At 34.3% G+C, this 54,883-nt stretch overlaps 8 protein-coding genes across 13 annotated transcripts; 5 read left to right on the top strand and 3 right to left on the bottom strand.

Annotated features, from left to right (window-relative positions):
- The first annotated feature begins 6,694 nt into the window (after positions 1 to 6,694).
- LOC133680872 (uncharacterized) lies at positions 6,695 to 16,146 on the top strand. The gene is made up of 13 exons (XM_062103890.1): positions 6,695 to 7,086; positions 7,560 to 7,709; positions 8,223 to 8,393; positions 9,334 to 9,477; positions 10,331 to 10,436; positions 10,543 to 10,691; positions 10,802 to 10,927; positions 11,586 to 11,729; positions 12,526 to 12,613; positions 13,745 to 14,118; positions 14,463 to 14,786; positions 14,922 to 15,146; positions 15,868 to 16,146. Exons 1-13 carry the CDS (start codon positions 6,808 to 6,810, stop codon positions 16,000 to 16,002), a joined length of 2,415 nt encoding a protein of 804 aa, XP_061959874.1. The 5' UTR covers positions 6,695 to 6,807; the 3' UTR covers positions 16,003 to 16,146.
- A 136-nt stretch (positions 16,147 to 16,282) lies between these two features.
- On the top strand, positions 16,283 to 18,343 carry LOC133680876 (two-component response regulator 24-like). Its single transcript, XM_062103897.1, has 3 exons — positions 16,283 to 17,169; positions 17,256 to 17,466; positions 17,885 to 18,343. Exons 1-3 carry the CDS (start codon positions 16,901 to 16,903, stop codon positions 18,032 to 18,034), a joined length of 630 nt encoding a protein of 209 aa, XP_061959881.1. The 5' UTR covers positions 16,283 to 16,900; the 3' UTR covers positions 18,035 to 18,343.
- Positions 18,344 to 20,120: 1,777 nt separating this feature from the next.
- Positions 20,121 to 21,974, top strand: LOC133680875 (two-component response regulator ARR22-like). Of its 2 annotated transcripts, none has more exons than XM_062103896.1 (2): positions 20,121 to 21,215; positions 21,565 to 21,974. In XM_062103896.1, the coding sequence occupies exons 1-2, from the start codon at positions 21,072 to 21,074 to the stop codon at positions 21,739 to 21,741; spliced, it is 321 nt and encodes a 106-aa protein (XP_061959880.1). In that variant the 5' UTR covers positions 20,121 to 21,071; the 3' UTR covers positions 21,742 to 21,974. Both variants share the same exon structure in this region; 1 of them encodes a protein (XP_061959880.1).
- Positions 21,975 to 22,602: 628 nt separating this feature from the next.
- On the top strand, positions 22,603 to 25,891 carry LOC133680874 (uncharacterized). Of its 2 annotated transcripts, none has more exons than XM_062103892.1 (5): positions 22,603 to 23,022; positions 23,445 to 23,621; positions 23,926 to 24,607; positions 24,721 to 24,931; positions 25,196 to 25,891. In XM_062103892.1, the coding sequence occupies exons 3-5, from the start codon at positions 23,973 to 23,975 to the stop codon at positions 25,343 to 25,345; spliced, it is 996 nt and encodes a 331-aa protein (XP_061959876.1). In that variant the 5' UTR covers positions 22,603 to 23,022; positions 23,445 to 23,621; positions 23,926 to 23,972; the 3' UTR covers positions 25,346 to 25,891. The 2 variants fall into 2 exon arrangements, with proteins under 2 accessions (XP_061959876.1, XP_061959877.1); XM_062103893.1 differs by having other exon boundaries at positions 24,754 to 24,931; positions 25,196 to 25,773.
- Positions 25,892 to 26,505: 614 nt separating this feature from the next.
- LOC133680873 (uncharacterized) lies at positions 26,506 to 31,902 on the bottom strand. Its single transcript, XM_062103891.1, has 10 exons — positions 31,758 to 31,902; positions 31,511 to 31,631; positions 31,203 to 31,302; positions 30,603 to 30,746; positions 30,191 to 30,249; positions 29,698 to 29,765; positions 29,556 to 29,607; positions 28,670 to 28,843; positions 27,919 to 28,518; positions 26,506 to 27,036 (listed from the first exon to the last, which is right to left on the bottom strand). The coding sequence occupies exons 1-10, from the start codon at positions 31,763 to 31,765 to the stop codon at positions 26,821 to 26,823; spliced, it is 1,542 nt and encodes a 513-aa protein (XP_061959875.1). The 5' UTR covers positions 31,766 to 31,902; the 3' UTR covers positions 26,506 to 26,820.
- Positions 31,903 to 33,549: 1,647 nt separating this feature from the next.
- LOC133701927 (uncharacterized) lies at positions 33,550 to 36,966 on the top strand. Of its 4 annotated transcripts, XR_009843637.1 has the most exons (4): positions 33,565 to 34,343; positions 34,427 to 34,820; positions 35,186 to 35,261; positions 36,797 to 36,966. XR_009843637.1 is itself a non-coding variant. In XM_062126129.1 (2 exons), the coding sequence occupies exons 1-2, from the start codon at positions 34,561 to 34,563 to the stop codon at positions 35,244 to 35,246; spliced, it is 321 nt and encodes a 106-aa protein (XP_061982113.1). In that variant the 5' UTR covers positions 33,565 to 34,560; the 3' UTR covers positions 35,247 to 35,590. The 4 variants fall into 4 exon arrangements, 1 of the variants encoding a protein (XP_061982113.1); XR_009843638.1 differs by lacking the exon at positions 36,797 to 36,966 and adding an exon at positions 35,389 to 35,590 and having other exon boundaries at positions 33,550 to 34,820; XR_009843636.1 differs by having other exon boundaries at positions 33,552 to 34,820.
- Positions 36,967 to 37,790: 824 nt separating this feature from the next.
- LOC133680871 (uncharacterized) lies at positions 37,791 to 43,589 on the bottom strand. The gene is made up of 3 exons (XM_062103888.1): positions 42,823 to 43,589; positions 40,802 to 42,537; positions 37,791 to 38,432 (listed from the first exon to the last, which is right to left on the bottom strand). The coding sequence occupies exons 2-3, from the start codon at positions 42,413 to 42,415 to the stop codon at positions 38,091 to 38,093; spliced, it is 1,956 nt and encodes a 651-aa protein (XP_061959872.1). The 5' UTR covers positions 42,416 to 42,537; positions 42,823 to 43,589; the 3' UTR covers positions 37,791 to 38,090.
- Positions 43,590 to 49,209: 5,620 nt separating this feature from the next.
- Positions 49,210 to 51,179, bottom strand: LOC133680869 (chalcone synthase 1-like). The gene is made up of 2 exons (XM_062103886.1): positions 50,856 to 51,179; positions 49,210 to 50,404 (listed from the first exon to the last, which is right to left on the bottom strand). The coding sequence occupies exons 1-2, from the start codon at positions 51,031 to 51,033 to the stop codon at positions 49,407 to 49,409; spliced, it is 1,176 nt and encodes a 391-aa protein (XP_061959870.1). The 5' UTR covers positions 51,034 to 51,179; the 3' UTR covers positions 49,210 to 49,406.
- Between the last annotated feature and the right edge of the window lie 3,704 nt (positions 51,180 to 54,883).

Raw genomic sequence — 54,883 nt, 5'->3', positions numbered from 1 at the left:
ACAGCCCTAAATCCATGTAGCTTATAATGGGCTCTGATGAAATCCTCAACCTTATGCACAAACTCTGGGATGAGAGTTATATTTATTGTTATAAAATTCTTCCAGGTGGATTAATCTGGCTGATCTAATTATTGAGTTTAAGAAAATAAATTTAGAACTTTTTAGATTAACTCGGCAGTTCAATTCATGTCATGGTTATTTATGCATGTGTGTGATTATTTATAATTAAATCTCTTGAAGATAATAATCACTTGAAAACGACGTCAATTTATTTACCGGCAAAGTTAGAAATTGAAAATATAATATATTTTTATCAAAATATTTTCCACCTCTTTCTAGCAAAAATAAAAGAAATAAAAATATAAAAAGAATTTCATAATTTATTTTAATTATTAAAAACATTTAGAAGTGGTCAGTAAAACACCATAAACATAAAGCACGACTCGTTATATCGTTAATTGTTACACTGTAATAATTTTTTTACCCTCCACCGTACAAGCCGATGAAGAGCGTGTTTGGCAGTGTGGTTGCGGGTACTTTTCAAATAACTTTCCGTGCCAAAATGCATGCCAACGATGTTTTTTCATTTTTTAAAAATCATTTTTAACATCAACACATCAAAACGATCCAAAACGTACAAACCATATTAAATTTTAACAAAAAAAAAATAAAAAATTTTCAAATTTTTTGGGAACGCGGCCGCAGCCGCGTTCCCAAACGGTCCCAAAGTGTAAACCAGATGGCAAAATTAGATCGATTTTTTCACTTTTTATATTATAATAAAAATACTTAATTGCCTTTGAAAGGTGAAAAAAAAATAGGTGGCGTACATGGGCTTACTGATCTTTTCACTTTTTTCCAAAACAATAAAAGTATTTAATTACTATTAAAAGCAAAAAACACTAAACTTGTTTGTCAAGGGCTTTTTAGTTTTTTTATCGTGTTTTTTTTTGTTACTATTAGGTCAAGATATGAGGCAACTTATCTTTTTGGAAAGTGAATTCCGGGGAAAGTGAATTCTGAGAAAGTGAATTCCGAGAAAGTATTTTCCGATATTTGGTAGTATAATGGAAAATAAGTTGGAAAACACTTTTCAGTGTTTGGTTATGTTATGGAAAATGAGCTGGAAAATAACTTATTAATGTTTTATTTTTTCAAGTTTATTAAAATAATGAGGAACAAATCTTACAAATTAAAAAGTTGAATGGGAATGAAATTGAAAAAAAATATAATTTCATAAATTATCTCAGATAAAATAAATAATAATCAAAATAATAGAGATCAAATAAAAAATAAATTGAAATAATAATAATTAACATTTCATAAATTATTTCAAATAAAATAAGTAACAATCAAAAGAATGAGGACCAAATTTGATAGATAAAAAATTTCAATAAAAAAAATGATAAGAAAAAAGCAAATAGCAATTATAAAAATAAGGACCAAAGTTAATATAAAAATTAAATTTTAAGAGATGAAATTAAAAAATAAATATTCAAAACAAAATATATAGAGCAATCAAAAGTTTGAGGATCAAATTTGATATAATAAGCAAATAATGATATTTTTAAATTTTTCACAACTTCCGGAAAGTGTTTTCCGCCCAAATTTTCCAGGAAAACACTTTCCTGAAAACCAAGCCAAATTTTCCTTTGACTTAAAAGTGTTTTCCGTTGACCAACTTTTCTAGTGACAAACAAACACATGAAAGTTTGGAAAGTGTTTTCCCGGAAACCACTTTCCGGAAAACAAACACAGCCAAAAGGAAAACACTTTCCTGAAAACCAAGTCAAATTTTTCTTTAACTGGAAAGTGTTTTCTGTTGACCGGAAAGTGTTTTTCTTTGACTGGAAAGTGTTTTCCGTTGACCACATTTCCTAATAGCAAACAAACACAGGAAAGTTTGGAAAATGGTTTCCCGGAAACTATTTTCCAAAAACAAACATGACCTTAGTCTTTAGATAAAGAAAAATGGTGGTGTGCCCGCACACTTCGAACATTTTATGTGAGCTTTTTTGACAGCCAAACATCACATTTCATGGTGACATTGAATGTGGTGCATTGAGATCTTCATGATGGTTAGGTGTGTGTCGATCACTAACTCAGAGTGTGGCTTTGTTGGAATTTTCTCCTTTATTAATTTTTTTTTTGTCTCTTCCCTCTCTTCTTCTAAACAAGATACAAAAGTGTATTTTCATTTGTTTTTTTATATCTAACTCCATACTGTTTTTATATTTATTTTATTTTATTATTATCCTCCTAATATTTTTTTCTTTAATTTAGTTCTTTATAATTTAGTTTAATTTGATTCTCACATCAGATTTGCTATTTGTTATTCTAACGGCTATTTATTGAGTTTTTTTTAATTATTTTCTTTTCAGTTTTATTTTAAAATTCGTCGATTAACATTTAATTTTGATTTATTTTTATGTTAATTTTAGTCATTATTATTTTAATTAATATTTATTTTGTTTTAAACTTGTTTTCAATTGCCTTTCTCCCCTTGATTTTATCTTCCAATATTTTATGATGAAGAATTTAACTTTATTATTATTTAGAGTTCGCCTTTCATGGCACTAGTCTTGAGCTTATAATAAGTTCTATTGGTTTTAGATATTAACACTAGTAGACTTTAGTGTTTTTTTTAAGTTCTTAAAAAAATAATTTTATCATTAAATATTTGAATTTAATTGGAGTTGATTTTCATATTTTTTTTTCTCTTAGCTTTTTCATATATAAGGTTATTCCAATCTCATCATCGTGGGTTTGAGTATTTTTTCATTGCTTTTCTTGAATTATTTTTTTTAGTTCCAGCCCGCCCTTTGGTAATGGATTGTTTAATAATTGAATTTTAATTGTTTTATTCAGTTTGCTTTCAACATGATTATTATAATATCATGACCGGATCATATATTTAGCGTGCTAAGTTAAATGGGTTTGGGTCATTTGTTTTACCTTTATTTTCTTAATAACATTTTATTTATTATCATTATATTTTTTATTTATATTATCAAAATTATATAATTTTATTAATTATGACCAAGTTAATAACTTGAGTTTCAACTATTTTTGCTTATTTGAAAATGCTTGTATTGTCTCAATATTTTTTTTTTATAATAAAAAAAATTTGAGTCAACTTGCTATATAACTCCGACCACCTGTTGAGTGTTCTGCTGTGAACATGTAAAGTTCATACATGTACAAAAGTTTAATTCATAGTTGCATTGAATTTTAGTATGACAATGTAGTATTGGAAGGAATGTTTTTATTTAAAAATATTATTTTAATTATATGTGAGGTGAATAAAATTTGTTCAAGCCTTTATTTCAATAAATCATTCTTATAAATCAATAGAATCTGTTAAAAGGAATAATAAGTTTTATTCAGTATAATTATACCATGCGAACATGTAAAGCGTCCCCGTGTGGACAATGCTCTGTCCACTCTTGTTTTTTAATTAAATGGACGACAAGGTGACTGCAACGATAAACAACCTCTCAAGTCTCACCCGCTAGACCGACGCTCAAAATTCGATTGCCAACAAAAATTCGGTGGTTGAGAAATCAAGGATGTTTTTTTTTTTTTACTTAAAATCAATTTTTACCCAAAAAAAAATATAAATCATTTACCAAATCCACAACAATTCAATTTTTTCCCTGTTTTTTTTTAAATTTAAATTAAAAATTTTAAAACCAAAAGGATTATAGAATAAGAAAAAGTTAGTGGACCAGACAATATTTTCTAGCAAATTTTAGATTGATCACGAGATTTCTTGTTTTTTTACACTCTAATTCTTTCTAGTTAATTTTTTTTACCTAACAATTTTAATAAACTGGTCATTAATTTAAGCATGGAAGATTGCAATTTTAAAAAAAGTTTTAAGGATAAAAACGGATTTTCTTACTATTGTGGATTGATACATTGGATTCACCATTTTTTTTCCTTTTTATAAAAATTATAGAATAAGAAACCAAAAGGATTATAGAATAAGAAAAAGTTAGTGGACCAGACAATATTTTCTAGCAAATTTTAGATTGATCACGAGATTTCTTGTTTTTTTACACTCTAATTCTTTCTAGTTAATTTTTTTTACCTAACAATTTTAATAAACTGGTCATTAATTTAAGCATGGAAGATTGCAATTTTAAAAAAAGTTTTAAGGATAAAAACGGATTTTCTTACTATTGTGGATTGATACATTGGATTCACCATTTTTTTTCCTTTTTCCAAAGGTTGTGCTCCATTTTATTTAAGGTTCAGGCCCATATCTAAAAAAACAGAGAAGAGAAGAAGAAGCAGCGCTTATATAAAAATCTGATTAACGTGCACATCAAACCCTGGACGTTCCAATAAAAGAAAATGTGAATATATTATTTTAAGATGGTTTGTTAACTTGTTTTTAACAATTATAAAATATTTTTTTTAACTATAAATATTTTTTTTAAAATATAAATATTTTTTTTAATTAAAAATATTGTGCCAACTAAGATAAATAAAAGATATGTCAATAAAAAATATCTCAATAGATAAAACATTTAAAAATAATTTTATTTTTAAGTTTAATAATAACAACAAATTTTTTTTCAAAACCTATATATTTTTCTAAGTTAAAAAAAATTTAAGTTCTCACAACATAACATATATGTAAATCAATAAAAACTAAATACTGAGAGGTGTAGTTCAACTCATCAGGTTTTTAGTTTGCTCTCTTAGGATCACCAGTTCAAGTCTCAGAAACTCCAGAGCCACTAGAGGCTTATATGATCGTTAATTTACCTGTGAGATTAATTAAGGTACGCGCAAACTAACTTTGACACCCGTATTAATAATAATAAAGAAAAACTAAACACTCATTTACCATGAACAAGAGTTTTCACTTATAAATTGACCATGTTTGTTTCCCGGAAAGTAATTTATGAAAAACCACTTTCCAAACTTTCCTGTGTTTGTTTGCCATTAGAAAAGGTGGTCAATAGAAAACACTTTCTAGTCCAAGAAAAACAATTTTCGGTCAACGGAAAATATTTTCCAGTCAAAGAAAAATTTGACTTGGTTTCCAGGAAAGTGTTTTTTCTTTTGGCTGTGTTTGTTTTCCGGAAAGTGGTTTCCGAGAAAACACTTTCAAAACTTTCATGTGTTTGTTTGCCATTAGAAAAGTTGATCAACGAAAAACACTTTCCAGTCAAAGAAAAATTTGGCTTGGTTTCCAGGAAAGTGTTTTCTTGAAAAATTTAGGCGGAAAACACTTTTCGGAAGTTGTGAAAAATTTAAAAATGTCATTATTTACTGATTATATCAAATTTCATCCTCAAACTTTTGATTAATATATATTTTTTGTTTTGAATATTTATTTTTTAATTTCATCTCTTAAAATTTAATTTTTATATTAACTTTAGTTCTTATTTTTATAATTGTTATTTGATTTTTACTTATCATTTTTTATTGAAATTTTTTATCTATCAAATTTGGTTCTCATTCTTTTGATTGTTACTTCCTTTATTTGAAATAATTTATGAAATGTTAATTATTATTATTTTAATTTATTCATCTTTTAAATTTTTTATTTTTATTTGATCTTTATTATTTTGATTATCTGAGATAATTTATGAAATTATATTTTTTTTTCAATTTCATTCCCATTCAACTTTTTAATTTGTAAGATTTATTCCTCATTATTTTAATAAACTTGAAAAAAATAAAACATCAATAAGTTATTTTCCAGCACATTTTCCATAACATAACAAAATACTGGAAAATATTTTCCAACTTATTTTTCATGGCACTACCAAACATCAAAAAATATTTTCCTGAAATTTATTTTCCCGGAATTCACTTTCTTCAGAATTCATTTTCTAAAAAAAAACTACTTTTCCAGCAAATGTTAGTATTGTTTCGTAGTCTCATCCATCTATTTTTGCAATCTAGGACTAGGGATAAAAGCTGGAATTATAATTTATCTAAATAGACATTTCTAAGAATTTTTTTTGTAAGTTTTATTTTAATATTTTTATTTTTAGCGTTCCTTCCCTCTATTATAAAGACTTAATTCCTATCTTGAAGATAAAAACGAGTTTTGGTTTATTTTTTTCATTACATAGCAAGTTGTGTCCTAGTTAATTTTTCTCTCATTTCTAAAAAAATAATTTTATATCTTGAAAATAAAAAAAACAAAAATGAGTTTTCATATCTGTATTCACTAGAATTAATATAAATAATAAGTTCGTGTACTAGCTATTTCTATCCCTTTTGTAACAAAGCAAATAAAAAACACCATCCCAAGCGTGTGCTCGGTAATATGATTCATTGTTTTTTTTTAATTAAAAATATATTATTTTTTGTATTTTTATTTTATTATTAATACAGTATTTTAATTTTTTTAAAAAATATATAAGAACATTAATTTAATGTGAAACGAGAGATGGACTATAGATGCTGGCTGGCCCTTAAAATGAAATATCCCTCCATCGATCCCTCCGCGTCGTCAATCAAGTCGAGACAACAACGAGGCAGGCGATTGGTTAAAATCACATAAACCCAAAATCCCATACCTATCACCATTCCACAGATTTTGCTAAGAACCATAACCTCAAGCCTCTAGCCTTCGCTTCTCCCGTTGCCACGTGTTCCTCCATAGCCCACAGCCATTCCCCTCATTTCTAGAAAAAAAAAAAAGAAGAAGAATAACCAATAAAACTAACCACCATAATTCAGTCACGGGCACCAGCGAGTCACTGACCACTACAATTTTTCTCTTTCTCTCTCTAAAATCTTTGAGAGAAAGTTAACTGTCTAACTCTTTATCGTTTGATGGACGCAGCGGCTCCACAGCTCGTTTACGGCGGAATCCAGCCACGCCGCCGCCACTACAACTTACCAAATAGAATTCCGGTTCGAAGACCATCCAACCGGGTGTTTGCTGTTGCCACCGAGCCGAAACCGACACAAACCGGATCTATTGAATCGCCATCGCCATCATCCTCTTCTCCAAACACAGTTAATGGCTCATCCAAGTCCCCTCCGCCTAAACCTGTCAACGGCGTTGCCACTAAATTCTCAAAGTCAAAACCTGTCAACGGTGTCTCTACAGTAAGTTTGACTGATGAGTGGTTTTTTTGATTGTGTCACAGTCTGCTATTGTCAAGTTGATTGAGTTTAATTCATGCTTGGTTGATTAGAAAGTCAAGGAAAAATTAAAGAAAAAAAATGAAGTCGAGAAAGTCAACATTTACTTTGACCGACCAGTCTTTTTAGCGTACTCAAATTTCTGTTTGGCTGCTGAGAAAATGAAAGGAAAATTGAAGCTAGACGCATTTGTTTAATTCTGTTTTCATTTCTATTTTAGTTTGACATAAGGAAAATGATTCTTATTTCATTCATATATGCCGAATTTTCTATTTGGTTGCTGAGAAAATTAAGAAGACGTCAGAGGAAAAAGAATTCAAAGCTAGAGACTGTTTTAAAATGTGATTTTCATTTTTAGTATGTTTTAATTGAAATGACATTTAGTTTATTTGTTTGTTTTGCTGGGATTGTGATGAGTTAATATTTGGAATTGACAGAGGATGGGAGAAGTGTCGCAGGAAATAAAAAGAGTGAGGGCACAAATGGAAGAAAATGAAGAGTTGGCAATACTAATGAGAGGACTTCGAGGTCAAAATTTAAGAGATACTCAGTTTGCTGATGACAATATCAAGCTTCGTCTGGTTGAGGTATTGTATTGAAATTTTTTTCGGCTGTATGAGATACTTGAAAACCTCAATGGCTGCATATGTAATTGAGTCTAATAATTTCAACGGGGAATTCCTTTTTTCTGGTTTGTTTGAGGAATTCCTGACTCGTTATATACTTTTGAAAACCCATCATTTCTGCAAGTTGAGTCATGCAAATTATGGGAAAGTGATTTTTGCAGATATCTGAATCAAATATAGTGATAAAGTGGATCAAGCTGTATTTGCATGGCTTGGTGTTGTTTTAGCTGTAGAGTGTGCTTGGTGGTTTGGCGTGAACAATGTGCAATTTTTTCATGGAATCTTCTGCTGGAAGATTGTTCTAGCAGTGATGATTTTAAATTAAACTGGGAATAAACATGATATGCTGGAGGCTGTACTATTATTAGAAGTTCATGGAAGATAGTCAATAGAGGATGTCCTTTAGTGATTCCAAGGTTTCCCCTCTGTGAAGCTGGTTGCTAAACTTATTGTGTTCTTTTGTACCTCCTGCAGGTAGATGAAAGCAGTGAGTTTTTGCCTTTGGTGTATGAACCTTCTAGCATCTCTGCTTACTGGGGAAAACGACCACGTGCAGTTGCAACTCGAGCTGTCCAGTTACTTTCTGTTGCCGGGGGTTTTCTCTCTCGTCTTGCTTGGGATGTGATAAACAAGAAAGTCAAGGAGGTAAAGATTTCTTGCCTGTTTTGTTTTCTTTCCTGACCTACTCTTCTCTCTTTCACTCTCTTTGTATGTGTGCAATGCTGTGCATGTACTTAGGTAGATAGCTATTCTGTCTGTGTATATATATATATTGATAAATATTTGGCTGGTATTTTGAAGATCTGGTGCCAACTGTATCAATCTTAAAACACCCGGAGAAACTGTTAATTTTGCATGCACTTTTTTTTTCCTGGGGTAAAGGTTGTAGAGTATTCTTTATATAGGTAATATAGTGAAAAAGACAGCTAGGAAGCTTGATGTACACTATTTCTCCATGCATGAGAGTTTAAGCAGCTGGAACAATAAATGCCATATTTAATTTGAATGTTATTAGAGCTATCTGAAAGTTCTATAGCCTCCAGTCATAGTTAAATAACTGTTTGCATCTGTTCAGACTTCAAATTCCCTGTCTAATGCCCATAATTTATTTATATGCGGAGGTGGCCCAGGTGGGGGGTTGTGGTATGTTAAGAGGACAAGGATAATTGGTATGTATTGATACTCATTGTAATAGCTTAAGCTCCTATAACAATAATTTAAGAAATGAGAACCATATACATAGTATTGTCGAAGAGTGGGAAATAATACTCACCCCTAGCTGTTTTTTGTCCATTCTGTCCCCTCTTACATCTCCTCTTTGGACTTTAGAAAACATTTACCCAAAAAATGGGACACAGAAGCATGCTCTTTTAGTCTTGAATAGCAATTATTGCATGCAATTGGGATGATCTTTGCACCTTGATAATCCTCCTAGCATTTCAATAAGTATGTCTTATTTTTTTTTCAGGGTGATCCTAAAAATGTGCATAAACTGCTTCCGAATTGCTCTTATTATTTTTCTTCTTGGAAGTATGTGCTTTTCTTTCTTTCTAAATTACTTTTTTTTTTCTATCTTAATAACCAGAATGAAGTTGCTAGAGCAATTGAATTGAGGGAAATTGTAACCTCTTTGGGTCCAGCATATGTAAAACTTGGTCAAGCATTGAGTATTCGACCAGATATATTGTCACCTGCTGCAATGATCGAGCTACAAAAACTTTGTGATAAGGTAACGTCATACAATATTTCTTTCTTTGTTTTCCACTGCAATAACTGTATGCCATTAAATTTTATTCCACTATGCTTCTTCAGTCCTAAAATAAAAAATACATTAGAACCTTTAGACGTGGTAAATATAATATTCAGCATGTTTGCAATGAAGATGATAGCATGAATTATCTAGAAATTAGATTAAGTTAGTGGTACTTTGTGGACATAAAGGTCTATCAGAGATGATGGTGTTTGAAAGCTATAGAAAAGAGGCTGTTTTTTGAGACACGAGAATAATCATTGTTGACTTTTTTTCATGTGCAAGTCCTGAGGTAAGCATACTAAAAGCCAGCCATGAGCCTTGGGAACTCCTAATTTCCTAATTTTTTGTTTTGGAAAAGTGCAAATTAGTTACTGTTTCTTTTGCTGTTGGTTATTAATACCTAGTTTTGGTATTGCCACGTGCTGATGCTAATTAGCTGCAATCAATAATATGATGCCTCCACTACTCGTAACCTTTCTTCATTGTCTTCACCTCGTCCCTTTTATGTCATTGTTTTTTCCCCTATCTATACATTTGTCCTAAATTGCTGTCCTTCGCCTTCGTTTTGCTATAATGGTATGAGTTCATTAATGGATCGCCAATTTGCTGCCAATTTGCTGCACATGTTTGTGAAGTTATGAACTTAATATTCCAAATATGAAATCGTTTTAAAATGTTTGTATGTCAAGTTTTTACTTGTATTGGAAATCTAAAAAAAGAAAACAGAATGATTAACTTCTAGATGAATATCAATTAACCTTCTCAGCATTCAATAGAAATTAGGCTAACCCCTTTCATATCTGATTTTTCTGTTTGATGATATGCGAAGGTTCCTTCATTTCCAGATGATGTGGCAATGGCTCTTATAAACGAGGAGCTTGGTCAGCCATGGCAGAACATCTATTCTGAACTTTCTTCGTCTCCAATAGCTGCTGGTAGTCTCAATATCTGAGTTTTATGAAAAATAGAATTTAGCATTTCTTTGCTAGCATCTGAAGCTTCACAATTTCAAACTACTGAATCGTGGAATTCCCGTGGCAGCATCTCTTGGGCAGGTGTATAAGGGTCGGCTGAAAGAAAATGGAGACCTGGTGGCTGTTAAAGTACAGAGGCCTTTTGTTCTTGAGACAGTAACGGTCGATCTATTCATCATAAGGAATTTGGGTTTGGCTCTCCGAAAGTTCCCTCAGGTAGTTTAGTCAATTATCTGAAATACTGAATCAATTCTTCCATTCTGGGAAGGAACATTTATCTTCTATTTGAAGTGATAATTTTCTCAACCCCTCCACCTTATTTTCAGATCTCTGTAGATGTAGTTGGGTTGGTTGATGAATGGGCTGCTCGTTTCTTTGAGGAGCTAGATTATATTAATGAAGGTGAAAATGGATCTCTGTTTGCTGAAATGATGAGAAAGGACCTTCCACAGGTGAGCCTGAAAGCTCAAACCATACAATTTTTATGTGTTTGTTGAATTCATGCCAAGGCCCTGTTTAGCTTGATCATCTGATAAATTGGTTAAGCTGGCAATTTTCCTAGCATTCTCATGGTAAACGAAGTTGTCCATGTTAAGATGTTTAATTATTGAAGGAAGCAAAACTCAAACTATTTATTTGAAAGAAAAAATAAAAACCATGTCCTTTTTCTGCTCTTAGATGGTTGATCCAAATGCTAGGTGGGGTTTAGTTTTGTGCTAAAGTGAAAGATGCTGCTTTTCTAAAGTAAATCATAGGAATAGCTGACTGTTGGAAAAAAGTGGTAGTGGGATTTTCTGTTAGAGCTGTTATAAATACTGCTGAATGTGATAAGTGCATATTTGGATGCTAGATTAAATTTATTGCAACTGTCATCATTTCGAATATCATTCTATTTCTTTACAGTCCATCCCTGAAAGACATGCAATGAAAAATTATACACTGTCATGATGATGGAAGGTTTTATGTTTGCTGTGTGTCGGTTTGCATGTGTGTGATTTTGGGATTTGTGTATCTTAGTTTTGTATGGTATCAGCTTAAAAGAAAAAAAAAGGAGTTTCTTATAGTATTTGAAGGAGAAATCATGTAGTAACATAAAGTATTGCATTTCAGGTTGTTGTGCCAAATACCTACGAGAAGTATACTTCAAGAAAAGTTCTTACCACAGAGTGGATCGAGGGAGAAAAGCTCTCACAAAGTACTGAAAGTGATGTTGGAGAACTTGTTAATGTTGGAGTCATATGCTACCTGAAGCAGGTACTCCACGGATGCACTCATACTTGCTTATGTACTATAATAATGAATTGGTACTAGGTTTTGCTATGCATCGAAGTCAAACATAGAGTATGTCTGGTAGTGCTGTTCAAGCTGTGAAACACGCCCCTCAGTACTATGAAGCATACTATAATACTATGCTTCAATTCAAAACACGACTTTGCTGTCGATTTACCTATTCTTGTTTCCTCATTTTCCCCTGCATCTTAGATTAACCTTGCCCACATTTTTGCTTAATTAGTTTGAAAACAGAAATTTGAGCTGATCTTCACTAGTTAACTCTGTGATTGCTTCATGGGTTTTTACTCTAGGATTCCTGGTAAAAGAACTTGTGAATAGTAAGGACTAATCCATATATGCATCTCATTGAAGATTTGGTATGGAGTGGTTATTTTCTGTAATAATGACACATGTATTATCGATGGTGTCATGTATCTACATCATGATTGCATGCTGAGGCATCTGAGATTGATGGTTCAAGGAGTTCAATTATGCCTTTGATATCAAGTGACCAAATCCTCCTCCTATCTTCCATTGTGACACATCAATGTGCATATAGACCCCACATGAAGAGGAAAAAATAACGTCGACATGATCTGCCTTGCTCTATTTTATGCTTCCCAATCCCCCCCCCCCCCCCCCCCCCCCCAACTAATAGAAGATGTGAATTCATGCTAGCTCACTGATCACTATTGTTTATATATTGTCATTGGTTAATTGTGGAGAAAATTAACTACTTACTTTTTTATCAAATTTTTGCAACTCATTGGAGTGACAGCTACTTGATACTGGCCTTTTCCATGCTGACCCTCATCCTGGGAATTTGATCCGCACTCCAGATGGGAAGCTTGCCATACTTGATTTTGGTAACAATCTACTTCATAAGTGTATATAGTGAAAGATCATCCGTGAACATAGTTGGCAACATCATATACATATTGTGATTTGAATTTGTTGTGTGAGAATTTGGATCCTCATTTTGTTTTATCAGTATAGTAAAGTTAAATTTCACCAGCAATTTTGGATTAGAATACGCCACTTTCCTTTCCTTTCATAATGGTGGATTGCACTTAATCTGAATTGTTCTCTTCTTTCATTCTTTAATAGTGGAAAGCAATTCAATCTTCTTCCTCTCCTTTTTTTTAACCTATTGGCTTCCAATTATACAATTCTGGCATGATTCATTGTGAAACACTATAAAGATGCACCTCTCATAGTTAAACTGCACAAATTGCTTTGTTTCCGATTCTACATAACTATAAAAGCCCCAGCATCTCCAGTAATCCATTCAGCTAGCAAACTCAATCTGCTTTTCTCAACCACATCTTAACATTTCATTGCCATGATAACCAAGATCAGTGATATTAAACAAAGAATGATGGATTTTATGTAGGTAGAATAGCTTAATCATATACTGGATAGCAATGGTATTTGTCTTGTTATTATGGGCTTAGTTCCTTTTATTCTCAATTTAGTTACCATGGGCATCGAGGGCACCTTAATATTTGATGATTTAAGAAGCAAAATGGGATCTTTCTTTTCTTAAATGAATATAAGGTAATCACATTTAAGAACTGAGCTGGCATAATACAACCAAACTCCAACTTTGAAACTGGAGTCAGATTCAGGTGAATCAAATGACATACACCAGAATTTTAGTTTCTAGAAGTGATTGGTTTGAATGCGACAGATCAGAAAGGCATGTTTCCTTGAAATATTTTCAGAGCCTCATGTACTATATTCTTTCATGCTATAAGAATGTATCGCTGCTCTTCACTGTACAACACTGACTAGGAGTGCAGTACACACGCCCGCACGCACACACACACACTATATATATATATGTATATATTATATGTTTCCTGTCTTAAGATCCCATAGTGTTCTCTTTGACATTTTACCATCATGAGTTTCTTAACAAATGCTATACTGACCCATTTGCATTTTGCCTCATCATGGCCATTTTTGTGGAATTTAAAGTGCCTTTTGCTGGACAGGGCTAGTCACAAAATTAACTGATGATCAAAAATATGGAATGATCGAAGCAATTGCTCACCTTATCCATCGGGACTATGGAGCAATTGTCAAAGATTTTGTCAAACTTGGTTTCATTTCTGAGGGGGTTAATTTGGAACCTATCTTGCCAGTCCTGGCTAAGGTCTTTGATCAAGCACTTGAAGGTGGAGGAGCAAAAAACATAAACTTTCAGGAGCTAGCATCTGATCTGGCACAAATAACATTTGACTATCCATTTAGGATACCCCCTTATTTTGCTCTCATCATTAGGGCAATAGGTGTACTGGAAGGCATAGCACTAGTTGGGAATCCTGATTTTGCTATTGTAGACGAGGCCTATCCATATATTGCACAGGTATGTATTTTCTGTAGCTATAAATGATAGTTTCCAGACAATTGTTTTCCATAATGTCGTGTTTGTTTTGATGCTGGCACCTTGCTATTTTGGTATGCAAATCTGCCTGTCACTGTGGTTTTTGATAAAAGAATTTCAACTTGTTGGCTATATACCTCCGCTAAAATCATGGTTTGAAGCCTGTGTATAATGAAACTCAATGATAAGTATTTGTATTCCTTTAAGCTTGAAGCATGCGCTGCATGATCCACATAAAATAATGTCCATTCAATGTGTTATCATACTTTCTCTATGATGTTCTAAATTATAGGTCATTATGTTCTTACATATACTTCTTTTACCAGAGGCTCCTCACTGATGAGTCCCCTCGTCTAAGGAATGCTTTACGCTACACAATTTATGGGAAATCTGGTGTTTTTGATGCTGAAAGATTCATTGATGTCATGCAAGCCTTTGAAAATTTCATCACTGCAGCAAAAAGTGGAGGTGGAGAGAGTATGAATGGGGATATGGCTGAACTTGGAATGCTGCAAAGCCAAACGGGTTATATCTTTCCTGGATTTCTCTCAAGTGCTTCTCAACCAACACAGCCAATTCAAACTAGGGCAGCCTTAGCATTCCTTCTTTCTGAGAAGGGGAACTTTTTCCGAGAATTTCTACTGGACGAGGTATTACAATTACTGACATTTTATCTTTACTAGAACTGTGAGTATTTGGAATAATGTTCTTAGTCGTAGTCATGTACTCTCAGGTTTGTTGTATGTGGGGCATCTGAAATGTCTAACCATTATTTTCTGATGCAGATTGTAAAGAGCATTGATGCTGTTGCAAGGGAACAACTGGTACAAATTATGGCAATCCTTGGCGTGGGAAATGCTGCCCCAATTTTTAGCATGGTTCCTGCACCCTTTAAGCCCGCGGCACTTCTGCCAACGATAACTGAGGAGGACAAAGTTATCTTGAATAATGTTCAGAAAGTTGCTGAATTCTTAACTGCAGGAACTTCAATATCGAGTACATCAACCCAGGTACTTGAATCTTCATATGATGAGTCAGAGTTTAACTATTCATTGACCAGGCTTGTCTGCGAGTTAAAAAGTTTCAAGTTTAAGTTTTGGTTTTATTTTTGTTAGTATAATGTTAGCTTGTTTTGGATTCAGTATATTCTTAAGAATTGATGCATAGTGTTGGAGCATCCAGCGTGAAAGCTTACTATTAGGTGGAGAGTCTATATACTATCGAAAGCCTTAGCAACCCCAGTACATGATCCTTAACCCTCAACATGCAAACCAATAAAATGACTCTAAACAGTGTCACTAGGCTCTGTTAGCAACTTTGGAGCTCTCAATTAAAAGCTTCAACCATGTTTGACTGTTTGAGTGATCCATATGCCAAAGAAAGGCACACCAACCATATACACAACTTGTCGTGAGAGACTGCTAAATATTAAACACATTTCTGAACGGAAGGTTTTTATTTTCTAGGCATTATTTTTCTTCTATTAGTTTGTTTATGTGAAGTTATTTTTGCAAGCAACATTTACAAAAATGTTTAGGAGACATAACATCCTGGTGGTCTTAAAATTGCAAAAATGGTGTCAACAAAAGCTTTTGTAAAAATCGGATATTAGGTAATAGAATAATATGTTCAGCTCCATGCCTGAGAAGTTTAGTGTTGAATTTGGTTTGTGGTTGTTTTCCAATGAACGTGTACCTTATGTTTCTTTTCCCCTTTTTTGAGCATCAACAGGGTGTAGATGTTACTCGGATTGTACAAGAACTTCTTCCAGTTTTGCCAGGTATCTCAGTCACAATACTTCCTGAGGTGGTTAGTCGGCTTTCTTCTCGTATAGCAGCACGCATAATTCGAGATGTACTTTTGTAGCTGTAATAAATATACGGTATCCTTATGCTTAAAGCCTCCGAACTGTGCATAAATTGTATACGGAACCACATTTAATGCGCCATGAACAATTTTTTGTACATTCAGGATAAAATTCAATATTACTGAAAATCTTCGGAAGCCTAATGGATACGATACAGCTTCTTCATCAGGACATTTGACTGACTTCATTGTACATAAAAAGGCCAGGCCAGGCCAGTGATTCAAGAGCTTCTTTAACTCCTCCCCTTCTTTTAATGAAACACGATTCAAAAGCTTGATCTTGCTTTCTTTCTTGGCCGTTGTTGCAAGGAATGGAATTCTCTCTTCGCATTTTGCTATCCCCAAATAGCAGAGGAGGATGATAACTTGGAGCATAATGAACCTAAAGGATATATTTATTGCCATACAAAGTAAAAGGCTCCAAAACCATAAAGCATTGACCATGCATGCATGATGAATACCAGCAGGCCACGGAATGTGGATAGCAATAATATATTTATGGTATTGCTAAGAGTAGAAAAATGAAAGAATAACGTTATGTCAAGTAGTCTTGTTTTTACATTATATAGTATAAAAAAAAATAGGAAAAAAATAGTACACCATGCATTTACTACAAGTGATTCGAAACAAACTTTCCCGCCAGAATTCTGTTGCATAAGGAGCGAAGTTAATAGTTAACGAAGACAACAGACTATACAGAACACCAACCATTTATCTTTAGCCATCTGTCACCATTTTCCAGCTTCAACATCACCCACATGTCAACTCAACCAATTCCCCCCCCAACAGATAACCGTTATATAAAAGACCACATTTTGGCGCTCCTCTCTAACAGGCACCACAACTTCTCATTCGCTGTTCTTTCTCATCCCCTCTCTCTGAAACCATTAATTCATCAATGGCTGAACAAGATAACACTCAAATTGATGGAGAGATTCAGAATCTTGTTAACAAACTGGATAAGTGCATTGCAAACATTGATGGAAAGAGGCAAGTTTTCGATGATGCAATTGGGGAAAAGATCCAATCACTGAAAAAAGATCGAGGTGAAGCCAGGGAACTGAGGTTGAGTCTTCATCAAGAATCTGGTGATACAAGGAGCAAGAAGATTGATGTTGTGAATCAATGGCTGAATCAGAAGGCACTGATCAGTGGCGACCCAGATTAGTAGGTGTCAATTTTTTTTGTCTCCAGAACACATTGCTCTTAACTAATGACTGTTTATTCTTTTTCTGTCTTTTCTACGTTTACAGCTGTGATTTATCTGTGCTTATTGTTGATGATGATCGTGCTGTTCGAGACAGCATTCGGAGAGCGATGATGTCATATGGGGCACAGAAGCAGTTTATAATAGATGTTCAAGAGGCCAAGAATGGAAGAGAAGCTGTTTATCTTCATCTTGGTGGAGCTTCTTTTGATATTATTCTTATGGACAGTCAAATGCCCGTCATGAAGGGACATGAGGTATATGTTTTCTGACCTTCAACTTGTTGAGGAGGACTATTGAGATTTCATAAGATGGGTTTGTTTTCTGGAAAGCCCATTAATTGCATGCTAAAATTGGAATAACAGAGATTCTTATTATTTTCTTTTCTTGATAATTCAGAATATAATTGAAGGTTGCAAATTTGTATTAAGTCTCACACAAGAACCACTAACTTGATAGAGTGAAAAGGAAAAAACTGTCGGTACTTGTCTGATCTTGATCATGATGAAATAGAACATTGTAACTCATCAATGAACCTAAAAGTAGATTCTTCGTAATCCCAAGGCCCTTTTCGTTTGCTTAAAATTTTAAATATCTTCTTGCTTGATAATTTCCCAAAACCTTTTAAAAATGTTCATATTATCATGTTGACATTTAGTACTCCTCATATGATAGGCAGTGAAGAAGTTGCGTCAGATGGGTGTTAAGAGCCGGATCATCGGTGTCAGTTATCAATTTGAGAAACCAGCTTTCAGGGGCTCAAGCATAAACAAGTGGATTAAAAAGCCATTGAACCTTGAAAAGATCGCTGCTATCTTTTGTTAACCCAACAAAAGGAGAGTTTCTAGGTCGCATTGGTTTGTGTTAGCTTTTTTTCCAAGTTAGATGCGTAGATGAGCTCTATGAATAAAGTTTCTGACTAGCAAGATGAATTGGGAAGTGTTGTATTGCTTAACTGTATTGGTTTTCATTGATCTGGTGTCAGTATATTTGTTTTCACTGATCTGATAGAAACTCAGATTTAGTTAGTGCGGAGATGACTCCAATGTATACAGAATTTGAGTTTTGTTTCTGCAGCAATTCATATTCCTTATAAGCATTTAAATAGGAAGATAAATGAACTTTGGAACTGAATGTAGGAGCTATGATATGAACTGAAGAGGGTTGAGACTTAACTGGAGATTGATTTGCTAATATATAACGGAATTAGCTGGCTTTATAGGAAATGACCTACCTCGTGTCTGGATAATCCCAGCCTAATTGCCGGTTCTACTTCATTGACTCCTGCCTTTGAACATTACGGTTTTCAGTTTGGAGGCTGATAGGTCCTTGTTGTTTCTGTTTTTTCAGAGATATAATGAATAATCGAAAAATTTCTTACAAGCTATGATATGAACATAAAATGAATTGTAGAACCAAATTTTCTTAGAGGCGGCGATAAAGACCGAACAAGGGATTGACAAGGTTCAAGCTAAATTGGCTAGCTCGTGAAATGCTGAAAATTCTGCGTCAGTTTTCATCGGTCCAGGTACCGGTGAGGACTTAAATTCTTAGATTTGATCACACAGATTTAGGTACTGCAGCAATGAGAATGTGATTTCTTACCGCATAGCAGACTAGCTATCAATTCGAGGCATATGTTGTTTTCCTCTTTTCTTTTAATTATGTTCTGATATTTGTTTTAGATTTATTCAACTGATTTGCAAAACTGACCACAGGAGAATGTGATTTCTGTATCATTTCAATTCCATTTAACCATTTGTTGAAGTTGACAACCTCAAACAGATAGGCATCAGCTGTGATTCACTTGAATGTGGAGGTAACTAGCTATTGACGGATGTCAATAAAGCAATAGGATGATAAATATAACAAGACTTGTATTTTCATACAATAAAACTTATTATTTCAACAATCAATTACAAGTCTCACCTGCTTTAATTAGCGAATGAAACTATGTTTCCAGCCAATACTCTGGCTGCAGAATATATTTTTTTTAATAGATTCAGTCACTTGGGTCTAACTGGGCCATATGAACTTCCTTTTCGTGGAATATTCCAATTTCTTTTTTGAAAGTCATTGCATGATATTATTAACCTTTTTCAAGAACACGTCTCACTTGGTTGGCCCAACGAAACTAACTTTCCCGCCAAAATCCTGGTTATAGGCTCTGTGTTTGACAACACCCGCCATTTATCATTGGTCACCTGTCACCGTTTCCCAACCTCAACATCTTCCATAAGTAAACTCAATCAATTATAGTTGATTTTTAAGTTTCTTATTTATTCTCTTTTCTCGATAACTCATACTCACCGTCAGTCTGTATCTGATCTTGAGCATGATGAAACAGATAGGAGCTGAATAAAGTTGATCCTTCATGATTGTAGGCGTATGAACACTTCAACTCTCAATCAATGTTCTGATATACATTACGATACTGACAATTGCTCCTGCATATATATGTTAGACAACTGAGCAATTATGCGAGATGGGTGTTAAGAGTCAGATTGTAGGCGTCACTTCTGAGTCTGATCAACAATGGCATTCAAAAGCCGCTGAGTCCTACAGGGATCACTGCTGTCCTCCCTGATCCCAAACAAGCAAAGAAGGATCGATACACCATCATGAGCTGGAGAGTGGTCTGTGCTAATCGTTTTCCACGGTCCTTCGATGTAGAGATGAACTCTATGAATAGGGTTTTTGAGTTGCTAGTTATGCTAAGAAGATAAACAAATAGTTGCACAAACTAATCTTTGCGCTTCAAGCTGAAGAAAGAAGTGTTGCTTGCAATTGGCTTAGTAAAGGGAAAGGAGTCCAGAAGTGGTAGAAATTGTTAGAATGCACCTTTTCGTGTTTGTGTTCAGCTTCTTAATTAGCCATTCACCTTCATGTGAACTTAACCACTTCTCCCTCTCTCTCTATATATACACAATTGAAGTTTAGGTGTCAGATAAATAGAGAAAAGAAAGGTTTCTTATTAGAATATAATAGCTATTGTTCTGACGTTCTTTCCTAGCTACAGAAACAACAAGCCTCTCACTTTTCTTTCTGATTCTCCGTCTCAAAACCAAGAAACCATTAATTCATCGATGCTGGCAAAACCACCAAGAACATCAATGACAAGTCAAGATAACACTCAAATGGATCTTGAAATCAAAACTTTACTCGTGCAACTGAACGGCAGGGTCACAAATTTAGAAAAAAAGATCACTTCTGCCGAGTCCTTCAAGGCAGAAATTGAAGCTTTAGTGAATGAAGCGAGGAAATCTCATCATTCTAGCACTGCAAGAAGAAACCATCTTGATAAGGCAAGGCAATTGCTGATGCAAAAGATTGATGAATTCAAGAAAGAAGAAGATACCGAGGATAGAGGACTCACAAAGACTGATGCAATGGGGGCTCCTTCCGATCTTACAGGAAACTGTGTGTCAATGGTTCAGAAAGATCACAAACAAATTCAGATTCTAGCTACAGAAGTGGATCGGTACATTGCAGAGATTGATCGGAAGGTGAATGTATTAGAGGATCCATCCTACCTGACGGAAGAAATCAGAGCACTGAATGTAGATCGAGTAAAAGCCGAGTCTTTAAAACTTTTTCTTCAATCTAGTGATAGAAAGAAGGATCTTGAAGTAAGACGAAGGATTGCTTACGTGAATCAATGGCTGAATCATAAGACGGAGAGCGATAAAATTGGAGACTCAAGGTCAGAGGGGTATATGTGAAAACTCTTACTGTGAATTTTCTTGAGATATTTCTTTATCAATTGCTATGGTTTTTCCTTTTTTATGTTTACAGCATCAAATACTTTGTGCTTGTTGTCGATGATAACTGTGAAGATCGAGAAACCCTTCGCGAACTCCTCATGTCTATTAAGTCAGAAAAGACGCCTACAATGGATGTTCAAGTGGCAAAAAATGGAAAAGAAGCTGTTTATCTTCATCTTGCTGGGGCTTCCTTTGATATGATTGTTATGGACGATTTAATGCCCGTCATGAATGGAATTGAGGTATGTCAACGCGATTGCAGAGAGTTTTTTCTTTCTCTTCTTCTCTCGTTTTATTATATCAGAAAGAAACTTATTCAAGATTACAAATTTGCACGAAGACCTGCATAAGAAACATCTACTTGACAGAGTGAGAAGGCAGCGATGTACGCATCAGATCTTGATCATGATGAAATAGATAGGGGATGAATAAACTCGAAAGTAGCCTCTTCATGATTCTGAGGCCATTTTAGTTTTATTTTTGAAGCACAAATTGTACCCACAAAAATGTGAAAAGTATCTGCTTGCTTGATGGAATTTGAGTTCCTCTGAACTAATATTATGATATCGACACTTGCTCCTCATTTGTTAGGCAACGAAGCAGCTATTCGGCATGGGTGTTATCAGCTTCATTGTTGGTGTCGGTGATGACACCGTGAAACAAGCATTTATTGATGCGGGCATAGACCAATACATTGAAAAGCCTCTGACTCCTGCAAAGGTCGCTGATCTCTTCCCTGATCTCAGCGACTCATACTTCGACCTTTAAGTGTTTCTCAGTCTAATCCGTCTGCTTTTACTTGTCTTGGAAGGTTCTTAGTTGTAGAGATGAACTCTATGGATAAAGCTCCTGGCTAGCTAGTTATGCTATGAGATAAATGAATAGTTGCACTTCAAGCAGAGCTGGGAGGTGTTGTATTGGCTTAGTTGTAAAAGAAAAGGATGAAAGTTGTAGAAATTTTTGGTATTAGTATTTCATTGTTTTTGTGCTGATGTTGATCATTCAGCTGTTTGATTATCATGACATGCCTAGCCATACTGCGATGCTGATTCCATTTTCACAGCGTTTGGATTTGGTTTCTGCAGCTTTTGAATTCCTTTTAAGCATCTGAAAATGACATTGATGATCCTAAACTGCTAAGGCCTTCTACTTTTTATTGTGACTTGGAATGCTGCATACTGGCTTCTGGCATTAAATTTTTAATCCGAAGAAAAAAAAATTAAAAAAAAAGTTATACATAAAAATTTAAAATAAAAAAATAACAATTAAAAAAATAAAGATAAAAAATAAATTAAAGAATAATTATAAGTTTTAGATTGAATGGTAAAATAAAAAACAAAAATAATTTTAACAAAAAAAAAATTTAAAAATTTAAAAATTAAATTAAAAAATAATTTATAAATTTAATTTGAAAGATAAAATTAAAAATCAATAAAAATTACACAAAAAAATTAAACAAAAAAAATCAAAAATAAAAAAAATAAAAATTAAAATGGAAGGAAAAAAAGATGGCAATTTAAAATTAAAAAATAAAATTTTAAAAAAATAAAATTTTATAAAATAACTAAAAATAAAATTTAAAAATTAAAACAATAAAAACTAAATTTAAAAATAAGATTATCTGAAAATTCGAAAGATTGCAGAATCTGAGAAGAAAAGAGAAAGTAATGGGAAAAAAAGAGAGAGAAAGGATTGTCAATGCCAAACCAAATGTCCGTCGATTATATGCATCGTTCAAGGTCGAGGGGCGGCTGAGACGAACCTGACGCCGCCCTGGAAGCTTCCATTTAAGCTTTATTTTTTTAGAGAACTGGATCAGTACATTGCAGAGGTTGATCGGAAGGTGAAGGTATTAGAGAATCCATCCTACCTGAGGCAAGAAATCAAAGCACTGGATGCAGATCGAGTGAAAGCCGAGTCTTTAAAACTTTTTCTTCAATCTAGTGATAGAAGGAAGGATCTTGAAGTAAGACGAAGGATTGCTTGCGTGAATCAATGGCTGAATCATAAGACGGAGATTGTTAAAAGTGGAGATTCAGAGTCAGATGGGTATGTGTTGGCTAAGTTATTAGCTTGCGTGTGGTCAAAACCAGTCTGCTATTTTCTGCAGAATAGCAGGGGAGATGAAAACACTGCAGAAACTTACCACTGGTTTTCTTTTCTTTCTCTCGTTCGTCTCCAGAACATCCACACACACACACACACACATATATAAACCAACACATCGCAGCCTTACATTTGTTCATCTTAATCACCTTTTAATCTAACTAAAGATTAAATAGCTGTCACCCTAACTTAACTAGTTACAGCATATTAACCTTAACAGTATGTTTACTGTGAATTATGTTGAGATATATCTTTATTAATGACGAACAATGTTAATCTTTTACTCTGAATCCATCTTATCAATTGCTATGATTTTTTTTTAATATTTAAAGCAACAAATACTCTGTGCTTGTTGTCGATGATAGCTGTGATGATCGAGAAACCCTTCGCGAACTCTTCATGTGGATCGAGTCAGAAACTAAGCTTCCAATCGTTTTTCAAGTGGCAAAAAATGGAAAAGAAGCTGTTATCTTCATCATGCTGGGGCTTGTTTTGATATGATTGTTATGGACGATTTAATGCCCATCATGAATGGAATTGAGGTATGTCAGTGCGATTGCAGAGAGTTTTTTCTTGTTTTAATACATATAAGAAAGAAACTTATTCAAGATTACAATTTTGCTCGAAGAACTGCATTAGAAACATCTACTTGATAGAGTGAGAAGGCAGTCATATTTAACCTTCTCTCGCCCTCCTTCAAAATCAATATCTCACCAACATGTGACCTTAACCACTTCTCTCCTAGTCCTAGCTAACAGGAAAAAAAAGTTGTTTAAAAGAACTAACTTTGGCGCCTCTCTCTCTCTCTCTTCAACAACTCATTCACTTTTCTTGCCATCCTCTCAGTCTCTCTCTCTTAAAATCAAGAAACCATTGATTCATCAACGGAGCCTATGATGACAAGTCGAGTTTCAGACGAGGAAGATAGCACTCAAATCGAACAAACCATTGATTCATCAATGGTTGTCGAACCAATAACACCACCAACGGAGCCTATGATCACAAGTCAAGTTTCAGATGAGGAAGATAGCACTCAAACTGAACAAGAAATTCAGGCTTTGTTTTCTCTACTGGATACTTACATCACAAATTTGGAAGGAAAGTTGACCGATGCCAAGTCATCCAAGGCAAAAATTGAAGCACTTCTTGAAAAAGTAATTCAATTGCTGATTGATGAACTCAAGATCAAAGCAGAAGATAGTGAGGATAAATGGTTCATAAAGAGGGATGGAATGGTGGCTCCGTCCTATCTTACAAGAAACAATACTGATCTTCAGCAAATTCAGCTTCTAGTTAGAAAACTGGATCGCTACATGGCAAAGGTGGATCAAGAGTTGCATGTATTAGAGAATATATCCTTCCTGAGGGAAGAAATCGATAGAGATCGAGAAGAAGCCACGACTTTGAAACTTACTCTTGAAATTTGTGATACAAGGAACGATCTTGAAGTGGGATCGTTGGTTACTTATGCGAACCAATGGCTGAATGATCAGAAGACACAGAGTGTTGAAAGTGTAGACACAAAGGGGTATGTGTGAAACCTTTTTCCGAGAATTATTGTCTTGAGATATTGCTTAGTGAATTATTTTCTTAAAATGTATATTAAAGATCAATTGCTATCGTTCTTTTTCATGTTGACAGCAACAATTTCTCGGTACTTGTTGTCCATGACAGTCGTGATCTTCGAGAAACCCGCCAGAGGCTCTTGGTGTTGCTTGGGTATCAAAAGAAGCTTCAAATGGATGTTTCAGTGGCCAAAAATGGAAAAGAAGCTGTTTATCTTCATCTTGCTGGGGCTTCCTTTGATATGATTATAATGGATGACCTGATGCCCTTCATGGATGGAATTGAGGTATTTTGTTTTCCATTGAACTTAATTAAGAGAGAGCCTTTGAATATTTGATCATTATATATAGACCATTACTGTCAGAATCAAATTGTAATAAAGAGAGAATCTCTCTGTTTTTTTTTATGTTTTGTTGATAGGTCAGAAAATAATTAGGTTTACAAATTTGTACAAATTCTGCAAATGACCACTAACTTCATAGAGTGAAAGGCAGCAACTGTCGGTAATCTTTATATTATGATACTGACATTTTTGCTCCACATCTGTTAGGCAATAAATCTGTTACGCAGGATGGGTGTTGAAAGCCACATTGTCGGTGTTACTGGTGAGTTTAAGCGACTAGCTTTCATGGACTCAGGCGCCGACAGCTGCATTATAAAGCCACTGACTCTTGAAAAGCTCGCTGCTGTCTTCCGGTAATGAACTTTGTGAGTCTAATTGGTTCGATCCGAGTTGCTATTTTCTTGCATTGTTCTTTGTTGTAGAGATCATGAACTCTATGAATAAAGTCTCGGAGCAGCTAGCAATGCTACGAGGATAAAATGAATATTGTTAGCATTTCAAGCTGACAGGCTAGTGTTAATTGGCTTTATTGTAGAAGGAAAGGACAGAAGTGGAAGAAATTCTAGTATTAGATTTTGATGTTCCTGTTCTGATGATCAGTCAGCTTGTTAGTGATTTCATGCTTAGATTTGGACAGTCCTGCCGAAATGAGTGCAATGTAGAATCTGAGGAAAATACATGATCCCCTTTCTACAGCATTTGAATTTGTTTGCACAGCATGTGCAATGTACATCTGAGGAAAATACATGATCCTAAACCACAAAGGCATTCTACTTCATTTTTCACTGTGGCGGCTGAATTCTGGCTTCTGCAATTGAATTTTGCTGAGGTGCTTTGGTTGATTGAAACCCTCACTCTTTGGTATATTTCTATATCATTTGAGTTCTTGAGCTCCCATTTTCACTCCCTGCTCTGACAATTTAAACATGACTTGTGCCATTTATTTGCCAGATTACTCGCTCACAGTTGGTTGTGATGCATATCTTCTTGATGCTGGCTTTGAAAGTAAAGTTGAAATCTTAGTGGCCTGTAAGGTTGCCAAATGCTCCGTGCAGGAATCGGAATAAGAATGGATTTTGAATTTTCACCATTATACAGTCAGGTTCGCCAGTAATTCCCATGGCAAGTACAGCCTGATGTTAAATCTGAATTGATTCCTCCATTCCCTGCCAAGTTAGCAGTGATTCCCATAGTAATCCACATTGAATATTTTGAGAAAATCAGTGAAACATTGGTTCAAAATGGATCAGACCAGTATAGTGTAATGAACAATGAGAGGCATCAGATTATATATATATATATATAAGCACATCTACTTGAACAAGGATGCAGAGCAATAATCCAAGCAGTTCTTTGTGGATATTGACTAGCACTGTACAAATTATGATGATACACTAGTTGATTAGGATTCAGGGTATCAACAAGATAGGCCACGATTGTGCAGCAGCAGCACCCAGGGCATACCAGCATATGTTCTCAACTAAAGCTAAATAAATAGCCTACCAAAACATACATGATAATCAAATCTTCTTGAACTAGTTTTAGTAAGAAGTGCGACAATCAGCAGCCCAAGCATTTACAAGAAACGCAAGCTTCCGGCAATACTAACAGAGTCCCATCATTTACAAGGCAGGCTTTAGTATTTACCATCCGGGTTCAAGTGGACATACAAGCAAATATCCACTTGAAAAAGGGTAGAACACTTATTCTAGTTCTTTTTGGATATTAGCGAGTTAGCAGTGCATGTAGTGTGGAGAAAATTACAATTTATTGCGTCATACAAAATCTGGAAATTTGAAGTTGAGTCTGATTCGTGATGTTGTATGGCTGGCTCAAGAAAAAAGTGGTAGTCTTTGCTCTCCCGAGGCATACGAAATGATACTCCTCTTGAGTGGCGAAATAAAGTGTGCCCCATGAAATGCAGCAGCACGTAGTATATTTAGAGGGCCAAAATCAACGGAGTATGCCTTCTGAAAGCCATCTAGAATAGCCATCATAGTCATGTTTGCCAGTTTTCTCTCTGCTTCATATTTTTTCAACAACGATACCTGCATAAAGCAAATCAATTTTACTTCAGCAATTATTACCAATGAATATGTATATCATCATGCAAGACAATGAGGCCAAAACTTGACGTACCACCGCAACCTATGATGTCTATATATATTATATAACTGATTTGTTAGGAAAGTGATGTTGTCCATCCACAGACACATGTTTAACAGTAGGATATTAGAGTGCTCAATTCTGTAAAATGCATGCATGCCTGGCATTTTTGACAGATTGCAATGAGGATTTCTTGGGTCGATTTACTTCTTTCTAATATACTTTTTCTTCAAGAAATGAGCAGCTCAATCATTCTTTTATTATTATTAATGCCATAGCTTAGATAAGGCACTAAATAGTTTTTGTGGGAAAGTACAAATCTGCCATGAAAGATATTTTTTCCTTGAGTGTCATGGACCAATCCATCCTAGTATTTTGACAGAATTTTTTTTAGATAAAGAACAAAGTCTGTTAGAAATAATACCCACAAAGAAATCATTTATGTTTGTATCCAAGTTGATTACTAGTGACAATTTTTCTCATCATGTAGAATGATCAACAAATGCAACAACATGGGCATCATCACTAGCTAGAAACTCAGATGATAAAACTAATCCAATGTAATCTGTAAAAAAGTCACTAAGAACTAACTGCCAAGGCAAGGGTAAAAATGCAAAATATGGAATGTAATTATGGCTAAATACCCTGAAAATAAAAAACAAGCCACAAGGAAAAGTGATCCAATTTTTATTACATCAGTTGTTTGACATGATTTTTAAGGCAATGGATATTTCAACACTGTAGATTATTGAAGAATATAAGCAAGTGTATGGTGATAAATAATCTACTCCAAGTATAATTAAGAAACTCAGAAGATGACATACCTCCCCAATGTCCATGCCCACAGCAACTCCTTCAGCAATGATTCTTGAAAGAGCAAATGCATCTCCAAAACCCAAATTAACTCCCTGGCCAGCTAAAGGATGAACTGTGTGTGCTGCATCACCAATCAGAACAACACGCTTTGATGCATATTCATTTGCATGCATTAAAGACAATGGAAATGCCATCCTCTCAGATGCCAACTTGACCACTTTTGGTGGAATTTCAAAAGACTCATTAGCAAATATTGTCACATTTCCTCCGAGCCATGAAAACATGCCTGCACTACCTGGTATACTTGACTTATGATGAGGACCATATCCATAATCCAGAGCATGATTTATAGCTTTCACAAAATCATCCTCTTTCATTGATTTAAAATCAGATGACTCCTCTGGGTTCATGGTCCAAACAATATTGCTGAATTTGTCTCCAATTGGCAGAAGTGCAATTGGACCTGCTGGTAGAAACCGCTGCCATGCACTATAATTTTCTACTGAATGTTCTACAGTGCATATTACCGCATTCTGCGAGTATTTCCACCCAGTTGTTTTAAATCCTGCAAGCTCCCGGACTTGTGACTTCCCACCATCAGATCCAACCTATGATGAATGCAACATAACTCGACACTGATTGATATGATATTCATGATAAACATTTTATAGTGGCTCTTGTCTAAAATGAAAATGCAAATCTTTCATTCTAATATATTTTAAAGGCATAACATAGCTCCATCAGTGCACGTTAAATTACCACCAATTTTGCATATAGGCTGTTGCCATCACTAAGTTCCAGCTTCGCTAAACGTCCCCTGGCATATGATGCTTCTGTTGAGGCTGTACTGTCCACCACTATGGATGACGAGCTTGGATTTAGAGACATTGAAGTTAATCTAGAATGGTATATTTTCTTTTGGAAATCTGTGTCCTGTACGTTTAACTTTTTAGTATCAGAAATCACAATAGAGAGCATTTTTTTCCTCGTGGAAAAACAATTGATTTTGTTATTGATACATGAACAAGAAAACTTGTATCCCTTAATGTCCATCGAGAGATTACATACAGCATAACAGAATCAAGAAGACATGCACAAGAACAAGATGTGCTACCTAGATTATTATCTCACACGGTTATCAGATAATTCACCCTGGAAATGCCAAGGGAACTGATATGAAGAAAGAAATATCTCTCTTAAGGAATGGATGTGTTCAGTCAGGGGACAAGGACCTCAAAGGCTATTCCACATCACAAATGCAACACATAAAGAAAATGAAGTAATAGATAAAGCATGAGAGTTTCCACAAAAGAGAGATGAAACTGGACATATCCAGTGTTTGAGTAAGACCTGCACCTATAGGAACACAATACATGTTTATATTTTAATTATTGATGGAAAGAGTATAATTACATTCAGATATTCAAAAGTAGCAGCGAAAAATAGGTGATATTCCTCAGAAAATAAAATATACAATAGGTCCATATAGATTCCCATTAGAATCTCCATAATGGTAATAGAATCTATGCATAAGATAACGTATACCATCAACAAATTTGAAGTTCCCATTAGGTATCGCATATAGCATCAACAGATTTAGATTTCCCGTTATGTATGAAGATGAACAGTTTGGTGTAAAGAATACCTCAATTCGTGATAACAGAGAACTATGGAGCACCTTATTCTCCACCACACACCTGCATCATGATGAGTCCAAAATCAGCATCTTCTGCGATATCTAACAGCAGGATCACAATATGATATTTTCACTTCTACATGTGGCTTACCCTAAAACTTCTTTGTCTACATCTCTTGCATCATATTTTGTATATCCTAAGCCAGTGTAATCCCAAACCTACAGAAAATCAAGAAGTGGCAGGCAACTGATGGCATCATATGTTATGTGACAGTACAGTATATATTTCATTGCAGAGGGAAAAATCAAGCAATTTAAAAGATAGCACTTTCTATGTAGCTGCAAAAAAGAATAAAAAATATGATAAGAAGAGAAAGCAGCACAACAGTAAGCATAAATCATTCTAATGTGAACCAAATTCTGTTATTAAAAATTCTCAAGCCTTGTATCGAAGTTTCTATTTAGTTCCAGATGCCAAACAGAAACTTCATATGTGCCAGAATGCATCAAATTCACAAGTCGAAAAAACTTAAAATGCATCAACAATGGTAGTAATTCAAGGTAATTCCAGATTTGAAACAGACTATGTCAACCATGTGAAACTTAGAAGTGCATAAAAGAAAAGTAAATAAAACAGTCATCACCTGCATCTTATCAAAATAAGCATGTCGATGTTGTTGAACATATTGCCAGGCACCAGTATCTGCAAAACCATCAATGACAATCCAAAGATTATGTTTAGTGTCTGTTGCCAAAAAGTATGTTAAACATCAGCAGTCTCTCGTTGTGGTACTTTCAAGAAACCAATTACGATGCCAAGTCTTCTAGGAAACAAATTATTGTCTTGGTAAAATCAGGTGTGTTTTTAATTTCATAACACAAGTTTATTCTAAAGCAGTTACATTATATAAGCACAGAGAAATCAGTCTTGAGGTTTCTGTAACTTCACAGTGTGAGTTATTAACAAAAAACACAGGAGATGCACATATATCGTAATACCATTGAAAAAAGAAGAAGGTATGTCACAAGAGGAATTGCGTGCATTTATCACGATACCTTTGAAAAAAGATATAGTTGCAGGTGTGACTGTACTGACCCTTGGATCAGGTGGGTCTTCTCTCTTTATGCATGGTTTATTGGCCAAAGCAGGACTGCTATCAATGATGGCAACACTCAAATGCTTTGTCAATGGCGTGGTTGCTGCAAGCAACAAAGTTAATAACTTGATGCATACAAAACACAATGCATCAATGAGAATTGAGTCATTTAGAATATGTTTGGGAACGCGGTGCAAACTGCGTTCCTAAAAAATTCAAAATTGTTTTTTTTTTTTGCTAAAATTTAATATGTTTTGTATGTTTTAAATCGTTTTGATGTGCTGATGTCAAAAATAATTTTTAAAAAATAAAAAAACATCATTGGCATGCATTTCGGCACGAAAAGTTATTTGAAAAGCAACCGCAACCACACTACCAAATACTCTCTTATACTACAAGCACATACAGTATCAAAAGCCATTGACAGGCAAGCTCCTATATTTTCCATTTGATCTTGCTTGTTTAAATCCAACCCCCAATTGCCAAGCATAGAAGAATAAATGGAGCAGTGACAGCATAATAGTAGACTAGTGCAAATGAGAGGAAAAAAAAAACCTACCCAAGGAACAAGCTAGGGCCATGCCAACCATGCCTCCCCCAACAATAGCAATGTCATATGGCTGAACATTGCCAGTAAAACTCAGGTTGCCATCACTCTCCTACCACACCAAAACCAAAACAATCAAATCCAATATTGTACCACAAAGATTAAAACTTTACAAGAACCCATTAACCATTATAGAGATATAAAACTAATTTTTGGAAAAATAAGACTGGAAGAGCAAGAATTCTAGTAGAAAAAGACCCATCAATGCATAACACATGAAAAACACACATGATACAATTAATAATAAAGGAAACCATTACCTGATTAGATTGGGAAGAAGCAGCAGCAGTAGATGCTTTTGCAGCTTCATCACTGAAAAATTTCTTCCTTGAAAGTTTGAATATTTGATTAGTAGCAGGAACAACTTTCCTTGCAGTCACCCTGTCATTTGTTGAATGTTTTAAAAAATGGGAAAAGAGAATTTACTTAGTAATAATAATAACGAGTTAAAAAAATTAATTAAATCAAATAAATAAGAGTTTCATAAGAGTTACTTGACATGGGTACCTGTTCATTCTCGCGACTGCAGAATTTCAGTGATTGTGAATTTAGAGAGAGAGAGCGAGAGGGTGGGAGAGAGTCAGGGGAGGCAAGAAGACAAAGAGTGATATGGGCTGGACGGAGCTGGTCTTTGCTATAAGGGCCAGGTTGGGCTTCGTTTAACTTAACGGAAGATGAGATTAAGGACTATATATGGGCTAAGTTACCCAAACACGAAGCATGGGCAGCTGCTGTAAATATTTGTAGAAACAATGGCAGTTGTTTTATGTATTCAAGGAATGCGTTTTTCGAGCTAATACATCAAAGCCGCCTCTCTTTCTTTCTTCTTTCTTTCTTTTTTTATAATTGAACTCCACCTAGTTTACTACCAATTTGAGATGCATTAAGTATTTTTTTAAATATGTTTGTTTTTTAAAAACATTAAATTAATATTTTTTTATATTTTTGTTATTCTAAAATAAAAATTAAAATTAAAATTAAAAAAATTATTTTAATATATTTTCAAGTGAAAAATACTCTGAATTACTAAATACATATTTAATAGATAAATCTAAAACTAAATTAACTTATTTTCTGACCTGTGTTGTTGGGTTGGGGTAAAAAAAGCAATTTAAAGTTGATTTAGTCGATCTGATGAGATGAGTTAGTTTGCATTTTAGTTAATCTAATAAAAAATTGAATTGATTTTTTAAAAAAATACCTAAACATCACGATTTTATCTTTTTCTTTAAAAAAAATAAAAAGATATTGAGTGGGATTAACTCCCTTAACGTTGCGGCAAAGTATCAGAGGGTCAAATTTAATAACTAAACACGGCAACTTAATTTAGTTAGTCAAAGAAATGACATCTATGTTAAAAAAAAATTGACCTCAAGTCCAATTCTAATCATTAATAATTTATTTTATTTGTTTGTTTATTTTTATATTTTTCAACTAATGCATTGGGATATTTTGTTGTTATGTGCGACAGAGCATGGGCCCATCGAAACTAAGTTTACTGTTATTGATTTAGTTAAAAAAAAAATCATTTATATCAAGATAAAAAAATTATGAGAACAAATACTTTTTCTCAATTTTTATAATGATTTGATCTTAATGGAATTCCAATCAACAAGATAGAAAATGTATGGCATTGCTAACATTTTCTATTGATAAAAATCTTTTATTTATTTATTTATTTATTTATGTGGGTGTGTGGCATGGGAATTTCTTTCTCTTTACGGCGAGAGGTCTCTTTAGATTGTGATTTAATACAATAAAGAGAAAAATAAATAAATTGGTCAGATTTTTCCTTCATGACATAAATTATATAACGACACAGTTTAAAAATTGTCAGTTTTTACCGACTAAACAAAAGATCCAGCTTTAAAGGCCAGCAAATACTGTAGTTCATCTCGAGTATAATTTCACGTTATTTGATTTTGGACATGAGTGTTTTTTAAAGTATTTTTATTTAAAAATATTTTTTATTTTAAAAAGATGTTTTTAACGTTGATAAATCAAAACCATTCAAAGGCAATTAAAAAGTTTAATTTAATAAAAAATTGGCTCACAATGCATGATCTGGTGTAAGGACTCGGTCATGGCTCGGGGTCGAATCGGCCGCCAGCCAAAACAATTGCAACGAAGGTTTAAATGGTGATACTGCTACTGCATTACAAATCACAGCTTCTTCCTCCTGGTGGATGTGAACGCGCTGGATTTATTGCCTGATACAAACAAAGAAATGTGCCCTACTACTCCGAGACGACAAAACCAACATTGTACCATAATTATCAAGCGCACATCATAGCTATTAGTATTAGCTAATCCGAGATTCCGTGCCCCCTTCCAAGTGATAATAGCACTTGCGATGACAAGGAAGTAGTTCGCTCATCCCTGTTCATGCAATCCAGCCATGTAACAGGGTAAAGAAGGGAGGGGGAGCGTCTGAAATGATGTTTAATCAATCTTTACAGTGCACAGGCTAGCCCTCTCAAGCCTCAAGAAAGCTACAATATTGCAAACAAAAAGAAGATCTTGCAGCTCTCTTTATGATCGTCCTCTCCATGCTTTCCCTCTCCACTCACTTGTCGCATGCCCCATGGCCTTGTGCCAAGAAAAGCAAACAGCACGAGATGCAATAAAGAGATTACATGTCCATTTCCAACTGTAAACCAGCAATGAATAATGTATCCCCGCAAAAACACACACAGTCAAAAGTTAAAGAAGATAAAAACATGTGCCACATCTTTCTTGGTTTACCCCAAGACACACCAATTCACCACAACACTATGATGAGTGCTAGGAAGAAAAGGCGAAGGATAAACAAGTCTAAGTGGTGGGTGAGGCAATCACCATGATTGTACCTGTGCTTCTATATCCAATCATCTTTTCCCAATTACCCTGCATAACCCAACACACATAGCCCCACCTTCAAAAATCAAAATATATTGTCATATCCCCACTTTCTTAGATGCAAAGCAATAAACCATAATCATTTTGTGATAACCACACCCTATTAGCACTACTATGTACAGGCTGATTTCCTCTCCTTCTGTTTCCTTTTTGTTCTGATACCAGCCCATTACTGGTAACAGGCACAGCTACAAGGTTGGTTGGATATGCATGGTATATCAATATATAGAGAGATATATCAAGTTTGACCTTACTGACTGTACTCCTGGCGGCCTCAGGGAAGAACAGGTGCACTTCTTTAGTGTGCTCTTGCTATGTACCCTCAAGGAACATCAACGACAAAGGTGAAGAAAGCAACAGGAGCAACAATACTAACAAGGGATCCTTTGCGGAAGAGAGAGAATATGTGGTCATGGAAGAAGCCAGTAATAATGATTCAGTACAAGATCATCAAATGAGCAATGGTGGGAGAAATATAAGAAGCAAGACCGCTAGTGGGTCTAATAATGGACCTCTCTTGGAAACTTCTCCTCTCAAGAGTACTCTCAAGAAAACTACTAGTGCTGTAGTTGGGGAAAATCAAGCAAGGAAAGATCATCAAAAGAGAAAAGTTAGTTGGCCTGATATTGCTCATGGAACAGATATTGCTCATGTTCTTGAATTTGAATCAAGGTAATTAAAATTAACCATCTCCTGCTTACCATACTTAATTTGCATGATTGGATTTTGATTGTGTTAGATGATGAATGCCCTGGCCACAGCATGTTTTTTTGATAAGCAAATTATTGCCAACAGAATCTTCAACAGTTATAAGGGTGTTTTGTCCCTAACTTAAAAGAGATTTTAGGCTTAGGCACCATTATGATATGTAGGGGCATGCTTGCATGAACAATTTCTAGAAAATGAAGTGCATGGTGTTTTTTTTTCCATTTTCAATTTATCCATTTATGCCATGTATTTTAAGGTTAAAGCAGCTGTATTATTTGTTTTCCCCTTGCACTTTCACTATATTTTCCTTCTCTTGCATAATGTCTCAGCACCTCTGATGATGGAGAACTTGAAGGAGTAAGGAACTCTTGTGTTTGTACAATTCAGTGAACAAGAAATCCATAGGTACCACTCTTTAATTGCTCTTTACTGATTCAAGGAGTATCTTCAGGATCGTATATATCTTGTTCCTCCTTCCCTTGGAAAAAAAAAATAAAAAATCATTAATTATACTTTTGATCATTGGCTCAAGAACCAATTAGGTGCATGTCCTTGTTGAGTGCAATTTGGTTGAAATGTGGAAGATGGCTCAAAATATAATCACATGCAATGCCTTCCATGAGCCAACAATGCATCTTCCCAAGAGATGCACAATGACCCTCGAAGACTTTGAAGTTTTAATGGCAGAAGGCACAGTATGACATTATATACTGAGAATCTAGTCCATGACCTCAGCTAGAGTTCTTAATGATCGCGTGAAGTTGTTGAACTTGTATGCATATATGTGCGTGTGTGTGTGTGTTGAGGCTAGGGGAAAGGTTTCTAGCCTTTTATGACTTCTACTCTTACAACTCTTAGGTGTTTGGACAACGTAGGTAGAAAGGGGCTGGGGCGGTTTGGTTTGAAAATAAGTGCACATCCAGCATCTCCTGTTGGCAATAATAAATGGTGTTCAAGGCAGATAATGGGAAGCCGCCTCCAAGTCCAGATCCATTAAATTATTTTAAAAAAATCACAGGAGAAACAGAACATAGTCAACATGTGGATAGATCTAAAGTTCTAAACCTATAAACTTCATTAGTTACCCTAAATACTAGATTAGTGGGGAAAGGATCTACATAGAAGGACCGGACTAACACGAAATTGCAATTCAGTCAACCTCTTGGACTAGCCTGATGATGTTAGCTCAAGTTATGGCGTAGAATATCAGTACCTGTCAATGTATGGTCAGAGCATGAATTTAACTCCTTTAGCCATCATATGCAAATAATTTTTCATTTGGGACATACAATGTGCAAGCTTCGATTGACATTTTTGTTTCAGAGGAGAGGTCTAAATCCTAGACCTCTTCGAGGATTAGAGAAATGGGTGCCTGCTGAGATTTTCTATATATGTTGACAGAGCAGGTTGCAGGTATAAATGGTTAGTCCATGAGGGTCTTTCTTCAAACAAAACGCTGGGAGTACCTAATGATCTATATAACAACTTCATTTCTATAAGAATTCCAGGGGAGAAATAAAATCTCAAGGCATCTGTACTGTACGTACAGAAGATAAGTGGGATATATGTCTGAATTCTTTTTAAAAGACTGGGGACAGAATGATTGGGTTGTTGGAAAAGTAAAGGTTGAGAATCAGGATAGTTCGTAGGACCACTTAGAAGACAATTGTATTGTCTGCATGGTCAAAATACAACGAATGCAAACTCATGAGAATCAATGCATACAAGGAACTAGAAATGTCATTCTCAGGACAAATTCCTCAAATTTTTTGCTATTAGTTAGCGTCTCACAACACGGACGAAGATATAAAATAAATTTATCTTTCTCTAACTCAACCAAGGCCGTATAAAATAATTTCCCTCTTATTCTTACAGTTGTCTTTCTTTTTTCCAAAGTTTCCCACAGTTTTTCTAACATTTATAACTTTCTCTTATTACAGATGTATCTCCTGATGATGCAGTTCTTCAAGAACATTTCACAGTATTCACATTCTTCTTGTACTGTTTCTTAATATAGAATTAACTCAAGTCTTCTATAATAACATGGAAGGCAGAAAACATGTAAACAAAAACTGTAGAAAGAAATAAACCATCCAGGATTCTTTTGCAATGGTTCTGTCCAATCCTTTGCGTAACGCTTTGCCCAAGTTGCACGACTACTGGGGACCTTTGAAATAGATTTCTAACGAAACCAGGACCAATCAGTCCTTTCGTTTTCTTTTTTTCTCTGGAAAAGTTGGCCCTGTATTCAGTCATTAAACTCAATCCAGGGTGTGCTCCACGAGTTGGGTGGATTGATCTGATTCAATAAAAAATAATAATTCTAAATAACATTATTTTGAATTAAAAAGTTCAAAAGTTAAACCCAGTTTTAATAAAGTTTTGACCAGATTAATTTTGAATTGATTTTTTTTATACTCAACCCTAGCAAGGGGCAGGTCAAGAATCGATCCTTCAAGCCAGATTTAATAATAGCACCTCTATTTAGGGCCGTGAGGCCATCAAATGTTAAAAAGATGCGTATCTTGGAGAGCTTACGTTTAAAAAAGGCACTTTAACCCAAAAGTCTAGAATAATGAATTGTAAATTTATCTTGTATATAAACACCCAAAACTTCTTATTCATTGCTGATATGAAATTCCCCACTCGCATGTCTAACTCAACACCTAATGATTTCTAAATAGGTTCGTGGTGAAAATTTAAAAGTTCAGAAGACACCACTGAACTAGGCTTACTGTGTGCAGCATGGTGGGAGTTTTGGTCAGTGAATGGCAGGGTGAATGGCAGGGATGGAGTTGGGGGCGACATCGAAGACCTGAGAATTGACTGGAAAGAAAAAATGATACGGAAACCTCTCTGTACTTGTGGATAAAATGAAAGATGGCCGCTACAAATGAAACTTGCTGGTTTTGTCAGTAAGAGTTAAGAAATCAATCACATACAAAGGTGGTGAAACAAATTGATCTAAATGGAGTTAACGTGTTACATGCAACAAAAGCCAAGCAATTGTTGTAAGAAAGAATCACAATATTTCTTCCTTCCCAGCCCCCACAATGATACACCAAATTTTCTCCCAACTAGGGGATCCTTTGTTTTTTTTTTTTTTTTTTACTCACAGTATCACAATATCATGGTCTTATAACACACTATTCCCTATTTGGCATCTGCTGATCAACAGCTCATTTTGCAAGCTAAAACCTCTTTTACATATTGGTTACAATCTCACGCAAGCCTTTAATGACCATGATTTCTTGCTTTCTTTGATTTGTTCTTTTCCTGCATCTTCTTCTTCTTTGCTTCAGCTGTAACCCAAGTATAATCTGGAGGAATAGCAAATGGGTCCTGAACGTTTTCTATCCTACTGCTAGAGCCACCAGCAGACAAGCTAGGGCGTTGATAAGGGGCTTTTATCCACTGAAACCAAGATGAAGTCGAGGACTGCATAACCATCGGACTTTCTCGTAATGCAGCTGTAGGACTTGAAGGGGGTGTTGCAAATTCATCCAATGGCTGTAGTTCTTCAAACTTCGTAAATGTAACCAGTACCCTGATTGTGGGAACTACTGGGATAGCAACCTGGATGTAACCAAAAAGTTTTTAGAAAACATATTCCGAGATTAACAAAACAATCAGACCGAAGTGTGTGTGTAAACAAAGCTACAGCGTAAGAATCATCAGCATTATCAATTTTGATGTGATTTTTCCCATATCTAATGAAAGCATGTCAGTGAATTTGGAAGGAAAGAATGTTACTGAGGTAGTCCAAAACTTTACCTAGGTGCAAGGGACTGCCAACAAAATATCTACCAACTCATATTTGTTAAAACTTGGCCAAGAAGCCAAACTAGATCAATTGGATTTATAGCATCCATATTAATATATATGCATAATAATCAGATATTTATGCACAGTGTTTAGATATTTTATCTAGAATGGCTGGACACTGACAGCAAGTGTTAGATGCTCTCTTTCCACAAGGCCAGGTTAAAATCCTTTTCTGTCATATTTTGGTCCAGAAGCATTTCTAAAAATTGAGCTCAGCAGGAAACTTTTCAAATTCAAATGAAATTCAGCATAATTGAGTTATTTTTTCTGTCAAGTTCACTCATAGATGATCCTATCACAAACTTAGACTTGCCAAGTGTCTGGTTAACTGGGTTACTAGTTTGACCAGCTAGACAGGGCTGGATGGATCTAATAACTATGCTTCTACCTTGCATCCAAAAACAAGTAGCATGTTGCTAGACCAGGAATAAGGAGATACTAAGCAAGACATAGATATTTGCAAAAACCAAACAACATAATCTTGATACTGATAACGCAGTCTGCAGAAATGCTGCCTTTGACTCGTTGAAAACTTATCCCGTTAATAAGCAGAGAAGATTCTTGGGATTTATCATTCAAGGTAAAATCATCACCTTCTTTCATTCTTCTTCAGGCGGTATACATTGGTATAATAACAAGCATGTGCATTTCAGCACAACTACTTTCCTCATTTCACCAGAGCAAATCCTTCACCAACTTCAGCCAAAAGCCAAGTCAATATTTATTGAGGATACGAAGGCCAAGCAATTCCATGTTATCGTGGTTATTCACGACATAGAGGATATTATTTATTAAGTGCATCATGCCAACTAGCCTCTCACAAAGGAGCTAGCCAACTTATCAGAATCAAAGGCTAATGAAGAGAATCTCTTGTGGCAACTATTTGGGGTTTAGAAACATCAATCCTACACGGTCGTTTCAGCGTGGCAAATGTAACACATTAGAGTACTATACTAACTCTGTATTTAATATGCTACACCACACGTCACCCCAGGTAATCTTACAACCAAACCAAGACATCATAACTGGCTGTAACTAAAGTGTAATGAGCTACGCTTTTCCTTGACCTTGGTACACCAACTGGAAAACCTAAAAAAATTACTGAAGTTTGTTTTATCGACCACTTCTTCTTTTTTTCAAGATATTTACACTATACGCTGGCTCTACAGACATATGGATATTAAAAAGATGCCAAAGGATAGCAGGGTAAAAGGTGTTGCCGGGTGCAGTTGTCGAACTTTTTCCTTAAAGGGCTAGTGAGGGACCCACAAAGGATTTTAGATGGTTTTATAGTAATTACGTTTCCAATACAAGAATATCTAAATCTTTTTTGGGTCCTCCGTCAATTACTGTCACACATTTGAAGATTAGTTAGAGTGACTGAGAATGTGGTAAGAGTTAAGAAAAGGAATGCTTGAAGCCAAAAATCAAATTTTGTTGGTTGTTTTTTGGAAGCCATGGTGTTGGCATGCCAAAGACACTGAAAACCATGATTTTGAGAAAGAAACAATTTGCTAATTTTTAAACTATCGTTTAGATGGAAATCAAGGTCTTGGAAATGCAATGCCTAACACACCCTCAATGAAGAATGTGCTCAGAAGTTGTCCTCCGTTACAAGGCAAACATTGTATAAGATTAATTCTGCTCTAATATTGAAAATCTAACTACACATAACTGCACCACATCGTGATTTTATGACCTTCACTCAACAGAACTCCCGGGGGCTGGAGATGCATTAGACTCAAATTAGGTAAAGTTGCTTCAAAAACCTAAGTCAAGACCTTAGCAAGACAAAAGCCTCATGCATCATTTATAAGAGAACACATGAAAAGTTTCTATCCAATATGATTTATATCATTGAATAGATTCATAAAGTGCACTGAATTTTAAGAAAGTTGACAAGGAAAGCCCTATTCGTACCATGTAGATCATGGGGTTATATAGTATAGATCTAGCAAGGCCATCATACAACAACCTTATACAGAAATGAAAGAGAACATGATTGTAAGAGCAGGGCAGTGATGGGTGATGACAAAATTAAACAGCAAGCTATTGAGCGCCTTGTAGTAAAAGAGTTTTGTATTGTCAAATTCAACTGGATATAAGAGAAAACACCATACCTTAACTGGAAAGGTTCCCATAGGAAGTTTAGTTGTGAGCAGCTCTCTTAAGCGACGAATTGCCTTAACCTTGTTTGCAAGAATGTCAAGCAGTGGAAGAAGTTCTTCAGTTTGCAACGGGAAGTTTGGAGAAAGCCAAAGAGTAGGTCTTAATCCTTTCTTATACTCATTCTCACGGCCTCCTTCCTTGCGACGATTATTGCTCTCAGAACTCACAGAAGTAGATGCCCTGCTATCTCTCCCTTTCCGGTGTTCATCCCTCAAAACAATCTCCACGGAATGTCTTCCTGGTTTAGGCTGACTTATGGATGGAGAGTCCCCTAGTAAATCACTCACCTTCTCATCCACACAAAGAGAACTTCTTGGTGGAACAATTTTCTTCTGCCCTTCAACTTTAGAATCTCGTTTCCTCCAACCACCAAACCACCCTTTCTTTTCCTGCTTAGTCTCTCCATTTCTACAACCACTTGCATCTTCAATAGGAACCTCCCTGGGCTCATAACAACTATGACGATGTGCGATAATCCCATCGCCATTCTCAGAGCTCAGCTCTGACGTCTCCAATTTAAGAGCAACTTCAAGTTGCCTTCTTTCTTCTTCTGTCAAAATGTCATTGAGCTCCTCACTTTCTGTTTCATTATCATTGCAGGATGAGAAGAACTCATCGTCCGACATAGCCCCTGGGACCTTTCTAGATTTGATGCTAACAACCACATTGTGCATGTCATAGACCTTTGCCTTCCATGAACCCACCATTTCTGTTTTCTCCTGCCGCCTCCATGTCAGCTGTGGCAAAAGAACTGCTTGGGTCACATCTATCCCTGGCCTGAATATATTAGTCTGAGACATTGCAGCCACTTCTTGCCGAACCTCTTCATCAGTTGCCAGAGAACCAGCACCATCCAAAGCATTCATCACCTCTTTATCCTTGTGTGTAATCATGCAAAGCGACCCAGAAGGGACTTTCCCGTCCTCTGATCCATCACCAAGGAAAAGAATACTCTGATCTGAACGCTGGATCCTAAAACCATCAAAACCAGCCAAAGTCATATCTGCCCTCAAATTTGCACCCCTCTTCCAGATTTTGTAAGTATCTGAAGGAGCAATCCTTGAGATAAAAGGTATCACAGAACTCTCAAAATGGAATGTTATTTCCATGTAGAAATCCCTCATCCTTCGCATTGTTCCCACCAAACGAGGCAACCTCCTACACCACTTTGCCCATGCCAATGGCTGGTAATGCCTGACAATAATCATTGCAGTCCCTTCTTCTCTATTGCAGATAGCTTCTTGGAGTGCGCTCCATCCCTGCTCATTCTGCAAACTCCAATCTGCACCGGCAACCATAAGCATCTCGGTTGCAGTCTCATCACCCAGTTTGACAGCCAAGTGAAGAGGGGTATCACGGTTCGGTACATCACGCCTATCAATTGCAGTAGCAATAGCATCAGCCTTCTCTTCCTCGGCCAATGAAATCGCCTCATTCCGAATCTCAGCAGGATTGCAAAGACGGGGAAGGCCAGCTACTATCTTCCTGAGAGTGGCATAATCTTTGGCTGCAATGGCCTTATGCACAGGACTATGGGCATATTTAGAAATGTCAATGCCCGCCATCCCTCAGGAGTATATAAGGATCAACGCAGGTCGATAATATAAACAAACTCAAAAACTCAATTCAATCATCCAACTATAGAACTCGATAGAGATGACTGATAAGCAATGCCACAAATTAGAACCTAGGAAAAAAAAAGCACCACAATCAACTATTTGCAGGTATAAACAACTGACTTTCTGACATAAGAAATTAGGTCCAGTTCATCATTATTCACCAAGAACAGTATAAGCTTTATCTTGCAAACTGTCCCAGAACAGAATAGACCCAGTTCAAGTTACACTCAGATGGCACAAGAAAACAACCGAAAAAGAATCAAACTTGCAGCAATTATCAAGAAGCAAAACCAGAGAATATAGTAGTGGGCCCCATAGCACACAAAAATATCCAAGAAGCCAAGAAATCTCACCTCCTTCTAAGCTTCTTCCTCTCTTTGCTCTTCTCCTCAAAGAAACCAAGATTCTCCAAAAGAAATTAATTCACCAAAACCCCACCTTTCTCTCTCTCTCTGGAGATCCTTGCGATCCAATCCAGATCAGACAAACCTAAAAATATGCATGTGGGAGGGGGGGGTGTCTGAAGAAAAAAAAAGAGTTTTAAAAAGAACCCAAGAAAGATTGATACTTTATAGTGTTAGAAAGGAACATAAGTGGGGAATCTGATAGAAGAAACGATGAAAGATTTTTAAGAAAGGAATACAAGAAAGTGGCTGGCAAAACCCCATTATCCAACCAAACCTCCCACAACAATATAGAATACTTTAGTAGTCAAAGAAGACCGAAAACACAAGAGTAGACTCTAGACAGCTTATATATTGCACTCCAAGGAGAGGTGAAGAATCCAAGTCTAATGTGTGCTACAAGGTTTTTTTTTTTTTTTTTTTTTACAAGTTTGAAACAAGAGACAAGAGGGTCTTTAACGGGTGAATAAATGGTGAATCAATGTTTATTTTGTAGCTGTATAGGAACAAAAGAAGGGAGAAGAACAAGATAGAGAGTGGTTTTTCCTCTCTCTTTTTTACATTTTATTTTTTTTTACAAAAATTGTACTATTGTTGTTGAAGTAAATAAAGATTTGGTTTTTATTTGTTTTCAAGATACAGTAGTAAGTAATGAAGAGAAGCACAAAGACAGAAATGCAAGTCTGGTCAGTGGAAGGCAGAGTCTAAAATGGGAAGGGCAGCATGTGAGGCAAGAAATATGAACCTTGCTTTCCTATTTATTTATTTATTTTGTTTTTATTATGTGTATATTTAATAATTAATGATTAAAAAAATGAATTCATTTGCAATAATAGGATTGATTGAGATGTTACTTGTGATTTGTGGACTCCAAAATTGGTTTGATTTGAAAGAATAAATTAGTGATATGCTAACAAACACAGTGGGGTCATGGTTAGGCCTAGGAGGCCTTCCTGTGGACAAGTCTTAGGTAAGCCGAAGAGGGTGAGATTCAAACTTGTTCTATGAATCTTGTAAATAAAATGTCACATGAATGGTCCATGGGGTGGCTAATGGATCACAAATATCCTTGATCTGTTACAGATTTTTTGTATTTGATTGGACTATAGAAAATTCTTGTAGAGAAAATGTCAAATAAATGTTCCTATCATGACTAGTATTAATGTATCTTAAATATCAATTTTTCATATTAGTATATCAAATAACGGATGTTGTTTTAGTTTGAAACTAGATCCTTAAAATTTTAGTTGATTTTAATTAATAAAATTTTATTTTACTTTATCAAATCGAATATTAAATTAATATCTAAACTTATTGTTAAAATTATAAGGATCCATTTAAAATCAACCAAAATAAAAATTTAAATCCAATATCAAATCAATTTAATGTAAAATAATTGGATTGGAGAGAAAAATAAATCAAGTGACAAATAAAAAATTTAATCAAAAAAAATAAAACATTGTGAGTAGCTATTGCAACCCATGATAGATTGTTTTTTTCCTCCTGTGTTGCATTTTTGTTATTTTTTAATATTTATTCTATCTCATGTGCTTGTGATTTAAAATATTATTTCATGATTTGCCGAGCATCGATTTTATAATATCGAACTATAATTGTTGCTAAAATTAGCAACATCAAATTTAATATAAAAAACAACAAGGAGTTAGGTGCAAAAACCAAAGAAAAAAAAGAAGAAATAGCTGTCAAGGCCATACCAAAGGGCCTTCATCTTCACAAGTCACCGAGTAGGAAAGATGATTTCATATGCGTTTTTACAATCCTATAATCTTTTTAAGTTGTTGGCATTTGTATTACATGTGTTGGTTATTTTTTTCTTGGTCATTCAATCTAGTTTGTGATTTGAAAATGAAAGAGGTCAGGCATTTATTTTGATTTGAAATTTAATCCTTAATGCTTCAAATATTTTAAATTCATAACATTAAGTTTGATTGTGTCTAATTAAGCACTAAAAATTGTTTTTCAACATATGAAGAGCCTCATATCAAGGAAAACAAATCATCAAGTTCAAAGGTAAATTAATTCATTGTAAAGGCATTAAATTAAAAAAAAATATTAAGGATCAAATTAAAAAAAGATGGATTTAAAAAAAAAGACAAAAACACAAAAAAAAAAAAAAAAGATTTGAAGTGTCTCATTGGTCAGTGAAACAACCTCAAATCTGTTAATGTATTTTACAATTGAATCGTTTAAAAAAAAAACAAATTATAGCTATTTCAACAAGCATTGATTATTTTACAAGAAGAATCAAATAACTATTGTAGTCAAGATTTTGAGACCAATACTAAAGAGAATTGGTATAAATAAATACAATGTATCTTTAAATTTATTCTGAAAAAGAATTTAGATTTAATTGATGGTCTAAAAATATCTCCATAGAGAGAAACATAATATTATTAACAGAAAAGGTTTTATTTTTTTTCAAAAACACTACAGAATATCCCAAAACTGTCCACTTTTTTCTTTCAAATGGATGACCAATTAGTTGTTCTTCTAGCCACAACCAGGTAGAATGATTCGTCAGAAACCCGAGAGCTCTATTCTCCTCATACCGAGCCTAAGCCTCGTTGACCAGTAAGTCATAGCACTATCAAGACTAGATGAATCGAACTACATCTCCGGAAGCAGTGCGCCTTCTTGCCAATTTAGAAGACAAATTATTTGAAATCGAATTGAATTTATCATGAACATTGTATAAGATAAAACTAAGGTAGTTGTTAGTGATGGATTTGGGTCGGTTTATTCTTGAATTTTAAAAGTGTTTTTTTTTTAAATTTTGTTTCAAATTTTTTTTTAGAGCTTATTTAAGATTGTGATAATAATGGCGGTTCAAAATGCTTTTCACTTAGAAATACAATAAAATGAATTTTTTTATTTTAAAAAAATTATTTTTAAAATCAGCATATTAAAATGATCTAAAAACATAAAAAAAATCATTTTAAGCAAAAAAAAAAAATGGGAACGTGGTTTGCACCGCGTTCCCAAACATACCCTTAGTGTTTTCAAATCATTTTTATGTACTGATATAAAAAATTATTTTACTGCAATTCCAAACAAAAATATATTTTAAAAAATAATATGGTGTGTGTTTCATGTGGCGTGAAATTAATTATTCTTCGTTTAGAGATCCGAATAATAGACTGGATTGGAACAAGAGTATTTGTATTAAAGAGAATACCGTTGTGTTCTAATCAATGTTATTAAAAAAGCAAGTTGACTTTTAAAATCTTATGATTTTACGTGTTAACATGTATCTAATATGTCAAATCGGATTAAAAATCAAAAACTAGTGGAATCGGTCAAACTCGTTCAACCTCGGTAAAATCAGACCGATTTTACGAGTTTGAAAAAAATATAAAAGTGTGCATTCTGGTAATCTGCACCTTAACATTTTTATTATTTTAAATGTATATCTTGCAAAACTTGTGCAATTTGATAATTAAGGGCTTGATTTTAACTATAATTATTATAATTTTTTAACGATACAAGTTATCTGTGAATTTTATTTCCGTAAAATTAGAATACTTGTTCATTCTTTATATTTTTTAATGTAAACTATTAATATATCAATTGATATATTACTTTGTTTTAGCTATTTTAGCTGGTAAATATATAGAATAAAAGTTATAAATTGGTATGCTTGACTTTTGGAGTAATTAATGTTAAATGGTCGATCAAAATTTGAAGGGATTCATTTTATGTAAATAACAAGGTAAGTGGGTCAATTTATCTAGGGAGTAGATGAATCAATATAAATAAAATAAAGGTGTTTGGACTTTTTTATTGTTTATTTTATTTTTATTTTAATTATGTTATATTGTTAATTACTACTTGATTGAAATTGTTAATATATAATTAGTTAAAATATTTTATTTATAATTTTACGATTCGAGTTTATATTGTATATTTCGTGTCGTGTCAAAAAAATATTTTTAAGAATCTTATTTCTAATAACCCATGTATAAACATTTGATCTAAGCTGGGTTTTTCCGAGAGTGTTTGTTCGTGTTCAAGGATGACGGCTTATGCATGGACATGGACATCAACTCCGATTCAAAACCCTAAATTATTGAGTTATGGTTTATATATATATATATATATGAGAGATATATTTAACATTCATATCTCCACCCAGCAAACCTCTTTCATCAAATATGAGCCCGATTAATCGGAGCACAACCCTTGCAATAAAAGTATTTAACAATCTGAGCTCGGCGCTGTTCAAAGCTTAAGGATTGGTTTTTTTGCTCAACCATGAAAATTAAGTTCAGCTCTGATGATACCGATTTATTAGGGAATTGTTTGTGTTTGGGAAAATACATGGATCATTACATTCAGGTCGAACATCCTAAATATATATAAAGATAGATTACACCTCCACCTGGAAATCCTAACCCCCCCCCCCCCCCCACCCCCTGCTAAATACTATTTAAAATATATTTTTTCATGTAAAAATAAACATTCAGATTTGTAATCATATATAAAAACAAGCTATTTGACTCGCGTGTTTTGACAAAAATAAAATAAATATACAAGCTCTTTAAATGTGTTTTTTTTTTATCTTAATTATAAATAAAAAAATGTATATATTCAATTCAATACATCAAAATTCATTTATGTTAATAAATAGAAAATAAAATAAAATATCAATATGTTTATTCAACTCGTCTTACTTCAGGTTGAATATTTTTTTCTAACACAAAAAATTTAATGTGTAAATGTTATTAACATATTTTTTAACATAAATAAAAAATATAACCATCAATTAAAAAGTCGATACTTTATATATAATAAAATATAATAAAAATCATATATTTTAATAACAATTGGGGGTATAATAATCAATGTAATACTTAATATAAGATTAAAAAAATATTAATGAATATATATAATTAGTTTTAGATTCTTCACACAATAGATGCTATATTCTTTATTTGTTTTTGTATGTACTTAATAATCCGATACAAGATGTTTTTTAAAAATAATTTTTAATTAAAATAATAATTTTTTATATATATTTTTAAATCAACATATTAAAATTATATAAAAAAATAAAATATATTACTCATACTAAAAACAAGTTAAACTACCAAAAAAAAAAAAACCCCGTCTCTCTTCTTCTATCAAGAAAAAAAAATCTCCCGCATCTATCCTTGTCAAGTCATGTTTTGTCAAGTATCCATCACCACGAGTAATATTACCATCATTGATCGTAGAGTCTATTGAGTTGTCTTGATGGAACCGGCCAAGGACTGCTAATTTTGTTTTTTAAAAAATCTCAATTATTAAATTGATGGAACCGGCCACTTGTTCCATATAATATACAGGGATTTCCATGGAAATGTTAGGCAAGACAGCACTACTCGTATGTTATCCTCTGAAAGGAAAAAGAAAAGGAAAAAGAAAAAGGAGCCTGTTGTATTACTGTGGAGAAGTATAAAGCACGAGCCTTCTCACTCGAATAAAATAGTAAACCTTGCCTGAAAATGAAACTAGCTAGCATAAAGTTGAAAGAGGGCCGGAGAACCACTCGATTGCCATATTATGATTATGCCAGTACCCTTTAGACGAATTTCCCACATAGTCAAATGAGCGCCTCTTCCATTCTATGCATACACTTTTCTATCCAGTCTCTGACCTTTGTGAATGAGTTGATTAATCAACATGATTTTGTCCCTCTTGAAAGTGATTTCTAATTATTCCCTTTACCATATCCTTTTCTCAAGCTTTTGGAGTCCGATTTTGTTGTAATAAATCTATAGCACCACGCCACCGGTGACCGGCCCCCACAAAAAAATTATTAAAGAAATGTTACCTGTCGGTGCAACCTGTCATGGCAGAGCATGGATGTAGCTAGCTTGTGGGGCACTTGTATCTCCAAACAATCTTTTTTGTAGTTTAATTTTTCTGTGACGAAGATCTAGATTTGTTTTGTTTGTGAACAGGAGAACTGTAAAGATGGTGCGTGGTTAATGTTTTAAGATAAAAAATAAATAAATATAAACTAAAAATATATTTAGTTGAAAAGATAATTCGATGAAAGGTAGAAAATAGTTTCTCATAGAAACCGATTCCACCAACAAAAACAATGCTTTGATTAATCAATGCTGTACTGTGATTCGAAGGGAATATTAGAAAGAGATCCTTCCTTGGAATATGCATGCTTACAAGTTCCTAACATGCACTGAGGTTGTATTCTCAACACTGGAATCCTAGGTTAACAGCACTACAGGCATTCTGTCTCTCGACATGATAAGAATTATAGGTTTTGATTTGTAGTACCGGTGGTACGATCATAAAATAATTTGTTCACAGAGCTTTTCAAATACAATTTATTATGAAGGTAAAGCAAGACACAACAATTTTGATCTTTCCCACACTTCTGGCTCTCTCAGAAGAGAGAAAACTCGAATAAAAAGGGTGCAGGGGGGAAAGAAAATAAAACGAAATTGAAGAAAAACAGTGCCATGAAGGTTGAAATGCACGGTGACCATGTAAATCAACAGAAGCAGCTTCTAAATTGTGGCAGGCAGACTGTGGAGCACCACTGTCTCAACAGTAAGCCCAGGCCCAAACCCGAAAAGGACGCCCCATTCCAACCCTTCTCCAGTAGATTTAAGCCCATCCTTGGCAGATTTCTTCCTCATCTCGTCCAAAATAAATAGCACACATGCACTGGACATGTTACCATAGTCAGCCAGTACTTGTCGAGTGGCTCGCAGTTTTTCAGGTTTAAGCTCCAACTTAGCCTCCACCTGGTCCAGAATTGCGGGACCACCAGGGTGCGCAATCCAGAAAAGGGAGTTCCAATCCGAGATGCCCAAGGGCTTGAAAGCCTCGGTTAGACTCTTTTCGACGTTTTTTGAAATAAGCCCAGGTACATCCTTGAGAAGGTGAAATGTAAGCCCAACTTCACGAAGATGTCCATCTATAGCCCCGTCACTGTCGGGTAGAATAGTCTGGGCGGCAGACACCAGCTCAAACAAAGGCTTCTCGACCCCCGGCACAGGGTCCGAGCCTATTATGATAGCAGCTGCGCCGTCGCCAAACAACGCTTGACCCACAAGGCTATCAAGGTGGGTGTCACTAGGGCCACGAAATGTCACTGCTGTTATTTCTGAGCACACGACTAGCACACGAGCACCTTTGTTGTTCTCGGCAAGGTCTTTAGCTAGGCGGAGCACCGTGCCACCAGCAAAACAACCTTGCTGGTACATCATTAAACGTTTTACCGATGAGCGGAGACCCAAGAGTTTAGTGAGTTGATAGTCAGCCCCGGGCATGTCAACACCACTAGTTGTGCAAAAAACCAAATGGGTTATTTTGGACTTGGGCTGACCCCATTCCTTGATGGCCTTGGCAGCTGCTTCTTTGCCTAACTTCGGGACCTCCACCACCACCATGTCTTGCCTAGCATCCAATGAAGGTGCCATGTATTCACACACACTAGGATTTTCTTTCAAGATCTCCTCAGTCAAGTACATGTACCTCTTCTTGATCATGGATTTCTCGCCTGAAATACATGGCAAAATAAAATTTCATAAATATCTAGCAAGACAAGCAGGACATCACTGGTTTTTCTTTCAAGGATGGAATATCAAAGAGCAATAATGCCCCAAAATTACTAAAGGCCATGATAATTATTTTATAGGAAATGTTTTTCACTCAGCACTAATTCACATATATTTGGACAAATTTTATTTTCACGAGTATTCCTCAAGAAAGGGCACGCGATTTAGCCATCTAAATTAATTCCGCGATGCTCCCGATCCTATATATCATTTTCAAAATCTATGGAGGAATCCTTGGCGAGTAACTAGATTCTCAGAATTGAATTATGGGACATGATCTAGCAGCTGGAAGAACATGCAAGGCGATGAAATTATCTCTAAAGAAACATGATCATGAAGTAATATCCGTGTAATGGAAATGCCAATAGCTTAATGATCACAAGCAAGTCTTACACATTCGCTTGAACTTTTCTTTAAGCTCCACCTTATGCTCGCTGTTTGTGATACGAAAATAATAGTCAGGATAGGTGCTTTGATCAACACAATTAGGTGGGGTTGATGTTCCAATGGCCATGATGGTGGCAGGGCCCTCTGCCCTCTGCGCCTTCCGAATTTCATCAACGGTCACCATTTTTTTTTCTCGGAGGAAAAGATTACAAAGAAATTAAATCACACTAAGCACGACAACAGTAGCCTAGCTAGGTGGTGTAAATATGGCAATGTAGCTGCTGCGAGAGCTAGATGGGGATGCGTTTGAGAAGTTCGAAGAGAATGTGGGTTTTATATAGAGTAAGCACAGAGAGCGAGAGGTTAGCTGGGATCTTGTTCCAACTACAAGAACAAAGAAGGGTTAGGTGAGATGCTCACGTGCTTTATAAATGCCTTTCTAACCAGTCTACCAGTGACTCCAAATTGAATGCTGGCTGCAATGGCACATCACTGCTTACGGAAAGTCTCAGAGTGACAAGAATATTATTATTTAGTATTTCTCTCATTTTTTTTTATTGAAATGAGTTCAGAAAATAATTAATAAAATATTGCTAATTATTTTTCAAGCACCTTCAGATCTTTCCTGAGCTAACAGTCTCATCTTAGTTTGTCCATAGCCTTATATGTATTTATTTTAAAAGTTTGTTGTAGTTTTGGTTAATTAATATGTACAATTGAAAGTAAGTTTATTTTAGAAATAATTAAAATTACGTATTTCAGATTTTATATAATAAAAAATTACTTTATACTCTTTATATAAAAAAATAAATAAAAAGCCAATTTGGAACTTCTCCAGTTTTGGTGATTTAAATGTGGAGCATAGCTAGATTTTACGCTCAAATTAGATCACTGAACACCATAAGGTGCGTTTGTAGATTCTTAGAGATATTTATGAATTCCTCATAAATATTTATTTACTTATTTATTTATTTCGAGAGATGAGAGGCGTGGCATGTGATGTGATGTGGATTTTTTTGGCATTTAGCTATAAAAAATTGGCTTAAGGTCCGAAAACAGCCACTGATGTTGCATCAATTTTGATAAATGAGCCATTTTGAGTGGTTAACTTAATTGTTTGGATTGGAGTTTACGATTTTACTTTTTAGAAATTATTGGTTTAAATATTATAAATTTTAATATAATTAAAATTTTATATAATTATTAATTTTAAAATTTTAAAAAATTAGTTAAAATATATATAAGTTGGTCTAAATACTCACGATTACCAAATTGTTTTTTGACAAATGAGCTCTAACCAAGAAAGATTTGATCAAATCTCATATTGTATATATAAAACTTTGTTAATTAACCCAATTAAATAAATTATACAATGAAAACCAATTAAAATTTTGAAACTGGTTATGAAAAAGAATAATTTTTCTCAAAAAAAAACTAAGGATTTTTAAAGTTATTAAGAAATAAAACAATTAATATATTTCGAAGGATATTGATTTTTAGAGAAATCTTAATGGAATTTTTTTATATGTCTAGGAGGCAAAAAAATAATAATAATTTATTTTGAAAAAATATGGATCTTTAGGGAAAAAAATAAAAAATGATCAACCGTCATTTTTTGTTTTTGAAAAATATAAAAAATAAAAAAAATTATTTTTTTGAGAAAACTTAAATTACTGAGTTTTTTTAAGAAATGAGAAAAATTCAAAATGCTCATAGAAAGATTTTGGAAATGGTTAACTGTTAATTTTCCTACACGCATGCAAGAGCTACCCTTCTTGAGTTTCTTACCACAAGAGGCCCAAGTGGTCAAGCCTTGGCACCTAATTGAAAGTGGCTGTGCTTAAGGTTATATATCATTTGTCAATTCGTTATTATTTATTTTTGTATTTTAAAAATATTTTTAAAAAAGTTTAATTTTTATTTTATTTAAATTAATATTTTTTTAGTGTTTTCAGGTTATTTTAATGTATTGATGTCAAAAATAATTTTTTAAAAATAAAAAAAATATTATTTTAATACATTTCTGAATAAAAAAACAATTACAATAATATTCTCAAACACCTATACGAGGAAAGTTGCAAAATCTTTATTGGCGAAGGTCTTATATATGCACAAACTATAGACATATCATGGGCGAATTTATGCTTTTGTCTATGGGTAATATGCGCATGCAACATCCCTTCTCTTATGATTATACTACATAAAGATCAAGGTTGTAAGCCATGAAAATACACAACTCAAAAGCTCAATTCAGTGAAAATCACACGCGATAGTATATAACCTCCTCCTCCTCCTCCTCCTTCTTCTGCTATCTTTTCTTGATCAATTATATTGGTTTTGATTTTTTTTTATTTACTGACTTTAAGGACTTTTAATTAAGTAGAATTATCTAAATTGTGTCGATTTTTATGTTATTTGATTGTGTATTCTTTAACTTTGACCATTTCATGTTGATTTTTTAAGGGAAAATCACACTATCAGTGCATTAACACTAGTCTCGAAAGACATGATTGATAAGTGATTCCAAAAAATTAGAACCTAGAAGCACAAGATAATACTCCCTTATGCTACTATTTTGGAAAGAGAAAATATGTCACCTCTAGCTTTTGATATAAAGTTGTTTTGTAGTTTAAAAAATAAAGTTATTCCAAATAGCATAAAGGAGTATTATTTTTTTAGTTTTTTTTGCACATGCTAATACAAATTCTCCTTTTATTTTTCAAGAGATGAGACCTTATAATGGTAATAGGAAGGTAGAGAAAATATAAATTATAATTTTGTTACCCCCCCTCCCAAAAAAAAAAGAGGAAACAATATTAAGGGTATGTTTGGTTGAAGTTGAAATTGCATTTTACCCCAACTATAATTTTGAAAGTGTTGAGTTAATCAATATACACCATAATTTTTCATGGATCTAACTAAAAACTCTCTCTTGAAACCTTGGTTATGAAAAAATTATAATTTATAGCTTTTTAAATTTATTTTTTTAAAAAAAATATAATCCCAAAGGCTATCATAATGCCAAACACACGTTCATAACACAAAAGCAACACAAAAAGGAAAATGTGAGCTTGGTTAGAGAAAAACATGGTCAAAGTGGTAAAAAAAACAGAATGTGGAATGACAAAAAAAGATGAAACTTGTTAACAAAAGCTAATTGAACATTGAAAAACATTATAGACACATGCTCATTTGCGTTGTTCACTAAAATAGTGTAATGATGCCTTTCCCTTCCCAAAAAAATCAAATGCCTTGATCTTGGTGGTATTTAGATCTTTTTTCAGAACTTATTAGTCATTAAAGAATTGATTAGGGTTACATAATGTTTTTTTTTAAATATAGTAAAATGACTGAATTGTCATTTAATTCAATATTTTTGGAACTGAAAAGAAATGATATTTATGCCTTTTCACCTTTTCAAACACATTAAAATAATAGTTTTACCATTGAGATAAAAAACAAATAAAACATGTGTCCAGGAGCTTTTAATTTTTTCACTATGATTTATCTTGCTATCACCAATTTCATGAACGGTTATTTGGTTTTTTTCATAGATTAAACATTATATTAATAGGAAAAAGGCGTAGGCATGTGGGAGGCGCTCGTGAACTCTAGGCAGAGTGTGTGACAACTCCTATCAACAAAAAATACTTTTTTACTGTTTTGTTGGAATCGTTGTCATGTCTTCCTATTTTTGTGGTGTGTGTCAACATTGGTGGGGTGATTTGTCATTGATGAGCTTTTTTTTCTTCTATCTCTCCTCCCTTAAAAATTAAAACTTAACTCTCTTTGTAACTAGTGTTTTATTTTTAGTTATCGTTCTTTTAATTTCTAATTTTTGTTCTTGGCTCTTCTGCATAAATTTTTTTTGTTTTAAATTTCATCATTTAATCCCAATTTATTATACATTATTTTTTCAATTTGATCTTTATCCTTTTGACTTTTTATGGTCTTTTGCTAAATTGATTTTTATTTTCAATTTCGCCCTTCAATTAAAATTTTGTTTGTATGTCTTATTTCAAATTTGATCTTTA

Source organism: Populus nigra, chromosome 1, assembly GCF_951802175.1.
Source record: "Populus nigra chromosome 1, ddPopNigr1.1, whole genome shotgun sequence".
Lineage (NCBI taxonomy): Eukaryota > Viridiplantae > Streptophyta > Magnoliopsida > Malpighiales > Salicaceae > Populus > Populus nigra.
The sequence above is the reverse complement of the archived record's forward strand: the minus strand, read 5'-3'. Positions and strand labels throughout refer to the sequence as shown.

Bases quoted from the DNA above. Each gene is read 5' to 3' on its own strand.
- LOC133680872 (XM_062103890.1), top strand. From the start codon at position 6,808: ATGGACGCAGCGGCTCCACAGCTCGTTTACGGCGGAATCCAGCCACGC. The intron at 10,437-10,542 runs GTAGTCTCAATA...TTCCCGTGGCAG, and splicing joins TTCGTCTCCAATAGCTGCTG to CATCTCTTGGGCAGGTGTAT. The intron at 15,147-15,867 runs GTACTTGAATCT...GAGCATCAACAG, and splicing joins TATCGAGTACATCAACCCAG to GGTGTAGATGTTACTCGGAT.
- LOC133680869 (XM_062103886.1), bottom strand. From the start codon at position 51,033: ATGGTGACCGTTGATGAAATTCGGAAGGCGCAGAGGGCAGAGGGCCCT. The intron at 50,405-50,855 runs GTAAGACTTGCT...CATGTATTTCAG, and splicing joins AGAAAAGTTCAAGCGAATGT to GCGAGAAATCCATGATCAAG.
- LOC133680876 (XM_062103897.1), top strand. From the start codon at position 16,901: ATGGCTGAACAAGATAACACTCAAATTGATGGAGAGATTCAGAATCTT. The intron at 17,170-17,255 runs GTAGGTGTCAAT...CTACGTTTACAG, and splicing joins ATCAGTGGCGACCCAGATTA to CTGTGATTTATCTGTGCTTA. The intron at 17,467-17,884 runs GTATATGTTTTC...CTCATATGATAG, and splicing joins CCGTCATGAAGGGACATGAG to GCAGTGAAGAAGTTGCGTCA.
- LOC133701927 (XM_062126129.1), top strand. From the start codon at position 34,561: ATGGAAGAAGCCAGTAATAATGATTCAGTACAAGATCATCAAATGAGC. The intron at 34,821-35,185 runs GTAATTAAAATT...ATAATGTCTCAG, and splicing joins GTTCTTGAATTTGAATCAAG to CACCTCTGATGATGGAGAAC.
- LOC133680875 (XM_062103896.1), top strand. From the start codon at position 21,072: ATGTCTATTAAGTCAGAAAAGACGCCTACAATGGATGTTCAAGTGGCA. The intron at 21,216-21,564 runs GTATGTCAACGC...CTCATTTGTTAG, and splicing joins CCGTCATGAATGGAATTGAG to GCAACGAAGCAGCTATTCGG.
- LOC133680871 (XM_062103888.1), bottom strand. From the start codon at position 42,415: ATGGCGGGCATTGACATTTCTAAATATGCCCATAGTCCTGTGCATAAG. The intron at 38,433-40,801 runs GTATGGTGTTTT...GGTTACATCCAG, and splicing joins TGGGAACCTTTCCAGTTAAG to GTTGCTATCCCAGTAGTTCC.
- LOC133680874 (XM_062103892.1), top strand. From the start codon at position 23,973: ATGATGACAAGTCGAGTTTCAGACGAGGAAGATAGCACTCAAATCGAA. The intron at 24,608-24,720 runs GTATGTGTGAAA...TCATGTTGACAG, and splicing joins GAAAGTGTAGACACAAAGGG to CAACAATTTCTCGGTACTTG. The intron at 24,932-25,195 runs GTATTTTGTTTT...CACATCTGTTAG, and splicing joins CCTTCATGGATGGAATTGAG to GCAATAAATCTGTTACGCAG.
- LOC133680873 (XM_062103891.1), bottom strand. The intron at 29,608-29,697 runs GTAAGCCACATG...ATCATGATGCAG, and splicing joins GTAGACAAAGAAGTTTTAGG to GTGTGTGGTGGAGAATAAGG. The intron at 27,037-27,918 runs GTATGTCATCTT...TGCTTTATGCAG, and splicing joins TGGGCATGGACATTGGGGAG to GTATCGTTGTTGAAAAAATA.